The sequence below is a fragment of the Boleophthalmus pectinirostris genome, unplaced genomic scaffold (genome assembly GCF_026225935.1).
Source record: "Boleophthalmus pectinirostris isolate CB_2022bp ecotype Guang Dong unplaced genomic scaffold, ASM2622593v1 HiC_scaffold_4, whole genome shotgun sequence".
NCBI classification, from domain to species: domain Eukaryota; kingdom Metazoa; phylum Chordata; class Actinopteri; order Gobiiformes; family Gobiidae; genus Boleophthalmus; species Boleophthalmus pectinirostris.
The window spans coordinates 21,431,938-21,497,731 of record NW_026571353.1 but is presented as its reverse complement, the minus strand read 5'-3'; the positions used below and the strand labels follow the sequence as shown (position 1 = coordinate 21,497,731).

Genomic DNA, 65,794 nt, shown 5'->3' with positions numbered 1-65,794 from the left:
ATAAAAGCTAACAAAATGTTAATGTTTTGCAATGCTTGGATGAGCAATTGAATAATACACAAACAAGCCGATAGTATTTGCATACTATGTCATATCACATTCATTTTGAGGTGATTATAAAGTTGATCCCATAGTTTGCTTTGCAGATCTTAAACATATACATACACAACTTTTCACATCTAGACTTGTGACAAAAGGAAGAATTTTTCTTCTATGAATTAAATCTATGCGGTTGAGAGATTGGCACCAATGTTACAATCACCCTATGTCCATTCAATACATTTGAGTAAAAAAATGTATGTCAGTTGTTGGCAGTGTAACGTTGGGGGAGACAGTGCATTTTGAACGTAATATTTTAGCAGACAGAAACAAAACACTAACAAGAGACATTTGCAATAACACCATTGCCACAAAGTTAGCACGTGACATGTGCGAAATAATCACTATTACAAACAAAAGTTTAAGGCAAACTGTTCCTGCAGGTCATAAGAGTGAGCCAACTAGATGTTGAAGGTCATAACTTTACACTGCAAACCAATATTGTTTTTGTATTTTGTTGAGTTTGGTTTAATGACCAGGCTCCCAGACAGAATATTTCAGTCAGTTTCAGTTATTGTGTTTTCAATACTAAAAAACACAAATGCGAAACACAAGAACATATGTCAGCAACAAGACAATGTCATGCAACTTGTTCCATTTCAAAGTTCTTTGCCTGCTTATGTGATGTGGCTGTGTGGGTCTGGGCACAAATGGATATGGATGCTCTCAGGGTAGGGAAAGCAACACCAAACACTGTCTTTGGATGAAGGTGTTTTTCTCATTTTGTTTACTTACAGTTGCAAGATCCTGAGTGCTTTACTTCAAGGAGAACCCCCAAGGAGCAAGCAGCCTGCTTCATGGCACATTCACTGGAATATGTAGTGTTGTCACTGGCACAGACAGCCTCGTCAGTTCGGCTCTCCGGACAGCTCTCATCACACAGGGAGCAGCGCCCCCGGCTCATGCGGGCGTCCCACAGACACTTCTTTCCTCCACTGCACTGGATGTCCTCGCACGACTTGGCCTCTAGGTGCAGAGACAGCATGAATTAGCTTAGGGAAATATGCCCTAAAATGGTTTAGAATGGATGCTTTTCAAGCAACATCAGATGTCTGCTGAGGCTTGGACAAGTAAGCTACAAGAATGAACTACATCCTGTTTTATTGGGACTGATATTGTGGTATTTTTAAGACACTGTGATTGTGATTTCTGGATACAATTTGAGGCAAATATTAACTTGAAGCCTTCATGTCTTTATGGCCCCCAGCACTGCTCTGCTTCACTCTGTGTTTCTCCAGTTCCCATATGGAAAAGAGCTGCCAACATCAGGAAATAATAAGATGTCTATCATCTCTTGAGCAAACACAAGTAACTACTAACACACACAGTTTGTGGACCCCCTTCTTAGTGGAATGTTGGCAGAAAGAGGAGGAGTGAGTAATCTCAGCCAGGACCACGCAGTTGGACACTTACTGATGCATTTGCCCTCATAGGCCACGCCAATGGATCGGCCCAGCAGACATGTAGCTCTTCTCAGGTGGCATGCGCTTGCATACACAATCCCGTCATTTCCACACAGGTATTGCTCGGGTGACGTCACATCTGGGCAAATCCGATTACACGTCACACAGTATGCGTTATTTGTCTGGTCCACAACGCACGTGGAGCTGCCGGGGCAAAGGACGTCACGGCACGTTTCTGGCAAGACAGAATAGTAGAAGATAAATACAAATGTCGCTGACGCACATCTTACACAAGCATAAAACAATCTGCTTACTTTTGCACCTGCCCTGGTATTGCACATCCAGGTCTGGGTGGCCTTTGCACTTCGCTTTCAGCAGCGCGCACTCGTCTTTGTAGGTCTTTCCATCCGAGCCACACACAGGACCCTTCCAGGTGATGTTGGAACAGTCTGGTGCGCACACGCAGCGCGGCTTACTCCTCCTGTTCATCTTGCACCGCTTTCCGGGCCCACAGTCAACATTGTCACACGTTTCTAGAGGAGTGCATAAAATGTTATGTGATGCTTATGAGAATTTATGAGTGTAAGTAAATATGGGGCAACCGTGTCATGTGAGGACAAATGGAAATTAATGCACCTCCACCTTTGCATGGTATGCAATTAGGCGCTCCGCCATTGAAGATCATCCACCTAAAGAGCGTGCTATTGGGGACATCCTCTTCGGTCCAGGACGTACCCAGACGGCCGCTGCGGCAGCATTCCTCTCGGCTCATTCCGGGCATGTACAGTACTTGGCATCTTCCGTTCTTTCCTTGCTGCAGCCAGCAGTTACCGGCTGCGGACAAAAGGACATAAGCTTCAGTGTGATGTACTCAGTTATGCCACAAACAAACAGCGGGCATTATCCAAGGCGCGCCCTCCCCGCGTCCCGCGTACCCGTAATCTATCTCGTTTTTTCGGGAGCAGTGGCACTGTTAACACTGTTATATCCCAGTTGTGACTGTCCCCTACAATGCCGTCTCAAAGCAGAAAGTACACGAATAAGTGGCGCGAGATGCGGGGAGGAGGGGACTTTATGCCCAAAGCCTTCTCGTTATCTCTGCACAGAAAGTGGAGTGTCTAGACAGTCTTAAATAGCAGCCAATCTCTTCTACAAAACCAATTTTTAGGGGAAGACATTGAACATCCAAACTAAAAGCAAAATATACAACGAAACATGTTTCAAAAACTAAATGTCGTTTTTAAATAAAGACATGTTATGGTGTTTTATTGGTAGAGTATGATTTTACAGACAGAAAGACAGACAGCACCAGGCGCACCACCTATAAAGTGTTCACCAAGTCCCCAAGTGAAGAAAATTACCTTATCATACTCTGCTCGCTTTTAATACTACAATATTTTAAAAGATCACTATTTTAATATCTTTCTCGAAAACATCTACAGACACTAATTTGTGCCTTATATAGGTAACTCTCCGAGTGGAAGGTGTCCAGATAAATCTGAGGCTGGCAGCAGCGCGGCTTTACGCACAACTTAACATGTAGACTCATGGGCACTGAAGTGTCCCATACCGCACCTGCTTTGACAATTCTTACACAAACTGCATGTGGGGACTACAGACACAGTCAGCAGACAAATTACACCCAGACTTTGTTCAAGTTTATCGTAGTAGGCGACTAAACAATACTAATTTTACGCTTCAAATCAAACTTTCATAAAGTAGTCGTAATTGTATGTCAATACCTTACCTTGAACTTTTTGATGTTCCATAAGATGACAAAGCCAAAGGAAGAATAGCAAAATGCCTGGTTGGAGGTGGTGTTTCAGCATCCCAAACATGATGGATGGAGAGGCAACGTGAAGCTCGTCAGTGACACAGGCAGCGCCAAAGTAATCTGCTTAAGGTGGCAGTGTTGAATAAGTGTCAGTCTGAGAATGCAGCCTCTCTTTTTAAATCTATAAGGGGTCTCGGGTTGACTGTCTTTGGTGGGCGGGCTCCTCTTCTGTGGGGGTGGGGAGATTTTTTTCTTAGCAAAGTTCGTTCAATCCTAATCAGGTGACAGAGTTACAACCAACTTTCTCCTGCCTGACTCAGTAAATGAAGTATTAACTCATCACTGGAGGAAATCCACCAGACATCAGCACCAAAAACAAACACGTCACTGAGCAATTTGAAAGTTGCTTTTTTATGTCACAAATGTACTTTTTAATGACCGAACTAATTAGAGGGAAAACAAACAGATCTCAATTTACCATTTTTGTTATGCAGAAGTACAGCATGGAAACAAAACATATAACCTTACTAACATAATAATAATAACAATCATAACAACAACAACAATAACAAAAATAATAATAATGAAATAACACATAATAATAATAATTATTATTATAATAATGTAAAATAAAGCTAGCATATTATTATTATTATTATTATTATTATTATTATTATTATTATTATTGCAATAATAACAATAACAATAATAAGATGACAGAAGGCATGCGAGCATCTTGGAGAGTGCACTCCACTGTAACCGATATTTTTTTTTTTCCACCAACTGCAGACAGAAGTGTAAATCTTTTGATGAGGGGAGCCTTTTTAAACGGATCCTTGTCCAGACAATAATAGAGTTCATAGTAGCTCTGCAGCCGCGCTTCTAATATTAGAACAGACAGTTGTTTGGGTTTCTCTCACGGGTCAAGCTTTTAAATATAATCAAACCTGTTTCCGAAGAGGCTTCACCAGACAGAGCAGTACGGTGTTGCGTTTCATTCAATGGGCACATACAAACACGCAGACCTTGGTGGGCTCTTGACGCGCTGACGCACAGTCTGCACTTCTTTAGAAGTCCTCGCGCGACCTCTTCAGCGGAACTCGGGTTACAGCTACGCTTAGAGCAGAGTGCAGTGGACTCTGGGAGGCTCTCAACGTCATTAGACAGTTAGGCCTACTAACAGCCTACACAGTGCCTTAAGGTCCACTTTATTCAGAGCACCTTGTGTGACCATGGTGTTTATGAATCATAATAGCCTATAAACACGAGCACTTGATACTACACACATCATAGGACAATAACTTGAATGATATATTTTATTTTCTGACAGCTGTCACCATGAAAATATAGAATAAACTCTAAAGGCTAGGTCATCTGAGGGCACTTAGTCTCTGAATATTGACGCACAGAGTTAGACAAGTCTCTTTTTTACTTAATCTATGAGAAAGCTAAACTTCAAACGATAGAAAGATATTAGCCTCAAGTGGTCCAAGCCAAATGTCACCAATAGCCTAATAGCAAAGACAGGCTATGTGAAAATGTACACTCGTCACTGTCTCGTGTCATGTTCAGCAATCTGTTGAGTGTTCCCAGTGTGTGATTTGTGAGACAAGTCTTTGAAGAGTTGGAGTTTCCAAAACACCTGACATGCAGTCCACTACTGCACCACTGTATCAACTTTAAAGTCCTGGCTCAAATCCTGAAGTCATCAAGGGCTTGTATGACCTTCTGTCCCAAAAGTCACTTGCATGTGTAGAACAAAACTATACACCTCCAACAAACATGTTTAGTTTATTAAATATTGTATTTGTGATTCAATTTAAGTGCGTGTCAAACATGTCCAATTCAACACAAACCAATTCAAATAAATTATAATCATAAATTATAAATGATAATCCAAGCCAGCCTGCCAGTCACCAGTGTCCAAACAGAGTAGAGAAATAAAATTAAAACGCAAAAATGTAATAGGGGTCCTATCATAAAAATAAAAAGTATAACATTGGCAAAGCAAAAGTCACTTGGTAATAATAATTTTTTAAAAAAAGGCCATGGGATCATCGTGTGTGGTTTGAAGAATATTGTTGAATTTTCCCAAATGTGACATGGATCACATGTTTGGCTGTACAGAAGCTTGCAGGAATGAACACTCAAAGGTATTTTTCATCAACTATTTCCACACTGTACTCCCTGTACACATACATCCATTACTTCTTTCACAACACACTTGCACATGAATAATTGTGAAACAATTCAATCATTTGTCAAAGCACAGAATACCACTTCCAACATGTGGGCTCCAGCTGAGACTCCCCAAAATGTGCCTAAGACTAGATGATCCATTTGGTTATAAAAGCAAATAAAACTAAAAGAAAAACAATTAAGGATACATATTTTCTTGAGTAGTATCAAATATTGTAAACTTTGTAGAGCATAGCCTAATTCACCAGTAATTATGAATTTCGTGAAATTATCGCAGCGCCACAATTCACACGAACATATCTTTGATGCATGCTGCCATCTTGTGACCATGAATTCAAATAACCTCGAGCGGGGAGCGTAGACACTTGTCCATTCTTTTTCAGAGTCCGAGGAAACACTTGGTAAATTTTATTTTGTGTGTAAATGAAAAAAACATCCATCCATCCATCTATCCATCTACCCATCTATCTATCTATCTATCTATCTATCTATCTATCTATCTATCTATCCATTTATTTATGTATCTATCTACATACATGACCATATACCAAACATTTAAAAAAAAAATCACCTGTTATCACTCTGCTTCTGTGCTATTTCTTAACCCAACTGCATTTCAAAATATGGGCTGACTCCACAAATTGTTTTTGCAGCTCTAGAATATTTTTTCCTCATCTAATGAAGTTAAACACAACATAACTTGTTGTTTAGATTTGATTAATATAAGAAAAGCGACAGTCCTTACTGTCCCCTTTTTAAAAACCCTGTTGGCTATACTACATGATAGACACACCTCACCCTAAATGATAAAAGACAAAGTGTAACAACTTCTCACAGAGAATATTAATTGTTTCCAGTGGCAAAAAACCTTTTGCTGAATTACATTAATAGTAATTTTGCAGACCCATAAGCCCATGGTATAACAGCAAACAATACATACATTCAGCTTAGTTTTTAGACCTGTCCACACCTGTTTTTAAGATATTGCAGAATTTGTTTCAAGTAGTCTTATTTAAACAAAAAGATAAACAAAAAGCAATATAGACTAAATTAGACAAAGGAAATCCTTACAACACCTCATCTACTTGTGCATTACTTTGTGCATCCTCTTCTGCCTCTTTTTGGAGCTGTTGGTACTTCCGTTTGAAAAATCCAAACTAAAATAAAAGATAATGGCATTTGAAAAGAAAAGCATTTATCTATATACCTAATGTACTAATTCGATGACTTACCTTCCACAAAAGTCCAATAGCCAGAGCTAACAGGGCCAGGCCTCCGAATACACTTCCAACAATGACTCCAACTGGGACATCACCTTTCTCTCCAGGTTTGTTCACGGTTAGCACCACCTGGCCCAGCACAAGAGACATATCATAGAATACAGTTTAAAGAGATCCAAAAATATGTGTTTAGCTGAATATTCTCACAGGAAGTTGTTTGAGGCCAATTATGAGTAAATCAGGATTAGCTGTCTCAACATTCACACTGGCAGTCAACTCCACAGTTTGGTATGTAGCCTGGAATAAATAAATGCAAGAGCACAATATTTATCATTCAGAACATGAATAAGGGAAAACTTTAACAAACCGTACTCACAGTTAAAAATGTGCCATTCCATATCCTTGTATGTACATTTATATAGTAGTTACTTATTGCTTGAGTGTCTTTGATGATGCATTTTATTTCCTGACATTTTACCATTTTGCAATCCTGTATAAAACATGTATCAATTACTTAATAACAATCATCTGATATCATTATTGTCATTTGTACAATATTTTTGACTTCTCTTTAATTCCTTTAACTTTAAAGGTGCACTACGTAACTATGTGGAAAATTCCAGGCACAGAAATAACATCTCTATCTTAAGACAAGGTAGTACACTTTTAATTGCTCCCTGCTCCCTTATCTGATGTTCAACACTTGTGATTGGTTGAATTTGTTCTAACCAGTTTGTCTGAGCCCCTGAAGCTCTCTTCAGTAAAGGACACATTGTGGCTTGTTCCACCAGAGAGGATTTTGAATGGATCGGCCAGTGCACCCACATCAGGGCAGCTGACTGAGCCTTCCTGCAGAGAAGATAACGAGCAGTTATAAGGCCAGACTCCCTACAAATATTTAAAAGGCTCCACTCACATTTGGTGTAGCTACACTTGTAACATAGAGCAGGTTATTCCCTCCTTTGCTCATGAGTGGCAGATTTAGGTACACATACAAGAGGTTGACTGGAAGGATCCCCGTTGATACCTTTTAAGTAAAATAAGTATCTTGTAAAAATATATATAATTTGAAAGCAAGCAAATTAGAAAAAATATATATTATAAAGGCTCCTGAGTACCTTTACTGTAAAGTTAAACATAGGGCCAATGTCATTCAGAGTTTTCACTGTTTTCACCACTGGGATGGTAGAGTCAGCCACATGGAAATTGATGTTGGTTTCTCTGCAACAGAAAATGTTCTAACAATAACCTTTGGACATAAAATGCTTCCATCTTCCAAAAAACCTTATAAAATACTTTTGCTATTGAAACTAAAATATGTTTTGTGTACTGTATGCATGAGTTAAACTACCTGGACAAAACAATGCCTGCATCATATCGGACAGGAACTGAGATGGACACTGTGTTATCTGCAGGTTTTTCTTCTTTTCCATCACTGAAAAAAATTACAGTAAATCCTCTGTATATTATGTCCTAAGATGTCTTAGGTTTTTTCAACATTACCTTTTAGCCTCAAATGCCACCTCAGCTTTGTTCTGCAATTGCTCAAGGTTGTAATCAAAATTGATTTGAAACTGTACCTATAATGACATAGCATGGTGAGCCTACATATAATTTAAAATAAGTAAGTACTTTAACAAGTATCAGAATCACTTTCAAAATGTGTCACTATACCTCTTCATTTGTCTTTAACAGTGGGTATCCCACTTGGCAGGTCACTGTTTGTGCCTGTGTTGAAGTGCAGCTCACCTTGTCTGTCTGAAGATTCAATGAGATATTTAGTTGGTTAGTAGGTGATCAAAACCATGTTTATAAGAATATGACATGTGGGTGCTTACTGGAGGAAAAACTGAAGAGTAGTAAAGGTTGCTGGAGTACATAGCCACCACATGTGTGTTGTAGGCATTCTCCTTTTTGTTCCTCACATTAACTATGAAGGACAGCTCTTTGTCACTGGCTGTGACCAGCACTGGAGCTAAGCTGCAACACGCGTGAAAAGTATATGGTACATGGCCGCATGACAAGCACAGTGGCATTGGAATAAAGTTGAAACAAGTATCATAATAATGATTAATTCATATATTACCATTTTGATAAAATTGTAGGCTTACGTGATAAATGTAGTGAAGATGCTGTACATGTACTGTATTTCTTATCACAAATTACATCAAAATAACAGATAGGACTCGTGTCACAAAACTGAAATTTCAAACAAAATTTTGATACTAAGGAAAAGGCTTGATGAATATTTTTTCAGTATCAATACCTGCTGGTTTTGGTATTGATTAGTATTTGGGTATGATGGCATTTTGTTTTTGTTTTTTGTTTTAAAACCTTAGATTGGAGACTATCATTACTGCTATCACCTGGACAGTTGTTTGAGTGTCTTCACATTGAGCACCAAGTCACTGACACAGACCTCATCAGAGCCACAGTCTTTAGTGAAGGGGATCTAAAACAACAGCACATTCACATGTTTCTGCAGTCAGACACTTGAAAGCACATGGTGTGTATATATAAACAGCATTTCGTTTAAACACTTACAAAAAACTCCCAGGTCTTGGTGGAATAGACATCTAGTACTGGGTTTGCAGTTTCACTTTGTTGTTCAATCTCAACCTTCAAACTGACAGAGTTGACAAAATCTGGAGCCTCCTATCAAGACAAGATAATAATGACAATCAACTTTAAGATCAAAGCTTTATTTCATAGATTATTTTAGACTTAGGGATCTTTAATTATTTATTTTATTTATTTATAAGGCCCTAGCACCAGAAGGTGGCAATGCTATTAGTAAGCAGGAACCAGGAACTGATGCGAAGTCAAGAGCCCATAGTGACCAGGGACCCTCGCCATAACAAAGAAAGCCAGTGCTTTCCAAAAATGTATAGCTTGTTAGCTAAAAAAAAAAAAAAAAAAAAAAGCAGAACATTGTACTTATATCAGAATATTATTCTTTCTTGGGACTAACCCCTCTATTTTTCATCCAGTGAGCAATGGAGAGAACTCACAAAAATTTGCCTACTATTAAATCTGCACTTCGCTAATTTTTGACTATTTCCAATTTCCAAAAATAAATAATAAGACGTGTCTGCACACACAGAATGCATTCGGGTCTAGAAATGACGGCAAACAAAAATTTGCATGTAAGATCATGAAATTTGACACAGATGTACACAGAAGTGCTTTATGTTGCATTTTTGTATGAATGCACTCTATAAATAAAGTTTGATTTGATTTTTGATTTGATGTAGATCATGACAAGTGACATATTACTTTGGCAATACTGTCCACTCCAGTCAGTCATATTTGATTAAAACTTGATTAAACTTGACTCAGCATTTTTGTCAATGGCGTGCTTTTATTACAACACAACACAGGCAAATTTTTTGATACTCATCTTATGGTCTCTGAGCAGAAAATGGCACAATTCTTTTGAAATGTTTAATTTTTACAAATTGCCCCAATTTGCACATACAATCTCAGATTTCTGTGAACTTTGAAATAGTTGTTAAACTCCCTCCGCTAAACTGAATGTTAAAAAAAAAATGAATTTGGTGCGTTAATGTCCCCTACAGAATGAAATTAAATTTAATATTGGAGTGAAAATGTTTTTCAAAAAATTCTGAAATTTTGTACAAAATTCCATTTTGGCATCCTGATCCAAAAAGTTAATGACACCCATGTCATATTTTTCATGGCACTGCCATAACAATGACATAAACTTGCAATATTATTCTAACGGTAAATCGCCCCAACTTTGGTTGATTTCACTCACATATTTTATTTATTGTAGATATAGATGTCATAGATAGACATACATTTGTGAAATGGTCTCATTTTTTGGGGGGGATATAATGGCAAAACTAACAAAAAGAATGGCTGAGGATTTAGTTTCAGCTCTACAGCATTCAAACAAGGGCCATTTCCAGAAGTACATTTTTTGTGGAAAAAAAAGAGAAGTAGAAAATCCATATTGAGCACAGAGGTTTTAAAAATAAGTTTTCCTGTAACACAAGAAAAAGCGTTTCTTTAATTAAATACACATGCTTTGCAGATATTAGGACTGCAGCATGTATTTATTACTGATAAAGAGCATATATGAATCACAATAGCAATAGAAAGTTACGAAATTGGAAATATCCTATGTAATCTAAACTTCAGACATTCCCATACGCATAGGGTTGATACTTTTTAACTACACACTGTACTCTCACTGTATAACTTATTTCAGCAACATTTATGTAATAAATGTGGGTAATAAATGTGGTATGATTTAATAATAATAGTAAACTCAATTATTTCCAAATTTTGTTCAACCCTAAACCTTTAATTCAACCTGTAAATATAGCCGCAAGCAGCAATGATCGGTAAATTTGGTTCACATATTCGTGACATGCTCTTGATTTAAAAATTCAATAATGCTCACATTATGTTACCATGGTAACAAGCCAAAAATCTTTCTTCGCCAATGGGATATCCTGACAAAAACTTTGTAGGCAAACAAATTTGGTAACCAGATGCATCATGGCAAAAGGAACAAAAAATGTTTTATTGTGTACACTTATTGTGACCACGCCTCTTTACAGACCGGAAGTCCAACATCTTGGATTTGGAAGGGACCCTCCACCTCAGGGTCACTGGGTTCCACAAGATACACGTCTCTTTGCAAGGGGACTTTTGGTTGAACCATGCAGACTGGTCCAACAGTGACAACGCCCTATATAGAGACACTATGGTAGAATTGAGAGCCACCTTAATGAAGAATTTGTTTGTATTGACATGTCACGAATTATTATCACCGTCACCATGAACACTTACAGTGGATTAGGAGATCCAGCAAACCATGAAGGTACGGGGGATGCTGGGAAACCCATCTGAGTCACACGTTGAGTGACTTGGTAAAAAAAAAAAAAAAAAACCTGTGTTGGATGGGACACAGGACGAACTTGTCCACCATGATAAACATGCTGAACACGAAGCTGAAAATGTCAACAAGGTCAAACGAAGGTGTGAAAACTCAGCCCACAAAGCCTATACAGTTCCTCACATATTCAGGGGCAACCTATTCCATTATTCAGCAGAAATCCACGCCTGCCATTGAATTTAGTAAAAGGTTCATTTGATCAGTTGACTCAGCCGAAACTGTAACCAAGGAACGTTTCTCTGTTCCCATTATTTGCTCTGACCAAAACTCCTCTCCAATCCAAACTCTAACCCATAGCTTCAGTATCTCTACCTACCCTATAAATTTATTAGGAAGAGACACGTTCATTGTATTCAATCTAAATTTACTATCGACGCCAGATGGCTGACTGTATCTAGGTGCACATCTGATTATGCAATGGTGTCATTGGACAAATATCTATATGTATATAAAAGGAGAATTCCCCTTGAATGGTCAGTGGGCCTGTCCTATCTCGGCCATGCCCTGGTCTTCCCAGGGGTCATTTTTAAACCCAACACTAACAAGCATTACACCACTCATGTGTCACCACAATCACATGAACCTTACTCACATTCTTTTTTTAGTGACCTGAATGAAGTACTAGACACTGGCTTCCTGTGATGGACTGAACTGCACTGCACCCTGACGAACCGTCAGGGTGCAGTGCAGTTCAGTACTTGATACGGCTCACACTCACATATCTCATTGTCCAAAGGTCCCCCACGATTAATGGAGAGATCTGGGACCCTTTGTACAACAATGCCTTCTGGTTACTGATGGGCTGCCTACTATTGACTCTCCACCAAATTTGGCCTTCAAAATAAATTGTGTACACTCAATTACCACATTACACTCCCTCTATGTGATGGAGGACAAACCCACACTCTTCTTCACCATGCCTTTACCTTAGACTCCCTACCAGCTGGCACTAGCCATTTATGGGCAAAAAAACAAGTATGACATAGGCCTGATCAAGTGTTTATTGCCTCTGTGTTCTTCAGAACTCACTAAAACCCCAGGTCATAGAAGGCACTAGACCAGTGTTCAAATTGTTGCTTGAAGCCGGGGTAATCATCCAGTGCCCAGACTCCCCTGTATGGACCCCTATCTTCCCAGTGAAAAAGATTAAAGCATCACCCACACCAAATGAGTGGCAGTTTGTGCAGGACCACTGCACTGTAAACACCACAGTTCATGCATGGCCCCCATCATCCCTAATCTATATACTACAATGGCCACGGAGGGCCACAAAGATTTGCTCTCGAAATTGCACTTTATTCAGACTACTGTGATGTTCCTCAGACATGTGATCTTGGCCTAGGGCAAGACACTGTCCTCCAAGCGTACTGCTGTTCACAAACCAAACCAAAAAAACAACTCATGTGGTTCCTAGGCACGTGTTCCTACGGTCACAGCTTTATTCCAATTTACTCTACACTCGAAGCCACCCTTCAAGTCATTACACATATTCTTGGGCTCACATCGCTTTGACAAGCCATACCAGCTTGTCAAAGCCTGATCCTGTCAGATCTTAGAAGCTAAGCAGGGTCAGGCCTGGTTAGTACTTGGACGCGAAACCACTAGGAAGATCAGGTACCAAACTTACTTACTTACTTTCACATGTGACATGGACCGAAGAAGTATTTTGCGATTTAAAACTAGCCCACCAAACACCTCCTATGTTGGGCATCTTAGACCCAGAGTGACAGTTCACTCTCGTGGCAGACGACCATAATGGCTGTATGACCTCTGTACTGATGCAAGAGCAAGGTCAACAAATGCGTCCGGTAACATACTTCTTGTCCAAACTCAACCCAGAGGCTGCAGGCTTTTGTGGGAATTTTTTGGGGATTTGCTAACCTATATATTTTTGGAAAGGTTATAGTATATGTAGTCAGAAAATCAATGTTTGCATTTGCCCATATGTCTTTATAGCGGCCATATTGAATAAAAAAAAATGGCCGCCAAAAAACCCTTTTTGGAATATCTCAGCCTCTGAATAAGTTGAAATGTTGATTTTAACTGCTAAACCCACATTTTCAGGGTCAGGGAATCAAATGGTGCTAGTTACAAAGCTGTAAGACCTACCCACATTAACCCTTAGATGCATAAGTGGGTCAAAAATTACCCGGTTTGGTTGTTTTCTTGCAATTTCACTGTAATATTCATGTAATATGTTTCTCCAAAACCATGTTTTTTTTTTGTTGTTTTTTTATTATCCTGCTGAAATACATCAACAATATGGGTAAAACAAATTATAAACATCTGGTCAGATAACTCAAAGAGTTTAAAAGTAGCTAACATAAAATGTGTATGGTGAATGTCAACACACACATTTAGACACAATATGATTACTCAACTTTTTTAGTAGACATTTTCTATACATCATCATTATCATCATCACTTTCATACAACCATAGACTGTATATGTGAGTTTACAGATCTAACGCTGTAGCCACCGTGTGCCAAACAGGACGTTCTCCAGGAGGCTCTTCCGGCTCCTTCTGACTCTGTCTCCAATGGACTTACATCAGGATCTTATGGCTCCTCTCTCTGTACCTGCTGCAGTGAGCCTCGACATTTTGGTCTTAAAATTTTTGTATTAACCCATGACACATGGGCCTGAGCCTTCATTAGGACGAACTGCTGCTATCGTGACATCATTTATTTAAAGAAAACTAAATGAAGCAAATCGCACATGCACTTATTTCATATATTTGTTTAATAAACATTAGCTACTGTTCAACAAGATGGATAGATCCACGGCTGGCCGGGCTCCGAGCTCTGCCGCCTCCGAGCTCTGGTCTGGCCGCGGGCTCTGAGCTCCGGTTCTTGTGTCGTCCAAATAGGGTTGTCCTGCTCCTTTTTTGACACTGCGGTCTCGCTTATATTTGCTATCACAGGGTATTCACAAAGGCCCTGAAGATTTTGTGGTATACGGCCAAATACCAGCAAAGAGTGAGACAAGTCCCAAGAAGCCAGCTCAATGGCAAGAACAAGGCGCAGGCAATCAACAGCTCCGCCCTGCCAGTGATCAGATACCCTGCAGGAATCGCAAGCTGGCCAAAGGAGGAGATACAGACACGAAAGCTCATGCATGAAGGGTTTCATCCCAAATCCAGCACCCTGAGACTGTACGCAAGCCGGAAGGAAGGAGGCTGAGGACTAGTGAGTGTGGGAACCACTGTCGAGGATGAAACATCCAAGCTCCTTGAGTACATCAAGAACAAGGCCCCAACAGATGAGGAGCTCAGAGAATGTCTCAGACAGTGGGGTCCAGAGGATGAGGTGCTGGAGGGACCATCATGGCAGATCAAGCCCCTACATGGGGCGTACCACCGGAACATAACTGAAGTGGCTGATATCAAGAAATCCTACCAATGGCTTGAGAGGGCTGGTCTGAAGGACAGCACAGAGGCACTGATCCTGGCTGCTCAGGAGCAGGCCCTGGGCACTCGAGCAATAGAGGCCCAGATCTACCACACCAGACAAGACCCACGGTGTAGGCTGTGCAAAGAGGCTCCTGAGACAGTCCAGCACAGAACTGCAGAGTGTAAGATGCTGGCAGGGAAACAAACATGGAGCGACATAACCAAGTGGCGGGCATAGTGTACAGAAACATCTGTGCAGAGTACGGGCTGGAGACCCCAGGATCAAGGTGGGAAACACCTCCAAAGGTCGTGGAGAACGACCGAGCCAAGATCCTGTGGGACTTCCAGATACAGACTGACAGGATGGTGATGGACCAACCAGACATAGTGGTGGTGGAGAAGAAATAGAGCAAAGCCGTGGTGGTGGACATCACAATACCAAGCGATGGTAATATCAGGAAAAAGGAACCGCCTGTCAATCTCACGCTCCATCCTCCCCTCACTCGTGAACAAGACCCCGAGATACTTGAACTCCTCCACTTGAGGCAGGGACTCTCCACCCACCCGGAGAGGGCAAGACACCTTTTTCCGGTCGAGAACCATGGCCTCGGATTTTGAGGAGATGATCTTCATCCCAGCCGCTTCACACACGGGTCAAACTGCCCCAGTGCTGCAGGTCCTGGTTTGATGAAGACAACAGGACAACATCATCTGTGAACAGCAGAGATGATCCTGTGGTCCACAAACCAGACCCTCCAGCCCCTGACTGCACGAAGAAATTCTGTCCATAAATACAATGAACAGAACCGGTGACAGGGGCGGCCCTGGGGCAGTCGAACATGCACCAAGAACAGGTCTGACTTACTGCCGGCAATGCGAACACAGCTCCTGCTCCGGTCATACAGGGACTGGACAGCCCTTTGCAAAGGGCCCCGGACCCCATACTCCCAGACCACCCCCCACAGGACACCACGAGGGACACGGTTGAATGCCTTCTCCAGATCCACAAAGCACATGTGGACTGGTTGGGCAAACTCCCACGAGACCTCAAGCGCCCGATGGAGAGTGTAGAGCTGGTCCAGTCTTCCACGACCGGGACGAAAACCACAGTCGGATTCTCCTCTCCAGTCCCTGGCACAGACCGGGGAGGCTGAGAAGTGTGTAGTTGGAACACACCCTCCGGTCCCCCTCCTTATACAGAGGGACCAACACCCCGGTCTGCCAGTCCAGAGGTACTGTCCCCGACCACCATGCGATGTTGAAGAGGCATGTCAGCCATGACCCACAACATCCAGAGACTTGAGATACTCAGGACCAGGGGTCTCAAACTCAAATTACCTGGGGGCCACATTAGAGAAAGTCTGAGTGAGGCTGGGCCGCATTGAGTATTCGATAAATAGCAGTTGCACGGGAATAAAAGAGAGAGAAAGAACAACATGCAACACACTTTTTTAATCTTTAATAACAGTTCAGAACATGAAAATGCATTCAGATCGTAAGTTTAAACTAATACGTCTACTCTTCTTCTTTTGCCTACTCCTTGCTGGTTGAAACCTGACTACACTTCATCTTGTACAGCTGAGAGATATTTGGCTTGCAGGAGGAAGCAAATGAGATCCTCAGGATAGACTGAAGATGCTCGTCAGTGAGCCTTGACCTGTAGGTGCTTTCACACCAACAGTATTTGGTGCGCACCAAACGGTCCATTCGAACCAGAAGTGGTTAGCTCGGTTCATTTGCATTGGTGTGAAAGGTCAATCGGACTCTAACCCGGACCAACTCAAGTGGACCGAGACCTCAAAAAAGAGGTGGTCTCGTTTCGCTTGAATCCGCACCTCTGGTGTGAACGCGAACCCGAGTCCAAACCATAGACAGCAGGTCCAAACGAACTATTCGAAATGCATCATGGGAGAAACGCGTCTCCTTTGCCTGTAATGACGCTGTGCGACTCCAGTGCAGTAACAGATTGTTTTCCAGACGCAGCCGCGATTCATTTTTGAATTATTTTACCAACAATGGCCAATAAAGAGAATGTAACACACGAAGATCAGAGCAAGTCAAAAATGGGGGTGTGTACTTCTGTTCAGGACCTGCACAGAGGTCCCGGTGTTCCCCGTGATCATGTAGGAACCAGCATTTGTTATTTTAGGCTTTAATTAACCAAATAATTTTATGGCAATAGGCAATCGCCCATTCAATTGATTCACCTTTAAAAAATGTCCTGCTTTTAGCCTAGTGTGAGAAATACAGTCGGACTAGATCCAAACCCGAGTCCCGAACCAGCAGGAGAAGCTCCGGTTCTGTCCAGGCTCAGATGACGTAGAGCGGGGAGTGAAAAGCACTTTCCCCGGGAAGAACCAAATGCGCGGAGGACGGACACCAACTAAACTGGACTCACGCTTCTGTCCGGATGCTTTGCACCACCTCGGAACCAGCCGCGGTTCTTGAGCGCGGAGGACAGGAGCAGCAGCGCATTCTCACTTTCCCCGCACAGAACCAGCGCGCAGACGGCGGAACGTACCCGCTCAGACCCAGTCATTGCGCACTGGTCTTGCTCGCCACCGTCTGGAACCAGCACACGGAGGACAGAGCCTTCGGACCATCTGACCAACGCGCTTGTAGGACGACAGAAGACCAAGGACCAGACCCCAGCCCCGTCCTGAGGAGCTGCGCGCTACTGTGAGCGCTGTCGGCTGCTGCTGTTACCCGAACTCTGGGCTGATGCGGTGAGTTTGTAGAAAGTTCTACGTTGCTGTTTTATGAGTTCATGGTGATAAGATGAGGACGGCTCGCGTTAACAGGGAACATCAGTATTGGTTACTGGAGATATCGCTGTTCTACCGGGATACAGAGGCTCGTTAATCGGACCAGTTTTGGTTCGTTTGCCGGTGTGAAAGCGGACCACACTGGAGTGTATCTGCTTCTCGTATGTCAAACATGGATGGACGCTTGTTTTTGCCTCGTACTTTTTGCTAACATGTCGCCAAGCCTCTGGAATAGATCACTGCAGTTTTGTGGTGCTTGCATATTGATGGGACAGCTGTGTTTGCCGCTGAGTGCACGTGGATTTCGGCGACGCACAGGTGGAGCTTGGTCATCGGGTGCCAGCAAGTTACGCACCGAGTGTTGAGCAGGTAAACAGACTGTCAATGTCTTTTTATTTCTTATTAGCCCCTCCAATAAAGGTCCCATACTTATGAACAGGGGAATTGTGTCAGCGCCTCCTCTGCGCTCTGATACTGTGGTTGTGGGAGCGTAAAGTGAAGTGCGCACACGTGTACCACCATGTGAGGTTTGTTTTGGTTCTTCGGTGACGCCGTATGTGCACGTGTACTTGTATTAACAGATCCACTTAGACTCGTTGCTTCACAACTGTTGTAAGTTGAGCTTTGGGATGTAAACTGCGCTAATAATCTGTTGTGAATCTGCATGGGCACCGATTGCAGCTTCATCTGTCAGTGCGGCCCGCGGGTGGAGGGGTGGGACTGTGCGTACATCTACCGCGGGCCGCACTGACATAATTCTTTGGAATTAAGTGGCGGGCCGCAAAAAATCCTTCCGAGGGCCGCAGTTGGCCCCCAGGCCGCGAGTCTGAGACCCCTGCTCAGGACGGATCTCATCCACCCACGGGCTTTATATTATGAAGAGGATTTTTTTGATGGACAAAATAGCAAAAACAAAATAATAAAAATTCAGGACCATGTAGAGCAGGTTCATACAAAAATTTTAAGACCAAAATGTCAAGGCTCACTGCAGCAGGTACAGAGAGAGGAGCCACAAGATCCTAATGTAAGTCCATTGGAGCCAGAGTCCAGAAGGTGCCGGAAGAGCCTCCTGGAGAACTTCCTGTTTGGCACACGGCGGCTACAGCGTTAGATCTGTCCACTTATATATACAGTCTTATAGCTTTGTAACTAGCACCATTTGACCCTGACCCTGAAAATGTGGGTTTAGCAGTTAAAATCAACATTTCAACTTATTCAGAGCCTGAGATATTCCAAAAACGTTTTTTTGGCGGCCATTTTTTAAAAATCCAATATGGCCACTATAAAGACATGTGGGCAAATGCAAACATTGATTTTCTGACTCCATACATACTATAACCTTTCCAAAAATATATAGGTTAGCAAATCCCCCAAAAATTCCCACTAAGGTCAAAAAATGGCAATAAGGAACCGGACTAATAGTTGGCTACACTCCACTGATGTTGCTCATACTAATGGCGCAGAAGACGTCTCACCTCTCTATTCCTTAATGGCTACACTACCACATACGTCTACGCAACATGCCTAATGTCACTGTCAAGCGCTCTGATACCAAATGGGCATGATTAATTATTGTATTTGCGCCCTCTATTAGTATGGTTAGTACGGCTGCCGGCCTTTCTGTACTTTTCCAGAACACACATACTGCCAGTCCGCCCCTGCTCATTACTCCCGTTATATGTCGTTCACGACTACAGATGACTACAGACAACTACAGACGACTACAGACAGTTCCTTAAATCTGGCAGTAACTCAGTGTTAAACCACACACTCATTGCCAACTGGGCGCCATCCTAACACCACTCCAGATCACAGTATGTAAGTGCTCTGCACTAGCTCTGACCCCGTTGCTGTAGGCAACGATTGTCCTGATGCTGCTGGTAAGGCTGTGGCGATGTCAGGTCTAGAGCTAGAGTTTAGGCTATGGTTAGGAGTAGGTTAGGGGTTAGGGGTTAGGAGTTAGGGTTAGGTTAGTAGTTAGGGTTAGGATTAGGGATAATTTAGGAATTAGGATTAATTTAGGAATAGGGCGAAGGGTTAGGGCTGTAGTTGGGGGTTAAGGTTAGTAGGGTTATGCAAAACTTTGTGGGGTGCAATGTTTGCAGAGGGCAGTGTAGTGTGCGAAGGCTGATCAGTGCCGCTTGTGGTTATATTTTAAAATTACTACTGTGCTTTGAGCCCTTACCTGGACATAGACCTCATAGACTTGGCATACAGCTACAGATGCTATTTGTTCCCTTTCAGTTAAGAAACGTTCATGGTTTTTGGTAAAAAGTCCTCTGGATGTCACTCGTGTGGCTTGTAAATCCGCATCCAACGTCAAAGTGTACGATATGTCTGAAAGATAATAAACAATTCGTTTTAATATTGTCTATATTTTAAAACTGAACAGGAAAAATCTAAATTGTTGTTGTGTCCTCAGGCAAGGCACTTCACCCACATTGCCTAGAATGTGTTGCATGTGTAAGTGTAAGTAGTGGTTGGAGGAGCTGATCAGTCCATCAGTCTGCCCCTGGGTGGTTATAGCTACAATAGTAGCTTATCACCACCAAGTATGGAGTGAATGAATAATGCACAAAATTGTAAAGCAACTTGGAGAAGTGCTATATAAGACTAATGCATTATTATTATTTAAAAATAACACAACAAGAGACTTTTTTGGATTTGTATGAAACATTGTGGAACCAATTCCTGACAGCGATGATTTGGTTCAACGTGATGGCATTTGTGTATATAATATGGAAATTATTAATACAGGCCTCCATCTGTAATTATGACACCAGATTTTACAATGATGTGAACACAGCCTTTATATTATTACTCACCCAAGGGCCCAACGGGGGTCTTGGGCTTGAACGCAGCAGTGAAGCAAACTTTGGCGTTGAAACATGAAGCCTTGTGCCCCTTTATGTAACAAAGTTTACTTAGAATGTTTATTTTATCTGGAGTGAATGTGACCGTGGCAGTGACAGATCCTACTCCCCGGGACCTAGAAAAAAATGCAAATCTAAAGAAGTACAATGATTTTAATTTGATAATATATTTTATCAACTTAAGTAGTGGTGATGTATAGAATGTGGTTGGTGTAACAATCATCAAAAGAAAGAAACTGCTGTGTGTTATGAAAAGAACGGAAAAGAATAAGAGAAAGCCTTCGTAACAGTAACTGACTTCAGGTCAAATAGATGAGGTCAGATCAAATGGATGAATAAATACTACATGTTGAGTTGCATTTACCATAACTGTACTACTTTTCCATAGCCACCAACTGAAACATCTAGGAGGGTGTCACCATTCAGGTCTTTGGAGCTGTCAAGTGAACGTCCAAAATACTGCATCAGAGGGTCAAGTTTGGAGCCATATATTTTCTAAAATCACAAAGGTAATGTTCAGAGTGAATACAAGTATGACATTTTGAAGGTGTGTCTGAAACTCACCTGTGAAAACTGCTTGTTGATAGTTTTCTTATTTCCATTGAAGATGTAAAGGACACCTCTTGTGTTGTCCTCAAGTGGAGCCCCTGCAACAACATCACTGTACCCATCCAGGTCTAGATCTGGTACAGCAGAGATGGCCATGCCAAAACGGGCGTTCTCTGTTGGATCAGGGCCAATTAGGAGTCCGTGTTCATTTAGAATTCCCTACACAGCACAGAAGATTGATTTTAAAAAGGTGTAGTATGTAACGTTTTAGCTGGGGAACTGTCACCATTATATTTATTCAATTACAGGTGGTTTTATAGGTTAAAATGTCTAAAAAAAACAGGTAATCTTCTGTGAGTGGGGTTGCCTCTCCACAGATCTGGGGCCTCATTTATAAAAAACTGCGTAGGAGTTGTCGTAAGTTAGTGCGTACACCTTGTAGTCACGAGAGGCGTGCACCATGCAAACTCCATATTTAGAAAACTCACCTGCATGCACAAAACCACGCAATTTGTGCTTTATAGATCCCACCTGCAACTAGAATTTGCGCACGTAAACCCACGTCACGTCACGCCCTCTCCACATCTCCACCTCACCATAAAAGGAGCATGTAAAATCAGTGGGTTTGACTGAGACATGCGGGACAGAGGGAGGGGGATGCTCCACGCAGCACTACGCAGTCATGTCAAAGACTAAAACAAGGTTTAATAAATAAATACAAAACTAAAAGTGACAACGACTCATTTGTTAATTTAATAATATTTCATAATATTTAAGCAGCACATCTTTGCAGTAAAGCTGATGTGTTTTCTTGCTCTTTCAAGAGTTTTATCACTATATTTTTAAGTCTGCCTATGATGTGTGTGGGGTCTGGCCCTGTTTATATCTGCATATACACGTAGATATGTGCACGCGGTGATCTGAATGGTCAAATTATGAGCGCATGTGAGAGATTCAGATGCCCTGCCCTGGAGAGTGAAAGGACCGAGGGAGGGATACGAGGATACATGGACACAGATTTAGCATGAAACACATCAGATACAGATCAGGCGCTGTTATTCTGCCAATAAAAGTCCACACAAAACATCCAAACTGCTTACCTGTGTGAGTGTGGGTCTGGGTCGGGACGGGCACGGGCATTATTCTGTTCATCATACTGTCAGAGAGCAGCTCTCATGTGCAAGAGCTCCCCATTACACAAAAATGAAAGGAATATTTTGGGTTCGGGTCAGGTTCGGACAGTGGGCTTCATGTCGTGCGCAGACTTTGGTCATTCTGGCACTTGGTGCGTAAAAACTAAAGTAAAAATTTTAAAGTTGCATTCATTAAATCAAAAGCCTAGCTCCTACTGCATGGAAGAGTTTTCTCTCAGGTCATTATTCCATCCTCTGTGTTGGTCACAGAATGTGTTCTATAGGAGTCTATGGTAGTGATGTGGACTGTGGGAGACCCTGCGCTGCACCGGGAACGTGGCAGCGCTCGTGCATGAGTTTCAAATGTATAATATAGTGGAGAATAATGAGTGGAATAAACAGCCCTTTTCTGTGTTTTGGCGAAACAAACACTTAAATGCACAAATCTGAAGGTAATTCTTTTATAATTTTTTTTTTAATTCTTTGATTTTCTGATCAAACACTTCCTCAAACTCTGTTCACTTCTGCTCCTCTCCATGGGTGTCGCTTTTTCCGTGTCTCCAGACTTTCCGTAGAGCTTACAGGAGGCCCTGAGTTTGCGTAGAGTTAAGCAAAGCGCTGCACTTAGTCGAGGTTCATAAATACCGCGGTTGGCATAGAGAGCGCATACGCAAGGATTTGTGTGTAAGCGAGCTTTATAAATGAGGCCCCTGACCTGTTTGGTGTCCATAAAGATAGAGAGGTTTAATACCATACTGCACAATAACAAGCATTTGGCAGACCAGGGGCCTCATTTATAAAGCTCATTTACAAACAAATCCTTGAGTAGACGCTCAATGGTGGGATTTATGAAACTCCTCTTAATCTTTGCTTATCTCTACGGCAGCTCAGACCCAGTTGTAACTCTACACAAAGTCTAGAGACACAGCCAAAACACAGAGAAGAGCTGTTTATTCCATTCATTATTCTCTACAATATTACACATTTGATACTTGCATGTGCACTTTTCCGGTGCAGCGCAGGGTCTCCCGCAGTCCATCTGTAAAGCAGAGGTCTGCGTGGGACTGAATTTTCAGTCCTGCTCCCTGCAGTCCCTGCATTGTGCAGTCCCGGTACCGCCTGCATCTGCGATATTTTGTCCCACGCCCCCATCCTGCAAGATGGGGACGTTTACTTTCTTAAACTCTATCAAACAGCAGAAAGGAACTGTCCAAATGTACGCGAGATTAGACCACATACACAAATTTCCAGCACAAAGGATGATAGGCATACATTAATAATTTGTATATTTTAATTTACACTCATATTTAGTTTGCGAGACTGCAGTTTATCATCCCACCTGCCTGTGCCCGCAATAAGCTTTCAAAATGTGTACCGCATCGCACTGTTTTGCGTCGCTAGAGTGCTGCACTCACGTAGGCCGTGCAGGGCTCTACTACAAAGCACATATTGCGTGGTTCAGTGTATATGGAGGGTTTTCTAAATTTGGAATTTGTGTGGAACACGCCTCTCCTGGCCACTAGGAGTACGCATATCTTAGGACAACTCCTACACAGTTCTTCCTAAATGTAGTCCCAGAAAAGTTACACACTGCACCTTAAACAAAAAAGGAAATTAGATAACAGATTGTACAAAAAAATAGATAATTTACCTTTGTGACAGAGAAGATGTAAACGGCCCCTTGTTCTCTCTTTAGCTCGCTCATAAACATTGGTGCACCAACAAGAAGTACATCTGTGACTCCATCTCTGTCCACATCCAAGGGGCATAGCACACTCCCAAAATATGAGCCAATCTAACAAATCAAAGTAAATGAGTTTAAAACAAAGTAAAGGAAAAGTAAAGTATGGAAAAACAGAAACCAGAACATACCTGTTTTCCTCTTTCGGAGTCGACTACATGGACAAGCTTCTGTGCGTTCATGGTGTAGACAATGACCTGTCCTGAATGGTTTGAGCGTGGGGCTCCAGCCACATAATACTCTGTGTAACCATCGCTCAGTGTACTCACAGAGTAACCTGAAAGCATTTTTACATATAACATCTGGTTCTATATAACATCGGGTCCACAACCGACTTTTCTCCATGGAGATGTTATTGCTTTGTGAAGAATGTTCTGCAATATGGCCTTAGTGGAGACCACTATTTGAAGCCACTGGGTAAAGTTACAGTTCAAGGGCCTCATTTATTAAAAAAACTGCGTAGGAGTTGTCATTAGCTAGTGTGAACTCCTGACCACAGGAGGCGTGCGCCACGCAAACTCCAAATTTAGAATTCCCTCCACAAGCACAAAACCACGCAATCTGTGCTTTATCGATGCCACCTGCAGCTAGAATCTGTGCATGTCACGTCACGCCCTATCCACATCTACACCTCACCATAAAAGGAGCATGCGAAGTGACTTGTAATAAGATTTCCCTAAACATGAGCTGAAAATCAGTGAGTTTAACCGAGACACGCAGGGCAGTGAGGGAGGGGGACGCTCCACGCCGCACCATGTGGTTACGTCAAAGACTTAAACAAGGTTTTACAAATAAATACAAAAGTAAAAGTGAGAACAACGACTCATCTGTTAATTTAATAATATTTCATAATATTTAGGCAGCACATCTTTGCAATGAAGCCAGTGTGTTTTCTTTCTGTGTTTCAAGAGTTTTATCTCTATATTTTTAAGTATGCCTATGGTGTATGTGGGGACTGGTCCTGTTTATGCACATATACTAATAGATATGTGCACGCGGTGGTCTGAATGATCAAAGGAGGGAGCTATGAGTGCGTGCGAGAGATTCAGACGCCCTCCCCGGGAGAGCAAATGGAGGGAGGGATACGTGGATCAGCGGTCAATGGACGAGTGCTTCGACAGGTAGAACACAGATTTGTAACACATCAAATACATATCAGGCGCTGTTATTATGCCACTAAATGCCCACATGAAACATCCAAACTCTGCTTACCTCTGTGAGTGAGCAGGCCTGTGTCGGGAAGGCACAGGCATATAATTGTGTTCTTCATACTGTTAGAGAGCAAGCTCTCATTTGCAAGAGCTCCCCAGCTCCCAAACTGTAGGGAATATTTTGGGTTCTGGTCAGGTTCGGCCCAGTAAGCTTCGTGTCAAGTGCGGAATTGGGCCACTTTGCTGCTCAGTGTGTAAAGAAAGAGAAAAGTAAAAGTGCTTAAGTAGTGTTTAGTAGTCCCAGTGCTTCACTGAACCAAAGTCTCGCTCCTGTGCTCTGTCCGAGGGAAGGTCCGGTCATTATTTTGTCCTCTATGTTTGGTCACAGCCACAGACTGTGACCTATAGAAGTCTACGGTCATGGACTGCGGGAGACCCTGCACTGCACTGGGAAAGTGCACAGGCTTGTGCATGAGAGTGCGCAGTTTCAAATGTATACTATTGTAGATAATAATAAGTGGAATAAACAGCCCTTCTCCCTGTTTTGGTTAACCTCTGCTTAAATGCACAATTTATGCCTAAATTAGCTTTATAAATGAGGCCCTTGATCTGTGGAGATTCACAGGTTCACAATGATGTGCATGTTTTACAAGTTTAACAAAACACCTGTAATTTCAGATACTTTTACATCTACACTGTGGCACATCCCAGACAAAGCAATAGAAATGCAATAATAACTGGAGATGGTGGGAAAATACATTGTACATGTTTAAGCAACAACAGCTAACATATAATAATTTATATCTACAGCATTAAAATACTGGAATTCATATGAAACAGTAGCTTGGGTTTTTATCCAGTGACAACATTTTATATTTTATTTGTCCTACTTAAGTTCAGAACAGTTCAGATACAGTTCTTGTTTTTGAGAAAATAAAAGAGAGAAACGTTAACTTTACCCAGTAAAGAGCTGTGGTTCCTGTCCTGAAGAGTTGTTTCAAAGGCAGTGGAAGGAAGAATATCCACTTGTGTACCACTCTGATGAACGACTGTCCCACTCCACCCATAGGCTCCCACTGCTCCCAGCATCATTATGTCCTGAAAAACCCAAATATAGGTGACAAATATATATTGCTAAGTCTAAATAAGGTATAAACATTGTCACATAAACCATTGTACAGTATGGTTGCATGTCAAGTAAAGTTAAAGTTATGTGTTACTTTGCTAATAGAGGGTACCACCTACTAGTCTCCATAGGGATGCTATTGCTTTGCCCCGATTATCATAATCACAATCATAATCATCATCATCATCATCATCATCATCATCATCATCATAATCATCTATATTTTACTTAGTTTTATGTTTCATATGCATTCAAAAAGACATATGAAGTATGTGATCTGACCTGTTGACTTGAGTAGTGAGCACTAAATCCAACCTGGGACATCTCCATCGTGAAATTTTCCCCTTTGCCGGTGCCTTTAAGAAAGGAGAGATGTAAACACCTGGAGCTGTTAACCCCTACTTATTGAGACATGCTGTGACCTGCAGTCCTGTTGGCATCACTGTGTAGATGAACAGGAAGCAAAATCACAGCTTTAAAATTATGCACACCTTCAATGTTAAAAATGCGAGTCCCCAGTGTTCCTGCGATATTGGAGAGGGCAGCCTCTTCAGACACATTGAAGAAGAACTTTTCAGTTGGAGAACTGGCAATAGATTTGATTTCTGCGATCAAGTTCTGTGTGTCAATGTTGTTTCTGTTGTAATAACCCAAGACCTAAAACCGAACAGAAAATAGTACAAAAATAACTACGATACTACAATACATACATATTATAACTAAAGGTATATTACTTACAGCAATTCCAAAGCGTGTGACTTTATTGTTTTCGCAGATATTGATGGCTGTATCTCTGATGCTGTTGTCATGGGATTCTCCATCAGTAACCACAACCATGACGTTTGGAGCACTGGCTCGCCCCCCATAGGTCTCAGTGAAGAGGAACATACTGACACACACAGAAAGACATGCTTATTTTAATGGCGTAAGCATGCTTGTTAAACTGCAAGGTAAACCAAAAAAAAAAAAAGGTATAGAAAGTATAGTGTTATGGCTTGGTTAGAACTGAATCAATCCGTGGGTTTCATAGTGATGGAAAATTAGGACTGTTTCCATAGTAATTAATAATTAAAAACAAAATACTACATCTTTTGACTGTCAGAAGTTTCACACGAAGCTGAAACCCCTGAATAGGTTGAGGTTGCCTTGATATTATAGTATTCAATTATGTCAGTATTTCTGTTGGAGAAAGGTGGCTACTGGTCTGGGATATTGTATTTTTAAGTAAATCTTTGAACTGAAAATTTAAATACATTTTGAACCTTATGGTCCCCTCTGGTCCAAAAGGAGACAATTATAGAACTTCGTGGCATTTTTTTCAGTGTAATGGCCCAGTATTTACGATGACAATATCCATAAAACACAAGGTAAAATCTGCATATGTGCATTTTAGTTTAGTTTTCTTTGGTCACTTAACATATTCATTAATCATATTACAATGATTAACACAGAAATTATGAATATCACTAAAGTTATTCTACAAACCAAAGGGGTTTAGGCTGAAGTTTTAACACTTATTTTGCCAAAACCTATTAACATATAGCACAGGGTACAAGACGCCAGAACTATTACAGAAAACAAAACAAAACAAATCTTTTATGAATGCAGGAAAGAATGCCTACTTAATTCTTTTGGTACACACACACACAATACAGACACACAATCCAATACAAGTCAGTGTTTACACACACATGCACACACACGCACAAGTGCATGCGTGAGCGCGCACACACACACACACACACACACACACAAACACACACACTGACCCATGTACACCTTTGTATTCATACCTATTGGTATATAAGTACACATACACAGACACTTCATATAATTGATGGTTATAGTTAATCGGTAAATTCCATGAGGTAAGATAAGATTTATTGTATTTCTCTATTTCTCTCCATAATTCTGGTCTTATAAATTTTTTTAAATGTGTGTTTTAGAGCCTTTTAACGTTTCATCCAGACTGTTCCACAGATTAACACCTCTGATGGGGACGCATCAACTTTTCAGGCTAGTCCTCACAAAAGAGCCGATCCTCTCAGATTGTACTCACTCTCTTTGAGTTTGAACATTTCTTGGATACTTTGAGGGAGCAGATTATTATGTGCCTTAAACATCACAATTGCAGTAATGAGATCATTTTAATGTATTTAATTTGAATGTATTTAATAAAAAGAGCATTTGTTGGGGTGCGGTAATCTGCATTAGTGACAATTCTAATAGCTTTCTTTTGCAATAAGAAAATAGAATTGATATTCGTTTTATAATTATTCCCCTATATTTTCATGAGAGCATTCTATAATAGTTTGAGTGCATTTTGATTTACACAGAGTTTTAAATTTTACTTAATATAGCAATGTTTTTTTTGTTTTTGTTTTTTAATCTTTCAGAATATTAATGTGCAATTTCCAGTTTAATTTATCATCTATATTTATTCCCAAGAATTTTGTTGAGTGCACTTTCTCAGTCTCTGTACTACCAATTTTTATGTGACACTGTTAATTTATTTTTTTATTTCCAAAAATAATGTATTTGCTTTTTTTTTTTTTTTTTCCTTCCAAATCAATTGACAGTTTATTCATATCAAACCATGTTTTTAAAGTTGCAAGTTCAGTTTGAATTTTATTCAAGAGGAGATCAAGATCTTGCCCAGAGTAATACAAGCTGGTGTCATCAGCAAATAAAATACTATGTACATTTTTTACCAATATTGTAAGTAATGTATATTATAAATAATTTGGTCCCAGTACAGATCTTTGGGGAACTCCATGTGTGATATTCTTCTTGTCTGAGTTTACATTATTTATTTGAACATTGAACAATTAAGTAACTTTTTTTCATGTGCAATGCCCCTAATCCCATACCTCTCCAGTTTGTTCAGAAGTAATCTATGGTCTATTGCAGGGGTGCTCAATACGTCGATCGCGATCTACCAGTCGATCGCCAAGGTCGTGTGGGTAGATCGCCGTGTCTCGTCTCGGACTTGCGTTTGGACTCGGCCTTGTCTCTCATTCACTCAACTAGTGCGATCATATTTCATTACGGCCGCTGCTGTTGGCAATAAACTTGTAGCGGAGTGCAGGAGCGTGTGGGGCGTCTCAGTGCAGCCTGTGCGCTCAGTGCAGCCCGTGGAGACTCTACGGCACATCACAAACACACACGCTCCCTATGCACGGCTCGTCTGCAACAGCGTGTGCCCTCGTGTACCAGCGTGCATCACAGGGCAGGTTAAACTTCCTAAACATCCTACCTGTCCATCTGCCTCACGTCAGCACGCCGCCCCCCGCCTTTTCACGCTCTCGCTCCTTCCTGCGTACAGCAAACACAAGCCCCTTCCACAGTGCGCGCTGATTAGAAGAGCAAGACGAAACGTGAAGCAAAAACGAGTCTAAATTTGTGTTACAGTGTTGGCACAAAGCAGCCTACAGCATAGAGCAGATCTACAGAACAGACCTACTGCCACATTTGGCTGAAGTTTGCCTAACAAAAGTGCACAAATGCATCTGTGTTTGTCACGATGTGCGTTTGGTTTGGTAAACGTGCAGAGGCTGGTAAATATCACTGCAAAACCAGAAAAGAATGCAACTCCAGTTTGGGACTTTAAAAAACAGGTTTAAAAATCTTCCTTCACTTTTTTCATAGTTTTGTGTAAAGTGCCAGAGGAAGTTCTCTTAAAGAAGGGATTCTCAAACTGTGGGTGAGGGTCCAAATAAGGGGCACAGAGTGTTTCAGTGCAGTTTGCTTGACTTTGTATTAGGTAGAGCTTTATGACTTGGTCATTTTGTAAGTAGCTCGCATGCTGAAAAAGTGTGAGCACCCCTGGTCTATTGTGTCTATTGTGTCTGTAGCCTATGTTTAGTCTGTGAAAACACCAACAGTGTACTCTTTCTTATCAGATGCAGTTGATATCTGCTTCACCAGCTTCATTATCACCATTGAAATGGACCTATTCGATCTAAATCCATATTGCAATTCACTTAGCAGTTGGTCCAGTCTTTTCACAAATAATTTTGCAAGGATTTTGGAAAATTGCGGCAGTAATGAGATTGGCTGGTAATGAGTAAACTGATGTTTGTCTCCACTTCTGAAGATTGGTATAACTTTTGCCATTTTCATTTTAATGGGGAAAATACCCGTTGAAAAAGACTTGTTGCAGATGAAAGTGAATGGGATGGCTATATAGTCAATAATTTTGATAGCTCAACAGTAAATTCTACTATTCAAATCCAGACAGATGAAACACTATAAACCTATAAGCAGGAAACAGGAAAAGGCTTTGAAATTTTGTTATGTTATGGGAATCCAATGAACTGTATATGTCTTTTTATGTTACAGTTGTTAGGTGTTAAAGGCGCACTATGTAACACCTGCCTGTTTCTATGGATATGTCATTGCTCTGCCTGGAATGTTCCACAGTAAACAGCTCTACCTAACATTCATTACTGAGTGGACTTGCCTTTCCACAAATCTGACCTGTAACTTGGTCTGGTTTTATATCCATGATGATAGAAAGGTTTAATATCATACTATGAAACATTTCAGACAAAGAGATAACATCATGCCCATCGAAGAAAAGCATTTGACAGACCCTACACCAGAAAAGTTACTCAGTGCACCTTTAATAGTCACACATTTCCATAATACTGTGTCTTAAATGCAAGAACTCACCAGGCATGTTGAAGGGCATTGAAGGTATTTGTTGAGTGGCCGTACATTTGTGTTATTCTCGATGCTGCTTTGAACACGTCCTCCTTGGTGCTGTAGTCATTAAGGTGAAATTCCACTTGAACGCCCACCGAATACTGAAGCACACTCACCTGGAATTACGACAAAAACTATTTGGATCACATAACAGGTTTTCATGTTAGTGTAAGTTTTTTGGTGGGATATTAGCCTACTTGTGGGAAATTTTTATCATATTTTACAAGTGTCAGTTTGTCAAGAAAAGTTGAAAGCACTTTGCAAATAGCAAGTAACAAGGTCTACTTTGAGTTAGGGTGTTCATTAATGCATTTTTATTGGCAGAATGTTCAGCAGTTTCCATGGTGACACAAAGCACTCATTAGCAAACACAAACAAAAGAGTTTTAAGATCATCTGAAAACTCAAGAAAAAATACAAAATGGATTTAAACAGCAGATTTTCAGGAGCCTGTGATCAATCCAAGCATTCGTGGTCAACAAAAAGAAAGAACATGCAAGTGGCTAATTGAAAAACTGTTGGATAACGCTAACTAGCTTGTGACTGTAGTCTACTTTTATGTGTGAGAGACTTAAGAGTCAAATCATCTCACCTGTTGTAATTCCAACCAAATCAGCTCTTTCTAGTCAGATTGTGCTAAAATAAAGCACAGATTAAAGTCTAAATTGAGTAAGAGAGCTTTAGACAGGGCAGTGCTTTCAGTTAACTTCACACACCCTGGGAATGTTGACAACATCAGCGACAAAGTATCAATAAACAAAATCCACCCAAAATGCACAAGGCATGGGAGGGATCATATATTTGCCATATAATAAGCCAGGGCTTGTGTTAATTAGACACGCTTTGGCCCTCGTTTACAAAATCTACTAAGTTCCACCTGATAGTAAAATTAAAAACGTCCATCTAAATCCTGAAACTAGAAAAATCAGGACAGATTTTTAAGTAACATTTTAAGTATGATTATGTTAACTATGTTTTAGTGAATTAGTCTAACCTGTCATATGCGGCTTTGGAAGCCTCAAATAAAATCAAGATTAAGCAGTGTATTATTTGTTATTTCTCAAATTTGATCTGAAAAAAGACAAACCCGTGTTTTGTCCCGTCCGATGTCAAGTGATGTTATCAGCTTCTTCACAAATTCATTCATGGGTTCCCATGGATAGATACTGTTAGAGCCATCCAGGACTATAACAATGTCCATAGGACTGCCACACTCTGCAAATGTTACAGCATTTAGTAAAAAATATTCTGCAATTTTAACTCTATTATTAGCATTATGATCAAAATATTGCACTGGATACACAATTAAATAATACAATATGTAACACTATCTACAAAATCATCACAAGGGAGTGTAGGGACCCGATCTTGCCCCCAATCTTAGCACTAAGCACAAGCGTTATGGAGGGGGTGTGTCCAGGTGGGGCTATACTTCGCTGCTGGAGGCTGGAGTGGGACGGTACAAGTGCATATATGGTGACGGCATCTGAACCAATCTGTGAGCACTGTGGCATTTAAAAGCACTGCCAGTGTGGGTAATGTCTGTAAACTTTGCCTTATTATCAAGCAGCAAAGAGGGAGTGGGGAAAGCTATATATGTGACAATAAAACAGCTCTGGAGCCCCACGATGCCAAGTACACACCAGCAGAGACGCCAGGAATATAGAATTTTGTGTGGGCCATGACAGAACTGACTGGGTTTGTGTTCCGAACACTCCACGCGCACATGTTCCCCTCTCATGTACGCACACCGCTATAAGCCCGTGCAACACGCACACATCAACCTTTTATAGTTTCTCTGTTCGTTTAAGACCAGTGTCTGTCTCATGTGCTCCCCATCCCACAGACCCACTGTTTTCTCGCACCCGCTCGCATCTGTCCTGGTAGTCCACTACCACGGACTCACCTGAGGTACGACTGTTGTTTTTCAGTGGACTAGTTTGATATTTATTTTTACTATTCTGGCAATTCACTGAATGCTCCACACCACGCCTTCAGTCTGCTTTGCTCCACCTGATATTCAGCCATGGCACACCTCTTGTTTAGAACTCCACGCCCCACACTTGTCTCTAAGTGCTAAGATTTGGGGCAAGATGGGCCTGAGGTGTTCCTGATGAAGCCTAAATCATGATCTATAGATGAATGGTGCTTTGTGGTCACCCATAGAAAATAAGACACTGGTCATTGCCAAATTGTGGCCAAATTGTGAGATTGTAAATTTCTTAATGGCCATAATATTACTCCTAATTTATGCATTTATGATTGTCCTCTGCAGCATGCATAGAACTGATCAGAGTAGAAATGGAGCTATTGTAAATTCAGCCTGGAAGACCTAACTTCGGTCCTGTCTACCTCACCTTATCTGCCCAAATTAAACTCTCATTTCCACTTCAGTTTGTGCCACACCCCACCTTTGCCCCAGCACTCCCCATCTCATTGTCCCCTTCACTAGCCTCATCATCTCTAAATATATCTAAATAATCAAAATATTTTACTTTGTACAGCAGGAGAGAATGCTGGTTGGGGTTGAAAGAGAGGACTCATTTTTGTGCAGATTCCTGGGTAGAAATCTTGATCACCACAGCGCTGCACCCACAGTGGACCACAAGTCTACCAAAAGCAAAGCATGTGAGTCAGTTTAAAGGTAAAATATGTCAAATTATAATCTGAAGTATTTATTTAGATGTGATTGTATTCATTTAATGTTAGCGCCTCTTATTTGTTGCCTATAAAAACATACCAGGTAACCTGTGACTGCAGGCATGCTGGTCAGGGTCAACCCAATGCTCATGTTGTTACTGATTCCAGAGACACCAGGTAAACTAACTGAATCTGAGGATAGAGAAATAATCAATTCATTGCATTGCTGGACCATATGATGTTTATGGATTTTAACAAAAACTGGTGAAACACTACCTTGGATATTAAGCTTGTCACACGTGTTTCTTGACCCTGAGATGGGACACTTGTAAATATCCCCCTTTCTATTTTGGCTGTATCCACTCCACGGAGCACCAACCAGCAGCCTAAAGAGATAAAAGTCTGAGTAGGCTGGATGATCTTAAGGCAAATTCTAACATGTTTAGATTTCTGGGCCCAACTATTGAAAAAAATTCAATACCAGGATTTTTTTTTTAGGTTTCTATGTCAACAAAATCTAAACATTTGATAACTTTTAAACTTTTAGTTTATTAAATGGTAGTTCAGGGAGTGCCACTTCTATGTTTTAACTCCCTCTGATCCTTCCAGTGCCTTATTTTGGATGCATCTAAACTTTAAGTTATGAAAAAGTTTTATTTCAGCATTATTTGAACTCTCCAAGCGTGTCTTCTGTTGACAAATATGATCAACTATTGCCGACTTTGCCGTCTGAAAAAAGTTATTCAGGATTTGTGAGAGCAAGGGAAAGTTAGATTTAAATACCTACTTCCTTCTTTCCCTGGGGAAGAAGTAACTTAGCTTTAGGGTAGGGTAGCTTTAAAATGTACTATCTCTTAATGAGGACTTAAGATCCAAGTTAACAATATCACTCACATACCACAACTGACAAGATGCAACAAGTGTAAACTTACTACATTCTTATTTCCTGTTACTCAGCAATAAGCTTTTCTCAAACTCAGCATCACCACACTGCCACACACCACATTAGTCAGTGATAATAACAGGTGAGATATTACACAATTGGAGGAAAGTTAATTCATTACTTTAAAAAAAATAAAATAAAGATTTACCTATAAGTTCTTAATATTTGTATTTGTTAGAGCATTTTATTACACATCAAATAACGTTATATAAAGAACTAAAGGAAGAAAGTACAATTGGATCAGAAGCAATTCAGTAAAATAGTAGAAGTTATTGATCAATTAAAATGAAAAAGGAAGTAATTATAATGTTTTTGTACAGCTGTAGTGGCAGCTATATGTTGCATTTCTGACAAGGTCAAACTGAATTATGATCATAATGTCATGTTGAATAAGTATATCAACATGTTGAATAAGTATATCAACATGTTGAATAAGTATATCATACAGGGTCAAATGTGTATTTTGAGCATTACACAATATATTATAAAATGGCCATACCATTTTCCTTCGTGGTTTGTTGCCTGTTGCACTGTATAGCCAAATTCTTGTTGTGTGGGTCCACTGAAAACCTGAGCTCCTGAAGTGCCAATGTTGAAGCAGTGTGAAGGCCAGACGCCACCAGCTGAAGAAAGAGAAGTGTGAAAAACAAGTTATTTGGCAATAGGTTTTAATAAAAAGGGAAGGTAACGTTAATGGTAATGTTAAAACATATTTTAGACTCCCAAAAAACAAAAACACTACAACCATGTCAGTACCAAACAGAATAAAAATGCATATCTGGAGAAGTCTAAACCTCCATGTATCCAAAGTTAAATTTTATAAAAGGCATCTAAAGCCACTGCCCGCAGTTCCGGCACACTTGCGTCAGATTGTGTAATTTGTGTTTGCACTGTGATGGGACAAGTTCTCACAGGCAGCACTCAGAAGAATGTGGTGGGCTGGTGGGCTTAGGTCATCTTTACGCACCTATCACGACCTTCATTTAGTACACTATCAAATATCACGCCAGTGCTATACCTGCAACTCTAATAATGGCACGATGCCACGGTTAAAGCCTACAGTCCGAAATGCCCACTGACAACTGTGGAAGCATTTGTTCAGCATTTAGTGCTGCCAAACTTTTGACAAAGTCGAGTGGAGATGACGAGAAATAAGTTAGACGAAACTACCTGAAAAGATAGGGCTTGAATAGATTTGACCGAAAAACCCACAAAGTCGTGTGTTTAGCTTGCTTACCCAGGAGAAGAAGGGTGCAGATGAATATCCCACAGAAGCGCTCCATCGTTGTGTGTGTTGTTGGAGCGCGAGGTGGTAATGATGATGGAGGCGTGGCGCAGCGCGCACGCTTCCTAAATATGGTTAAGTTACCTGTTTCTGGACTTTAAACGCAGAGAAGGGCGTAACTTCGTGTTGACTTGAGTCATGTCTGTTTTTATTCAGTAGCTGTCTGCATTATTTAATATCAGCGTAATCAAAAAAATAATATATGTCTAATTGTAATGCCATTCGCATTTTACGCAGACATTTTAAGCAGTTTACAGAGTCATAAACAGTAGGCCTACAAACTAGACTCTAACAGTGTTTTAAGACTGAACTATCGTTGTTAATGACTGACTAAAAAGTATATAAATAATACATAAATAAAGCAATTTGATGTAGGTATTTAAAGCAAAACATCAAAGCTAATCTTAAACCGCTCCAATTAGTACTATGTGTGCGCGCGCGCGTGCAGACAGAGTGAACGAGGGGCAAAGACAGGATGTTGAAACAATTGTCCCTCTCTTTTCATTTTCAATTGGACACTTCTTTTCAAATTGCTCCTCTGGAAAGAATTCACACAACAGACATAAGAACCACTGTGTTTTATTGTGGCGCACAAGTTTAATGTACATTTCAATAACTTTAATAATACTAATGGTCAACTTTGAAGATTTGGGTTCAGTGGGGGTGTGGAATTGAATGCTTGGAATCATTATAACTACAGACTACTAACAGGCGCTGAAAGATTTTAATGTAGCCTATGCTTAAAAAAACGTTTTAACAAAGAATTCGAGTGGTTCCGGTTAGTAATTATCATTTTGTCCCTGTCATGATCTTTGTTTAGCCATGATTCATGTGTAAGTCACCCACTTTTTCAAAGGATAGTGACACACTTCTTGGAAAAAAGGTTTTGTTTAAAATTAATTGTGAATTAACTTTTTTGTTTTTCGGTGTCAGGGTAGTTTTTAGCCACAATTTACCGTGCCAATAGGACACTAAAGATATTTTTTGTGTTATTTTTTTGTTGTTGCTTGATTACCACTTTTGAGATGGAAATTCCCACATGTGTGAATCAGAAGTGAGATAATGATGATACATAGCAGGCCTATGTGCTGCTTTTCATTCTGAGATTTATTTTTTTTACAGCTACACTTTAAATAGCTACCAAGATAAGTGATCAAGATCCCAACTTTTAAAACTCTTTTACTACATATATCTCTAGACACTAAAGGCCCCATACGCAAATCAGAACTGTGTAATATGCCATTGGCAGTATGGGTTTAAGTGGAAACACTGACCTTACTACAGCTGTCACATTTTCAAGCTTGTTTGCGTACCCCAGCTTTGCCTTTTACAAAACATAAAAAATACACAAACACATACTTATGAGTCAAATTATTTGCCAAATTGTAAGTAAATAATCATATGTAGTTGTGAATGCTGTTTGGATTGTGGTACTAATCCCAATTTTTCACCACTGTGTGCTGACCAAAGCGAATGCCGGACTAATGCAGGGTGAGCCAGACTGTCCACTTACAAAGAGGCTCATACAATGAATATCTACAGAGCGCTCGACAGAAGTCATATGTTATATTCAATATGACTCAATACATTTTCTTTGTATAGATTTTTTCTAGGTACAGAGGCAGCCAAACCAAATAGAAATTAAATCAAATGTGTGAATTTGTTATTTAAAAATGTAAGACTCATATGGCAATCCATTATAGAAAAAAAAAAAAAAACAACAACAAAAAAACTAAAAACTATTGCCTAGAGTGTCAACATTCTCTGAAGAAGTCAAATGCAGTAAGTAGAGTTAATTTATTTGTGGTAAGCTGTGTTACCACAAATAAACAAACTCCCCACTTCTCCATTCCACTTAATATTTGACAAACAAAATGCTGTCTCACTTAATTGTCTCTTGTGGTGAACCACATACAGATTATTTTGTGATGCTATGGTCCAGAAGAAGACTGATAGTTAATACGGTTACAATTGTGATAGTCTTTTGATGCATCTTCACTAAAGGCAAAAGGGTGGGTGCAACTAATCAGAGAATGTCTTTAAAGGAATTATATGAAGGCCATAAACCCTACTCTCTCTGCTAGTGTACACGTACACAAACACGCACGTTGGATTTCCATGCTTGAGGACACTGACTTGCAGTCATTTCCGAGGCCTTTCCAAATGTATAGATTTTAGGCACAGGCTTTCTAATCACGTCATCAAATCACACTCAACGCTAAAGAATATGGAGTTATCATAGCTATATGGCTATCAAGAGCAAGGTTACGTGACCACTAGAGGGCAGCAATACACCTCAAATGTTGATGTTTTGCCTTTTTAAAAGGCAATTGTCACGTGTTAATATTGTACGCTCATTAAATGATCCGCCACACTTTACATTATAAAGTTGCTTTTTATTGCAGGCAAACAAAATTATTAAATAATATATACAAACTATAAAACAACATTCTTTGTATGGGCTCTGAGAACAAACAGTCTTTGAGATTCGGGATAGAAAAAGATGTCTCACCTTTTGATTAAATGAAATAGAAATTTAAAGCTACATTTAAAAAATAGCCTTTGCATTCCTAGTTATCTTCCATAAAACTTTAAAATGCAAAAACTACAGTATTTTGTTTATGGGCACTTGTAAAGTGCAGCCAGGTTTACACAAAGCAGGAGAACCTAACAGTATTGGCAAGTTTCAAATGTACTCATACTGGATGTATGCGCATTTTATGTAAATGATGAACTACTAGACCCATTTTAGTGTCACAAACCAATAGTAGTTGACTTTTTGGCCAGTGACCTCAGAAATACAATTTTTGAACAAATTTGATTTATCTAAACACAATCCACAGCACACATCTTCTATATTGGCATTTGGTTGACTTTCTTCGAAAGGTAAAAGACAGAAAACTTAAAACACTCAACAGAGCAAACATTTATCCCAGTGATTGTCCCCAGTTTCTGATGCAACACAGCTGACTAAAAAGGGTCAGTGCAACTATAAACAGCTTAAAAAAAACACCAGCTTGTAGTAAACGTTTGGGCTATTTGTTGTTATTCTGTTAAATTTTCCAGCATCTTACGTGATATAAACATGAGCCTACTGAGAACCACGATTCTGGTGCTTTCGTTCAGTTTCTAAACAAAAGCTCTCAAAAGCTTCTTCTATTTCCGGCTCCATCTCATCTTCAAAGTCAAAGCTGAAATAAGACAACACAGGACTTTAGACATTTTATATTTTTTTATATTTTAGTTTTAGTAAGTGTTTTTGTTAGAGACGGCCTCATTTCACAGTGGTGAGAACAGCTAAAACCTGGTTAATCCCTCTTTTACAGCACACTGCTGACCAAAGCTGAGAGGAGGCACTACAAGCCCTGGTGAATAGTGGATCAGTCAAACACATTACAGGGCCTCACCAGTTCTTATGTGAATGGCTATAGTGTTCTAATTACTTATACGATTTGATGACACTTATGTGACACTAAAAATATTTAAAAAAACAAACAAAAATATTCAGAACCGTGGAGTCCTGTGACACTGCTTTAGAAAGTTGTGCGGTAGTCCTAGTACAAAACACTACCACTTTTAAAAATATTGTTTTATATCATTTTTAATTCTTCATATGATGTTTTATGTGTCAAGTTATTGATTAATAGAGCATAGGTACTTAAAAAAACTATTTGATAGCAATCATTGTTTAACTGGTGCATAAAAACATACCCAGCCTTAGTTATGAGACTACTAGAGACTATTAGATTATTTAAAAAAATCTATGACATTTATAGCAGATGTTTATCTCACGTATGTGGGACTGGTTACAGGGCCCATAATGGTTACTTACCCTTCAGAGCCATTTTCTCCATCCAAATCATGGAAATAATTTTGTTTGTCCATAATTTCTTGGTATCTCTCAGCAAAATCTGAAAATAAATCATAGCTGAACTGTTTGTTTTCATTTTATTATGCAACTTCATAGCAAAAAAAGAAAATCCATACCAGGATCTGCTGCAGTAAAGGGAGTGCCATCTTCAGTGTAAAATATGGGTTCATTCTACAAAAGGAAAGTTATGAAAAAGTTAGAGCACATCAAACCTCAACAAAATCAATATGAGAGGTAGCAGAAAAAAACATTACCATGAAGTAGTTGGGATCATTATCTGGTGTGGCGCTGCTTGCTACTGTGGCACTTTTTACTCTGCCCCAGTCACTAGATCTCAGCTCGACCAGTTTCAAAAGCATTTGCCGTACATCTCTGTATAACATTAGAGTCGTGTTCAATTTATTTCAACCATAAACGTACTCTTAATCTAGGATACACACCGACTACATGTAGCATCTAGTAAAACAGTCTCTATTCTCTGTATAATTTCATCCATGTGTGTTTGCCTTCTACTCTTCCACTCATCATCTAAAACCGAGCCTGTGAGCTGTGCAAAAGAATACAGAAATGTTGAATAACAGATTTGGAAACATATTTTCTTCTGTAAATAATAAAACATTTTTGACCTTAAGAAGTTTGACAGCACAGATGAGATTAGCGTCCACAGGATTGGAGAGGAGACTGATCATGAGATCTTTGAGTGCAGTAAGAAGAATCTGAGCCCTTTCAGTCCCTTTGGCACCTTTAACCTAAAAACAGATAATAATTAGTGCAATGCAAGGTTGACAGTTCACTACAATTAAGCTTAAACTTACCTCAAGGTGAAGGTACAGCTCAGCCAAAAAGAGCACATAAGAATGAAACCTTTTTTGTGTCTCAGCATCTCCCCAAACAGCTTTATCCCTTTGCTCATATTCAGTTTGACATCTGTAAATATTAAAACTAGGTTAAAAATGACAGCATGCCTCAATTACAGGATAAAACAGCTAGCCTCTTGGAGTATCATCATACCACCATTATCAAAGAACATAAAAGTAAATTACCTTATCAAGAGAAGCTGGCGAAAGTTGCCTTTTGCTGTGCTTATAGTCAGATGATGGGATAAGTAATTACAAAGCCTTGCACCCATGTAAGAAAAGTTTGGGATTTCAGTAGACTAGAAGGAAGAACAACAGAACATAATACCTCATCCTACACCACCAAAAGAGCAATTAGATATTTAGACCTCATTACTGCATAATGGTGCAACACAAATAAAGACACTCAGTGAGACTCAAACCTTAGAGTAGATGAGCTCCACTAGCTCCTGTAGCAACTCTTCAGTAGAGACATAAGAACTGAGCATGTTTGTTATGTACTCAATGTCCGTCTCGAAAGACCCAGGCGAAGAGCTCAGGTGGCCAAGGAAGTCTGTGACCATGTCTGCCAAAGTTGGTTCATTATAGTAGGCATCTCCTTCATCATACAAGGGGGTTTCCTGTAGTGAGTAAAACATTATTGCCTAAGTGCACTGTATGGGTATTATATAATTCTTAGTTATATGAGAATTATATAATAATTTACCTCATATGTGAAAAACCCAGAGGGAACAAACTCTGGCGCATTTGCAGAAAGTTTTGACATCTTGACAATAGAACTGACCTCATTGTACACGGGAGTACTTTGGGGATATTGTTGAGTCTTTTTTGGACAGTTCCAATCTGAAAGAGCAAGGTCACATTGTTTGTTAACACACACAGGAGACTGATAAAAATCCTGCTCTACCACATGATTTTGGGTTTTCTAAACAAGGTACACTATACATTGACACATAGATAAATCCCATGAATCTGACACACTGGGTTTCCATGATTCTTGGAGATATTGATTACATTCACTTCCTGAAGACTGATCCTAACCCTAACCATAGATTCTACTTGCCTAACCTTAACCCTAACCCTAACCTATTTCAACCCATATCTGAAGTGAACTTAAAACAATGTTGTTGATCTAGTAATAGAGGCTATATGTCAGGTCAGGGGCACATGATTTTTGTCCCCATAAGGGTGACAGTCCCCATTATCTAAGTGTGTACAGATTTTAGTTTAGTTTACGTGATTCATACCCGCCCACACGACAGAGAACCTTAAGCTGTAAACAAAACTGAAAGTAGCAGGGTGCTGAGGCTAGTCTGGTTAGCACTGGTGCCCCTGCAGCACTGCTCCCGGTACCTGAGCCTGTGTCGGCGCCGCTGTTTGGGCTGCTGGTGCTCTCGGGAGGAGGAGGGCAGGTTCGCGGCTGTCTAAGCGGTTCCCTTTGGATGAAAATAGGAGATTTGGCTTCTTCTTCCGCCGCTGAAGCGCCAACTGGGAATCCGTATTCTCCTGGATTTACACGGCTTCTCCCTGCACCCGGAGCTCGGTCAAAAGGATCGTTCATGCTGACTGACAACTTATTATTCTTACAACAGCATTAGAAAAAGATTCAATAATCGCTTCCGTTACGATTTCCCTCTCGCGTGTTTCTGTCTTTCCCCCTGAATCAGACACAGCTTATCTCTCTTCCATGTTGGTTATTGGCTAGTCTTTGGAGAGCACTGTGAGCTGTGTACACAACTTTTAGCCCACTTCCTTTTACAACCACTAACAGGCTTAGATAGCGAAACAAAACTGCTGCCATCTAGTGGTGTGGAGGGGATAAAGTTATTTCCACAAAACTTGGACGTTAGCTTGATAAAGGGTACGAATCAAGTAATCACAGTTTATTTTTACAGATGTCCTTGATATAAGTACATGCTACAAGAATAATAAATTAATTACATAACGCATTTTGTGATTACAGAGCCTCTGACTTGCATCTCCTCACCTTGCAAGAGTCAATAGCTGCCCACTGCAAACATGTGTTGCAGACCTGTCTGTGTAAGTAGGTCTATTCATTAGTTGTTTTGCCCCCCGGTCATTTTCCACTTGTTTCGCAAACCTGGATCACATTATGCCACAGAGAAACTCCAGCCAGAAATGTTCAGACCCACTTTGATAAAGGATTACGACGCTCATTTTGTGTTATTGCAGTTTTTCCCTCTGTGCCAGTTTCTTGGAGAAAGTTCAAACATTCACAGGTCTGGAATGAAATGGATGTGAAATGCCAACTGGATTGGTGTGCATAGGAGGTGTGTTTACATTCTTTCCACCATAGCTAAAATGTAGATTATTTTTTAGTCTGGGGGGTTTAGGCATACAAGAAAATTTTGATCTGGAAAATCACTTTTAAGAGAATCATGCCTGAATTATAAATCAGGTTAGTTTTAGAGTCCTGAGGTGTAATGTCCTATTGGCCCCAGTGCTCACTGCCAAATGCCATGGAACTTGTTCAAGCTTTTACCATAGAAAACCATAACCTTGGACCCTATGCTTTTCACAGATGAGAGAAAATTCACCCTACATGCCACATACGTGTAAAGCCATGCCTGTAGCAGCTTTCATCAGGACTGGTTTGTTAGTCAGACGGTATGGTTTGAAGAAAGAGCCATGAGTGAGTGCATATCTAAACCAGGGCACATTGAATGCCTAATGTTAGACCCCACATTTGTGCAGTGGGACCTGATTCCCTTAAAACATCTTTGGGATATTGTAGATTGGCTCTTAGTTCTGACAAGTTGGATCTCATACTGCTCAGTGGTACCACGGTTCACCCTGTATTTTATAGATTTATTATTAGTTAATGGTGAACTTTCTAGTGGAGGGTCCACTACTGGTCTCCATTGAGATGCTATTGTTTTGTCTTAAATTTCCCCATCCATCTTGCATTTAGTCAATTAATGTGTTACTACTGCTAAATTGCCTTGACATGTATTCTACTATGAGCTGTCAGCTCTCCATAGATCTGACCTGTAACTTGATCTAGTGGCATCATCTTCTTGTCTACATGGAGATAGATATATTTTTGAACATTCCAAGCAAAGTAATAGCAAATCCACTGAGACAAACAGGTGGCGAACCCTCCAACAGAAATGTTACTTACGTTTGTACCTTTGTAGACTAGAACACACAATTGAGATTCTGCTATAAACAGCAGTCATTAAGTCTGCTTGTTCTGAGATCTTGTCTTTTCTATGTCAGTTGTCCCTTCAAATTTTAATGGCTTTGCAGAGAGATGCTCAAACGGGACGGTGGGGTGGGGGGGGTGGAGGGGGTCCGGAAGCCTGTGGTGTTAATGCTCGCCCCACACTCTTTTGATCTGGCATTGAGGCAGCTGCCATTGATTAGTGCGTTTGTAGATGATTACTGGGGGAAGTGGGTGGTCACACATGGGTCACATCCCCATTCACCCTCCATCTCCAACATTCAAGGCATGTGACCATCAATCAATTTAGAAATTAACCCTGACATTATTTTAAGATTATCACTGGAATTCAGAAGCTACTTTATCTGATATCTGTCATCTATACTCGTCTATTCGATTATAAATCTGTATGTGAATCACTTTTGTTTTGAAACAAAAAACATTACATTGTAGCTGGTAATATGGGTACTGTATGATCACTATTTCTGTATTTTGTCACATTACTGTTAGCAGGTACACTGGCTCTATACTTGGCACAATAACTCAATTTGAGGTCCAATATGTTGAGGTGAGCAAAATTATGATAAGCTATAAATCACTGAAACTATCCAATACCACTGAACGATAACTCTAAAGCACAATAACCAGAGTAGACCCTTTTCTCAGTGTACAATACTAAGAAAGTCATGACCTGCAACAAAAAAGACAAACATTGTTGCATCTTCTTTTATTGAATAAGATGATATAGTCATTACTGTGACAAGCCTAACTGGCTGTCTTTTAGCCCTTGCATCTCCAGAGAACATTGACAATAATGGGTCCATATTGATGGTTAGCACAGCATCGGCAAACCTGTACAATTGAATTACCTTCCTACATTCTGAGTTTGCTCTACAAGCTTCCTGTTTGTTTAGAAACCAGGGCTACACAGGCAAACTAATGTCTCTACACAGTCAGCAGCAGTGTTGAGGAAATCACACAACTTTTAGAATTTTATTTTCTCTTAAAGTTCCTATAAAAAGTACAGAAGGCAAAGATTAGCTTGTGAGAGCAACCCTTCAGTTAAATATCTCTAAAAATAAATAACAACATTACAATTAAAACACAGGTAAGGATGCTGAAATGTATGTATTTCTTGCTGTTTAATCCAACCACAACAAGTAGAGTCTCACGGGAGAAGGCGATTATAAATAACACAATTTCTGTCCTTTAGCTTGGTCTTGTACTGTGCAGATCAGTTTTAGTTCATTTCAGTCCAGTTTGGCCCCAAATAATGATAAATATTGCAAACTGTGCCAAAGTTACAAGATCTTCTGAATGGGGAATTTCTCTTTAACAGTAGTGCTTTGGCCCTCTTGCATCGTGTATTGTCTTCATCAACAGTGCTCTAACATTGCAAATCCCTTTGTCCATTGCACTATTGTTACTCAGGTCACACCAGTATTGGGAGAAAATGTGTGGCTGTGTTCTTTCGGCGACTCTTCTTCCCTCGCAGTGGCTTCCCGTGGACATTTAGGCCCACAAACATCTGCCTCTTCTTGTTCCTCCACTCTGCAGAAGCGTAAGTGTTGTAGCCGTTCTCCTCAATGCGCTCCTTAAGGGTGCAATCAACATTAAACTCCCTCTGAAAAACAGTGGACATCAGTGTTAGTCTCGCAATTTACGACACGCTAAGTTGCTGTGTGCTTTGTGCAGCTGGACTGGGTTGTAATTCAGGGTTGACCTAGCTAGAGGAGTAAAGATAAGGGTCCCTTTGATAACAGCAGAAGAATCTAGCACTATCTCTCTTCCTAAAGCTTTTAGATTGACCCCTGACCAGAATACTCACCGCTCCATACAGTTCCCCCTTCCTGTTGAGGGCCAGATAGTAATTGCTGTGCAGGCCTCTGATGGCCACCACCCCCACGTCCACAGATGTGATTTCCAGAATACCTACAATGCAAAAAAAACCCATGATGAAATCTAAACGTAAACAATATTTGTTTTTCCTGCTTATTAGTAATGATGGCCCTGTCCTATAGAGGAGGGAGAAATCAAGCATTATTGTATTGCTGTTGCTGTTTTTGAGATTTGCATATCTCTTCTGTAATACAAACTGTTTTAAAAAACTACAAGTGCGCTCAAGGTTGAAAAAAGGCTGCATAAAATAAGAACAGTAACTTGAGTGTACAGTGTTCTATTTCTGCACAGTTGTGTTTAATTTGATCTAATGTCTATTTATTTTTGTGCAATATTGAATCACACCATGTCATTTACAGGCACTTTTTTGCACATTTCTGATAGATAGTCATTATTGTTTATGAATATCCCTAAAACATTATGACATAATTCATACTATTACCTCACTAAAACTTTAAAGTAAATCGCTCAAGGAGAATGTTACCTTTTCATTTCAAGTAATTTCACCATTATTGCAAACATCCACCTCAGCTTCCACTTAAGCAACAAATTGCTGAAATGTTGTCCTGTGGCTCAAAATTAATTGCTTGCTTGTAAAGCACCATACAAACAAATGTCTCCTCTAACAGTGTTTAAAGTTGCTAATTTATACTTGTGGTAAGAAGAGACGGGGTACGCTGCAGCTTGCTGTGAATATTTGTGTGTCAGTATTAGAGGTCAAAGAGATATGACTTCCTAACATGTCCTTTGACCACAGCACCCTCTTGTCTCATCCCATGCTATTTCTCGCTCTTAGTTTGTTCAGATCCATGGGTCCTTTTCTGACTTCCTGCACTCATACAGAATCTGCACACATGCACAGCGAGGGTACGGGGGTGTGAAGTGCACATGTGATGACACGCTTTGATCACTTAGCCCACCCTTCTACCTCTGTGACTTAGGCCTAGTTTGGGACCTCTGCATCCTTTATATGAACAAACTGTGAATGGAGCAGGTGTGAGCCCAGAGATCAATGAACTTCTTAAAGATACAGCGACTTTCCTTGACGTCCATGAGGTCTTGACGGTATCAGTTTCTAGTTCAAACAGTGGCACCTCGGGGCAGTGCGGTCTGAGGCGGCAGTGGAGCCGGTGACACAGTGGCCATTGAAGATCTGAGAGGAGCTGCTTTAGGTGGATCGGGTATCCGCGCTGAAGTGAGCATGTAAGACAATCTATGGCCGTCTCTGGCTGCTCTGTAAACATGGGCCGGATAAAAGCCAGGAGAACAGAGGAGCCATGACAGTGAGACTGGGGGTGGAGGGAGGATTAGAAAGGCTGTAATGATCACTGATCAAAGTTAAGCACCGGAGGCAGGGGCGAGACAGGTTGTATATATACACACATGCACACCCACACGTGCACGCCCACACACACAACAGACTGCAGCAGGTGAATCAAACTCGGGCCCCATTCACGGCTCACAGCTGAAAGCTTGGCCCAAGAGACTGAAGAAATGCGCTCATTATGTCTGAGACTATGGGAAAATGCTATAACTAAAAACACTCCCAGCACATTAAAACATCAATCTTTAATTGTGATAATTGTTTAGTGCGGGCCACATTTTGGAAACCCTCTCTTGTATCCTGAAGCCAGGCAGTTTCAGCTGTTTACCCAGGGAGATGGTAGTTTTCCCCTTTGCATGCTTTTTCCTAATGTGTGGCTTATTTGATATGCTCTGTTTGGAGTTACAGCACTAAATGGTGCGTAGGTTGTGGAATAGAGGTGCACTAGAAAATTAAAGGTGGTTTTTCCACAGTGGCATGCCAAAGAGCATGTGCTTCACAGTTTGTACCATTATTTATCCTCATCCTAGTTAGACTCTCTGTGAAACACATACATTACATGTATGTGTATGATGTTGTAATAAGCCTACATGAAGTCTGTACTTGACGGTCATGTTTTGCCTCGTCGTTCTAACCAATTACGAAGTCCTATGTACACAGCAACTGGAAAAGTTGACCCTGGTTGAACTTAACCATGTACTTGTTTCAGAGGTAAACTATAATTTATTGAATTACTTTAACTTTATTAAGCCAACACACAAAATCTGTTACGACCTTGTATTACAGCCTAATAATAACTTTGATTGTGATCCCACTCTGAAGTGGGATCAGTTGATGCCCCTTTGCACCAGTTTGCCCACCTCATAATCTGCCTTTTAAGTCTGTCTCAGCAGTCTCTCAGAGAGCTGCTTGTATAAATGTACTCAGCTGTGAATCATAGATAGTTTGAGCGGCGCGTGTGCAGGGCTTCTCCACTGGCTTGTATCTGGCTCCCTATTTGGTTGGCTGTGTAACCTCGGCACAGTCTTGCGGTGAGCTGGAGAGCCATGTGGGACAGTTTTGCGCTGGCATCCTCATAAATCCGTGGGAGTCTAGATGCTGGCTCTGTTACAGACGAGAGCTGGGTTCTGGCCGGGCCACAGACAGCAGCCACCACGCCTTACAACACCTCGCTACAAGCCTGAAGCTGCACTATCAATTAAACACAGCATCTATGGTTTGATTTGGGCAACATTTAAGCTAGAAGATGTACCAGCTTATTTGATAGATACTATGGGATGACTACTTCACTGAAATTTAGTTTTTTTTAATTGTCATTTTAAATAAAATTTTAATTATTTAGATCTACTTTTACACATGGGTTAGGCTTAATTAAAGGTGCATTATGTAACATTACTGGTGGAGCATCCATTACCATCTTGATTCCTTAGACATGTTATTGCTTTGCTTAAAATGTTCCACAGTAAAAAAAAAAAAAATAATAATAATAATGGCGACACGCTAGGGATGCTACCAGCCAGGCCAAGTTACAGGTCAGATCTGTTTAGAGGTGATCCCGCTCACAGTACGAAAGTTATGAAGAAAGACTGAAACAATAAAACATTGCAATTAAATGAACACTAGATACTGAAGTTTAATTCCATACAGAGGAACATTTTGGCCTAGCAATACATCTCCATGGAAACGAATTTGTGACATAACCTCCTCCCGAAAAGTTATATAGTACAACTTTAATACATTTAAATAAGGTTGTGCAACTGTAAAGTAATGCTATTTTTTTGTTCTGTAAACCAAATTATTTTAGTGTCCTATCACACTTTCCAATATATATTGAGAATTTCTTTAGATTTTTAGTTTTTTTCCCACCAGCCACCATTTCTGTGCTGCACACAGGTAGTTTGTCTTCCGCTCACTGTAGCCAAATGTGATATTTTGTCACTTGAAGGGAGCATAGTAGCCACACAAAGGACATCATCCCTGGGATCATGTCTGGCCTGGGGCTCCGCACACAAACTGGGGCCACCTCTGTGTAGTATCTTTTACCTGCTGAACCTGATCCATACACATATTATTGTGCACTGAGCCCCTTGGGACTGCACTGTTTGATGGCACCACTATTGATACTGAAGACGGCTTTGATGTGGCCACAATAACACTCAGCCATGTCATTCATGAACTTGTATTTTACTCTTTCATTTGCTTTTTACTTCTAACCTACCGAAAATGTTAATATCCATTTTAGTTTAGCCAGTTAAAAGAAACCCATAAACTTTATGACAAAAATCACACACCATTACAGTGATAAACTCCTGTACTCAAAGTAGTTGGAAACACCATAAAACCTTGACAGAGTAACAGTAAATAAGCTTCCCTCTGTTGTGACCTTGTCAAAATAAACATCACCCTTGACGTTTCCCCTTAAGTCTCTTAGATCAGTTGTGGTTTGTTTGTCCCATAGGAGCCTTAAAATCATCATATATTTCCATGTTTGTAATGGCATGACAAGTCTGTGTGTGTGTTTTAAGGTAAATGAGCTCTGCTCTCAATGCCATGGACTGGCGGGAAGGTTAGGACACTAATGTCATTTCACTCACCAATATAGTCCAAACATACAACACATAATCGCCCTAAAGATGTGTTCTCCAAGTAAGCCCATCAAGTGCCCTAAACAAACATGTCAGAAGTCACTTTGTAATTTACGTGGCGCTGGCGGGCAGGCGGGCAGGCGGGCATTTTGAGTGGGAGAGTGAGTGAGATGCAGAAACGGTCCAAAGGCATTAATACAATTGACATGGGCATCCTCCCCTTGTGCTGTTTGTTTTATCTGCCCTGTTTACCCTAGGCTGTGAACACAACCTGATAACAGTGCACTTATCGGGCCCTGCTCCTCTTTAGTCTCCTCACTGCTACCATTATTGTGCTGAGTGTTTGGATAGCAGAGATATCTGAGGGATGCCTGGATTCAAACAAAAAGGCAAGACTATTCTGAGCAGTGGCTGCACCATCCAAACAAAGATGGAATTGCTATACCCAATTGTTGTGAGATTGTATCAAATGCATGTACTGAATTTAAGTATGCAAATTCTGTTTTACCATTTAAGTTGACCTTAAGATAAACTGGTAAATACTAAGCATTTGTTTTCTCACACTGCATAGTTTGAGATGGTTTGAGACAATGTCAGTAGAAACACATTTACAATTTACACTTACATCTCTAAGCTTTGCTTATAAACGCAAAATATAATGCAAAAAAGTAGAAATTTATTTTTTTTAATTATAATTTGCAAAAAGGCATCCAGTGTGTTTATATAATGTCTGGTTAATAATGCTCTGTTACTTACTAAAGGGATCATCCTTGCTTTTTGTTCCATTGACATTTCCATTTTTATCAATCCTTAGGAAAAACTTCTGGAAAGAGAAGAGCTTCCTCCTCCGTATGTCTCCTAGGAGATGGTTGTAGCTGCGCACATGTCGGCCTTGTGGCCCCCCAGCGCGGCTGGTATGGCTCCCGCTTGCCCTGGTCCATGCAGCAGCCTCTGTATTTGAAATGTTCAGTCCAGTGGTGGGGGACACGTGTCTCTGTGTGTCTCTGTGTACACTCTTACATGCTGCTCCAGGCAGACAGAAGCAGGACATAAGCAGCAGAGTGAGCACCAGGGCCCAGGGCAGTGAGGGGAGCAGAGCGCATGTGGTCCGACCCCCACAGCCAGCCCCAGCAGCCTTACTCCCAATAGCTGCCCATCTGCTCATGGTAGAGTGCGGAGTGCCGGACTGGAGGCAGCCACGGAGCCTGGGACATGCTGCTGGGGGCCACAAGAGGCTGAGAGGGCAGGGTGGGGGCCCTCCACAGACCAGGCTGTCTGAAGTGAGCTCTGCACAGTCCAAGCCACACAGCACATGAAGAAGTTTTAAAATGTTTATTGTGCTCCAAATTCAAACCCAAAAGAAATTTGAGCTTTCCAGTTATTCAGTTTAAAATAATAATAAAAATAATAATAATGATAATATTGAAAAACTTAATATCCACAAAAAAGAATTTCCATCAATTCAAATCCAAACTCCAAAGAGCTGCAAGAATATGCACCAAAATATTCCTTAGAGAGATGTCCAAACTCACACGTGGTTTCTCATAATGTTAAATAGTCCAAAGAATTCCTGTAGATAGAAGCCCGTCCAGTTCTTGTGTCTCTTGGAGCTGCGTCTCTTCACATCTTCTCTCCCTCTCTGTCGCTCTATCCCCAGATGACTCCACCCTCAGAAGACTGTCTCTGATGTGAGGGTCCTACGACCGCCAGTGCTGCTCTTTCTCCCAGAATCCTCTGCGGTGAGTCCAGGCATGGTCACTCTATGCCTAAAGCATTGTGACACTAAACAAGAGTGTGCGGAGTTCTGTGCTGTAGTAGTTTGATCCCTCCCTTCTCGACTTCCCCTCTCACATATGGGAGCCAGTGGTGCTGTGTGCGTGTATGTGTGTGTGTGTGCGTGTGCGTGTGCGTGTGTGTGTGTGTGTGCCTACATGTGAGAGAACCAGACTGGAGTGGGAGAGATGATAGCTGTATTTATCTGAGCTGAAGGTGCAGGGCTGACTGCTGTTGTCTGGTACGTTAGATGAGATATGGCACACATGCTTATTATATTTAATAGAATAGATTCATTGTCATTGTAAAAACTATGATGTACAGTTACCCAAAATGAAGAATCAGAAACAAAAAGTGAAATATGAAATGCTATAAATAAAGAATAGACACTCATTTACGTGCCTTCACCCTTCTGTGGTTGTGCAGTGATGGAGCTTGTGGGTTGAAGCGGCTCTTTAGTCTATTTTTACTCAAAACTAGATGTATAAACAAAATCTTCTAATGATCAGACATTAGCATTTCTCATTTCATTCAGTTACAAAGATGATGAGAGTACAATACACAACAATCAACAGTAAAATTTGACAAAATTATACAATCAAGACAAAAACAAGACAATTATTTATAACTGTGAAAATTTGTTTCTAGGAAGTTGTCAGAGAGGTGCACACGCTACAACTGTAAATCTGATTTTCCAGTTTTATACCTCAGTGCTAATTTTTAAAAAGACAACAGAATGTAACAACACATATTATTACTTTTTTAATATATTGCTGTACTAGTTCTGATATAGATCAAGACCATTCTATAGCTCTTGATGAGGTCCAATTTTGTCGACACCCAGTATCTATATAAATTCATGTCAGTATGAAATTTTTTTGAGACCAGTTTACTGATTGATGAAGTACTCAGTTTTAAATAAAACTACAGAAACATGGCCAAAAGATTATTCAAGTAAAAGTATCACATGAAAAAAAGTAAAACTTAAAAAAATATATTTTTAGAATTAAATTAAATTATATTTAGTAGTGATTCTGATTTAAAACAAATTACGAGATTCAGTTCAATTCTTAATTTTTCTAGATGTTTTTGTGTTTTTGTTTGTTTGGTTTGCTCAAAGTTTTGACAATAACTGAAATTAAATGTGCTAAAATAAGTCTCAGACATATCAGCAGAAAAGTAAAGTACTTTAAAAAATGTCATGGAGTAGAAAGTACAGAAATATGCTCTCAAATGTAGTGAAGTAAAAGTAAACTTATCCATATAAAGTATCCAAGTAAAGTACTGATACCTAAAAATTTTATTACTACTTGCTCAAAAATATAATAATGACCTGTAATGTAACCTATAGTTGTCTCTCTTGAGATAGATAGGTTTAATCTCTCTGTAACATTTTAGAGAAGCAATAACTTCCCCATGAAGACAAACAGGTGATGCACCCTCCTCCCGAAAAGTTGCGCAATGCACTTTTTAGTAAAATGTTTAGGTATCTGTAGGATGGAAGGTTAACCTTTGTTACCATCGTTACCTTCCATCCTCTGACTTTACACACAACTTAATGAAATGTTTACAATGACAAACTGTATGTTCCAACGTCGGGAGAAGAGTGACCATTGGGCACACAGTGACAGTTCTACTAACCTCATGTGATTAAACAGAAAAAAGTTTCCTAAGCCTTATCTGTGTGCTGTAAACATCTTGTCTTTAAGGTCACAGTGTGTTCTTTGGCGTTTTATATCCTCTGCGTGAGCTCTGGTTTTGGGGTGGCTTTTATGTGTCTTAGCAGTCTCCCTCCAGAACAGCTATCAGATGTTAAAACTGCTTTGGCGTTATCTAAATATTCAGACAGAGTTATCTTATCAGTGCTTCCTCTGTGCTGAGTTTTCCCACTGAAGCCTTAAGTGACTACAGAGGAAACTGTGCCATATAGTAGTCAGTGGCAGTGGCATTCATGTCCAACACATTTTTACATGCCAGACTACAAACATGTGCTCAAGTATCAGCAATGGAATCTGTAACATACAAATCTTCTGGCACTGTGTTGTTGCATATCTTTCATCTTCTTTTAGTAGCCAAGGTAGGGAATGTGCTGTACTGCATCAAGCATCATGATGGTATTTATTTAGATTTATTTTGTTTTTAAAGCAGTGACTGCTTTTGTAATAGGGATGTCAATGAGAATTGGTTAAAGGCCCCATATTACACTATTTTCTGATATATGTCATAATGTAGTTGTGTTTTGTTTCATTCACACATGTTAACACACAAACCCTGTATATTTAGTCTGAGCTTTTCTCTCAAACAAAAAACACTCTGTTCCACCTTGTCATGTCATTCAGGTCACAATATAATTGTAGACTAAATAAAAATAATATTTTTAATTTTTATATTTTAATTCAATGCATACTTTAAAAGGTTTGAATTTGTTTGTTTATGTCACATTAAAGGTGCACTATATAACTTTTGGTGGAGGGTGTTCCACCTGCCCCTTAAATGTGTGTTTTTGTTGTTGTTTTTTTATGTTTTTGCTTATCATAAAAGTTAAACAATATGGTGAGCATATGGCTGATTTCCACCAGAAAAGTTACATAATACATAAATAACCAATCCTCATATTATATTACTAATAACTAGAAATATTTATATAATAAAAAAAATAATTATATATCTGATATGGAGACATCTGTATTTTATCAGTGTGGATACTGTTACTCTGAGTATAAATAGTGCAGATAAATGTAGCTCACTGTGTTCTTTCCAGTAATGTCCCTTAATGGAGATATCTCTTCTTTGTTGCTTTGGGCCTCACCAGATTTGCAGCATCTGTTTAGATGCCAGGAAGCAAATTCTACCCACACTGTACCGATCTTAAATTCAATATAAATGAGATTTGCAAGATTTGTTATAAGTCTCATTTCCCTTTTGTATTCAAAGTTTCATCACTTAGTCAGTTTTATCTTGATAGAACTATTTTTCTGAATAACATATCAAAGCTAAGAACAATAAGCAATAGAGAAGGCCAATGTACTAGTGATCCTTACCTACAGGCTAAAACTCCTGCTGGGTTCTTATCCTCCTATCAAAAACGAAACACATAATCACATCCAAAGCAATAAAAAGTGATAGAACAGGAAATTTCAGATGAGATATGTCACAGTTCAATGCCAAGAAGAAAAATCTCAAAAGAGATGTTATTTTAGAAATATCCTGTTTTAGAATATTTGGTTTATTGTTGTAGTATCTATTTTTTTTTAACAGGATCTATACTCTATAATGCTTTATACATGTATATCTAATATTCACTGACTGGGCTAGATATTGTTAAATGGTTTGCAAGCATTTGTGGATAGCATTTTTATAAGTCAGGGAATACTTATTTACATAAAATACAAATGATACAAAACACAATTACAAAGCAAAAAGGCTAGTTTTGAGACCACATATTGTTACTTTACTATGCATATGTTGTATGACCTCTGGCAGCAGGTGGGTCCAGAGCTGTTATTTCTCATATTCATGGAGTGATACTTTTGTGTCATGTGTCTCTGATTTTGCCCATTTGTGAGAATGTGGACTCTCCCTTTATGTACACTATCATTAGGCAGATGTTCTGCGAAGAAAAGCAATTCTCGTCAACTTAATTTGACTCAAGTCCATATGTGGTCTGAGTGAAATCAAACGCACCACTCACAAACAAGCACAGTGTCCTATGGGAACCATGTGTGTGTGAGTTCCCTGCGGCATGCTGTTTGTGCCGGGCCTGGTCAGAGGAGGGCGAGGGCTTTAATAACAGCACTAGGTCTGGTACAAGGATGCCAGTCTCATCCCCCCAGGCCCTACGGTGTGATGGGGTCCAGATGAGGGCCACCTCTTGGGATGGACCAAATGTGAGCAAAGAAATGCACAACTGTTTGAGAGTTTGGGCTTGTGTCTGATTCACAAATCACATGTGATAATATATTTCTAGTTTCTTGTCTTACAAACTGATAGACCCTGCATCTCCCATGAAAGTGTTGCATCATGTTTTAGCTTGATCACACAGGAGGCTTTTTCTCCTGGTCATCAAATGTAAATATTTAATGTGTTCCTGGCTGTTGTGACAGAGGTGTCTGGTAACCTACAAGATGAGGTAGCAGTTTCCTGCTTTACGATGATCAATAGATGTTTGTCATGTTATCTTCCTGTCCAGAACAAGCACTTGCATCATTCTCCCTTTACTAGTGTCAGTTTCAGGAGCCCAGAAGAATTCACTTACAGGTCACACGCTGGTTCAACTGCTCCAGTCTGCCCCGAGGGAATATAAGGTGACCAAGTCAAACTGTACATGTGCAAGTATGTTCATCTATAATGAATGAGCATAGAAAGTCTTATTTCCATGCAAAGTAAGACCATTGTGGAAACAATCAAAACAAATGTCTGGAACACAAACCATTATTTATAATATTGTGACAATGAAAAATACGAACTTTCACACACTAATGCAGAAACAAAACATCATTATCATGAACTATATTTACTCTTTGCCAAATGTTCCACTTGAATTGTGTTAACCATGAAGCATATTTGTGGTTTGCCAAAGGACTTCCCTAAATGGGACTAACATGCTTAAATGTAAATAAAGCTGTAACTTTTACACTAAAACCGAAAAAATTTATGCTATAAAAGTTCATTCTTTGTACTATTTTTTTTTCACCATGCCACAATGAAATATCTGAATCAGGATTTCATTTGATTTTAATTTTACTGTGTTCTCATTCTAAGATTGAAGAGTTGCCTAATCAAATAATGGTGTCATTTCCACTTGCCCAACAGCACTTTCTGTGGTGTTAAATGTTTAGTTTTGACTCATAGATCTTTGAGGTTAGACTTATTTTGGTTTTGGCATTGTGCTGAGAGAACGTGTAAAAAGCAGAAACAATGAAGTAAGCATTTGAGTCTTGGACGCAAACCACGATCGCAGTGCGTTTCTCAAGCTTCAGAGGTAATTTTATGGCTATTTGGGCTCCTTTTTTTAAGAAAATCCACTAAAGCTGTTTGAACTGAACTCAAATCCAGCTGTTGGGAGTTGTCAAGACACTGTTGTGCACACAGACATTGTTGCACTTGTGTGTGGCTAATAACCCTTACAAACAAAAACAGCTCCCTGACTGCACATGTTTTTTACTATCATTTAATTAATAATACAACTGAATAATCATGCTTTATGGGTAAACAGTTTAAGTGCAAAATTAGAGTGGTAGTTAGTGAATATGTAACAAAGCCTGAAAACTTGCCAAATGTGTTATTCATGGGTTTCAGCTTTCTGTTTATAGGCCCCATTCATAGCACTTTTCACCATTCAAATATAACTGTTTTGTTTTATACTGCTAATTGCTATGGCAACTGTCCTAATAAGGCAAGTTAACTTGGTGACAAACTAAAGTAGCCTGGGCCAAACCTCTTTTAAGTGGTTTGTTGAATTAATTAAAGGTCATATGTTGTGCAAATTTGACTTTTGTGAGCTTTAAGTAAGTTAAGTTGTGTTTCAGTCACACGTTTGATTAATCATCAGTAATTATTAGTCTGTTCACGTCTCCAGGTTTGTTTTTGATGAGGAAACATTATAACAGATTAGAAAACAGTGTAATATGGGCCCTTTAACATATAACAAAAATAAAATCTTTATTATGCTATTCCTGTTCCTCTGATCTCTTCTTTATGTAATATATTAGTGCTGACTAACCCTCAGAGCAGTTCTTGAATGACAGCAGCAGAGTGGGGCGGTTGCTGCGTCCGTGTCAGGTTTTCTGGCACAACTCACTCAGAAATCTGGGCCAGCTCAACCTGATCCATGAAACAGAGCTGCACTTAGTCTGAGCACCTGATTTACAAAAACACTACCCATATCTTTCACTGTCACATTTATTGATAGACACATGCAGGACTTACCAAGTATAAAAAGTAGAAAAACTCATTTACACAGAAGTGACCTGAGAGGGATGACCTGCAACACCTCTTACTCTTTGGTCAGTGAGGAGCACCTGGGTTTGGGCTGTGCAGGTTCTGACTGCTCATAAGCAGTAAATACACATAGACAGGAACCAAAGCAATCTGATGCAAGAAAGTGTTTTTCTATTAATTTCTGCAAACTTTAAATTTATATTTGATCTTGATTACAAAATGAATGATGGTGTAAAAAAGTTTTAAACACCATAATTTTACAAAACATATAAAACATTCTACAAAATATTATTAAACATCATTATTTACAGTACATTCTGTTCAGCACTTTGGTAGAAAAAAAGAGCACCATAAAACTTGTCTTATATAAGTTCTTACTTAGTTATCTTATTGCACCTGTACAAAACAGACTTCTATAAATATCAGTATCATTCACGTCAGTATTTTAATACAAATGCAGTCATAGTTGGGTGTGGATGAGTCTGTATAAAACAGTACAATGCGATAACAGCACAGCCTGTTCGGTGTGATTAGGGCCCACAGGTCACACAGCACTGTTTTTGGATTGACCTCAGAGAGCAGCGACCCAGCAGCTTCAATTTGTCACAAAAGCGAGATGACATGGTGTTCTTCTTGCAAAATGAGCCTGTAAAAAAGTATTTAATTTCAAACTTTGAGGACAAACAAGTTAAAATGTAACTACTCTTATTTACATACCAGTACTGTCTTTACAGTCGTGTTCATTACATTTCCTGAGTGTATTTGGTTTGGGCATCTTTTCACAAAGGTCACTGGTCATTACTGTCTCATCCTCTACACTTGTACATGTGATTTCACGATGCTGCTGACCTTCACCACAACTCGCTGAGCACTAGAAATGAATAGACAGGGGTACTTTTAGCTATGATCACTTAAACCTATTCTTCTTCTTACTATTAAAGTCAGTCTAACCTGATTCCAGTCTTTGGCTGTCCAGTGAACACAGGGTTTCAGTGTGCATGGCTCTGTGCTGTTTGGTCTTATAGAGTCTCTGCAGCGGTTTGCCTCTGGGCAATAAACAAGTCGCTCACGAACACCATCACCACAGCTTCCTGAACACTAACAGAAAACAAACAAATCACATTAACTTTAATCCTGCTAACTGAGCTCTGGTGGCAGATATAATCCACGAACTGAAGCTGACCCCATCTTGAATAGTGGCAAATTAATGAAAAAGACTACTAACAAAAACATACACATTACCTACCCATAATAATGTATTATGCAATATCATATTATTATGAGCCATAATTTATTTGATGCTTGGAGGAAACAGCACCATGAATACTGCAGTAAACCCCATAAAGCCTAGCACTTACAGGGGCCCATAGGGATGTGGTCCAGGACAGGCAGAGTTTGCGGGGACAGGTCAGAGTGCTGACTGGTTTAGTAGACAAAGCCTGGCAGTGGAAGGGTCTCAGGGGTCTTCTAGTCTGAGAATCCACACACTGGACATCCCGGTGTCTGCGTGCCACAACAGCACACTCATCTGGACACTGTGTTAAACAGGAGAAAACAAAAGAACGATGGCTTTAATCAGAAATAAAATTACCAGAAGTCAAATTAACTAGTAATGAGGTTCATTATGGGATTGAGTAACAAGAGTTACTCACCTTGCTCCAGCTGCCACTTTGCCAGGTGGCACAGGGCTGCAGGTGACAGGTACGTGCAGGCTCAGGTCTTTCTGTGTGTGAACAGTCCTCCTCATTCTGGGAGCTGCAAACCACTGTTCTCCACATTGCACCAATCCCACATGTGGTCGAACACTGGACAGCACAACAGTTAAAACAGACTCATAGAAGAATGTGGAAAAGATATACTTATTTTGTTATTTATTTACTTACTATAACATATTATTAAAACTTCATAATACAATTGCTAGGCAGCTATTTTAGGTCCAATATGCCATCATCTTAACCGTTAAACAGTCAAATTCAAATTCATGGTTATTGGCCAACCAAGATGCGTAATTAAGTAGCCTTTTTATTACGGGGTTAAGCAATTGATCGAACTAAGACTCAATAGTTTCAAATTGTCAATGATAAATGACTGGGCTTTTTAATTGAGAGGTCTACAGCCAAAAATACTATAGCAGTAAAAAGCATGTAGTTTAAAGAAGAGGGCTTTTCTTTTCAACTAATTTAGATTTTGTGTGTGTGTGTGCGTGTGTGTGTTAAATAAACTAAGTCTCATTTATTAGATTAATACAGAAACAAATGTTATAGGGAAACAAAAAAAATCAAATCGCACAAATCATTATATAAATCATTGTAATCAATCAATATGAAGAAAATATATCCCAATCCTACTTCATTAAAGCAAAACTGACATGATCTTTAAGCCATGTTATAATGCTCTTACCTCATCAAAAACATACCTGGAATTGTTTTTTGTTTTATTCATTCACGCATTATTATTCTGTCTCCATCTCCAATGTTCAAAATGCTCTGTTCCACCTTGTGATGTCATGAAGTGTGTGTTTTCAGTTTGAGACAAGAACTCATCTTAAATATGCAGGGTTTGTATGTGCGAATGAAACCAAACACAACTCTAGGCATGTTTTTGATGAGGTAAGAGCATTATAACATGGCTTAAAGATCACATGAGTCAATTTTGCTTTTGGAAAATGGAGTAATATGAACTAAACCCATAACTTTATACATGAGCCATCAAAAATTCACATGTGCTCTAAAAAATATCAAATAATAAATAAAAACATAAATAAATGGGATGTATTTATGTCAACTCACCTCACTCCAGTTTCCAACAATCCAGGTGAAGTCCTTAACCACAGTTTCTCTGGCCATTAGGTTGCTCTGGTTGTTGGTGGAGATGTTCTGTTTCTTGGAGCGATTTCCCTTTTCCTTCTTTTTTGATATGGCAGTCCCTGTATTGTCTTTTGGTGTGACTGCTGACTTCTTAGGTTTTATGATCTTTACTGTTGGCTGGAACCATGTTGTTGTGGTTATGGGTTGTGTGGTTGTTGTGAGTTGGGCTTGTGTTGTGGAGAAGTCAGAACTCAAAGATGTTACACTCTTTGGGGTTGTAATGGAGAATCTTTTGCTGTATTTGTTATTGCGAAGAGTGGACTTAGGCTGAGGTCTCCTGGTGGTCACTGTAGTGGTCTGTGTAGTAAGTGTAGCCGTGTCTATTGTAATCATTGGTTTGGCTTCAGTTGTTGTTTTAATATCCAAGTCAATTATCTCCTCTTCGGTTCTGTCTTCAACAATGTAGTCATAACCAGGCGTGTACATCAATACATTGGGAGTACTGCCCTCCTCTTCTTCCTCTTGCATCTTATTTCTGGAATTTTCTGGATTTTTTGTATTTTTGCTTCTTTTAGGATAATTGCCTTTAGTAGGAATGTGGTACCTTTCTTTTTCTGTCCGCACAACATCAAACGCATGATCAAGTATGTCTGTAATGTTAAAGACTGATGTGTTCACAGTTGAGGTGGTGGGATTAAAGAGAGGAGACTGTCTGGTGGTTGGACTGTAAACAGTTGGAGCAGCTGTGGATGTGGTTGCCGTGGGAAACCAAGTAGAAGTTAAGTCTGAAGGTTTGGTGGGTTGGCGCTTTGGGGGGTAAAGCCGGCGGTATTTAGGAGGAGGTCCAGGGCGTCTCCGTAGACCTGTGCTAGGACAGCTCTGCAGTCCACACAGAGAGCGTGAGCGAGGTTTGGAGGACATGTCACAGCTCTTCTTTGGGGCAAGAGCACAGGTAACGCTGCGAGAGCGGACTCCTCCACCACATGTAACTGGGCACTTTAAAAAGGAAGCAACAGAAAATGGTCTTAATGAATGAACTATATATTGTAAAGCAGTATTATACCTCCACAATAAAGAAAGCAGGGCATATATATTATTCCAATATAATGTTGCTAATAGAGACTGTATATATAAATGGACATAGCAAACCCAATATCGTGAGCTTCATTCGATCGGAGCCGAATGCTATGGGTCACGTCACACCTTAGTGCACTTCTTTGTACAGTCTATGGTTTTAACAAAAGTTGCCTTGCCTCTTCCCACTCTCCAATGGTCCACTCTTGTCCACATGGGGTGTCCCTGTTGCAGGGGATCATACGTTTGGGTTTGAGCAGATGTTTGCACTCGATAGGGTGTAGCACAGTCTCTTCCCCAGAGACTGTGCGGACACACAACACTGTCCGTGAGCGAACCCCCTCTGACCCACAGGTGGCAGTGCAGTGCTGCCAGCCCCCAACCCACCATCTGTAAAAGAAAAATTGAAATATAATTGTTTTTACCATAGTATAAAATCCTGACAGCAAATTCAACTAGTTGTAGACCTGGCGGGACACTCCATATTCTTGCATTTTCTGTATCGGTCTTGTGGTTGTGTTTCTGGGTCACACAATGAGTCGTCCACTACCCCCACATCCACCTCAACACAGCGCACAGGCTGATGCTGCTCACCTGAAAAATGAGGGGCTGTCACTGCAAAATGCCTAAAGGAAAAATGCCTTAAGGAATGAGCAATGCACCCACAATATAGAGGTCAGGATTGTGTCATCACATTTCAGTAGACCCAGCAGTTTATTGGGGTTTTACTAATACATTTCTATAGACGATTGGAACAACTGAGCAGTATTGTAAGTTTTTGATGTTCGATCTAGAGCTTAAAAGAAAATTTAAGTAAATACAAACCTAGCCCACATGTGGCGCTGCAGTGTGTCCAAGCCCCATGCCTCCATGTGTAAATAACATCTGTGATCTCATTTCCAGTCTTTCTAGCCTTTTTGATGGTGTACTCGTACTTTATACCTGGATTGTTTTCTTGGTATAGGAGCTGCAAAAAAGTGTAAAAACAACAAATAAATACTCTTTATGAAAGAGTTGGTCACCTTTACATTCAATTAAATCAATTTAGACATTATCATTTAGTGATATGAAATAATAGCACCAGTGTAATCAACACATTAATGATGCATTATGTAACTTTTCTGGCGGAGTGTCCACTGCCTGCTCGTCTGTATGGAGATGTTATTGCTTTGCCTGGAATGTTGCACAGTATGGCATTAAACTGACCTGCATTTATTCAATTACAGTTGTTTTTGTAGCTCAACAGTGCTGTGAAAGACAGGCACTCATGCTTGCCTCTCCACAGATTTAACCTTTAACTTAGCAATATATGTTTGTCTCCATGAATATATGTCAGTACAATATCATACTGTGGAACATTCCAGCCAAAGACATAATATCTCCAGGAAGACAAGTAGGTGCCTGATCCTCCGTCCAAAAAGTTTCACAGTGTACTTTTAACACAACTTTTGTCCATTTAACCAAAGTTTACAACATGTGAAATAGACTAATCTCCTTTACACCTCTAAGTACCTGTAAGATGACTGGCTCATTCGTGGGACCTGGTGCTGTGAGGTTCTCCATGTTCGCCATTCGCTCATAGTAGAACGTGGTCCCGCCTGCCTCGTACTCTCCGTTCCACTGGATGATGTAGTTTCCATTGAGGAAGTACTTCTCTGAGTCATGGCTCTTCAATGCCAAGAAGTTACCTGCCTCCTCCACTTCGGTCACCAGGATGTCCCGTGCCCCCTCAGGTATCACGCCCACGTCTATGTATCCTGCGCAGACAGAACTAGTCACTCACGGGCCACCGGGGCTGCTGCCAGGCAACCACATGCTCTCTGATCTTTAATAGAGTGGGCTCAGGCAGTGGGCGGCTGGCATGTGTTGTGCTCTGTGTGGGGGGGCAGTGGTCTGTTTCTCTTTTTTACTGTAAACGAATGGGAGGGGGGTGCAAACAGCTACAAATGTGTTTCTGAAGTTTAATGATTTTTTTAGAGGAGCTGTGTGCGTTACAAACTTCTAGGTCAGACCCTTTTGAAGTCTTATTCATCTGGGTCAAACTATTAAAAAACGGAAATTTTATGGTTTTGTGTACAATGGAATGGCTGAATGTACTAAAATGTCAACTTTGATTTCTGGGGTCCAAATAAACATGTGGCTTTCTTTAGTTGCACATTCATGTTGTTTGCACCTGTTTCTTTTAAAGCACAATGTCTACATCTAACCACAAGGGGGCACAAGCTACTGTGAGTTTTGTACTGGCCCCAACCTCGGATAAATGGAGATTATTGTGTCAGAAAGGGCATCTGATATAAGGATATAAGATCACTATGCTAATCAGGGTCAGTGAATAATGTATGATGACCATTGCCAGATTTTCAATAAACAAATATATACTCAAATTTATCTTTCAAATCTTCAAAGTCAATAAATGCAAACTTTAATCAACCTAAATAAACATGTTTCCAAAATACTGTTTTGATCAGTGGCTTGCTAAAAATACTGAGATTTTCTTTGACATGCATCTGTTGATTATTTCAAAAGCTGAGCATGGGAAAGCACCAGAATAATTTAAAAGTTTTGTAGTTGCAACATTAGCTGAAAAAACAAAAACAAAATAAACAAAAAAAACACACACACACAAACTGTTACCACCAAGTTGTATAACAGCTGTACAGTCATGTTGCCTTGACAACAGTAAAATACAAAGAAGGGCGTGAAGTGGAGATCCTGTCCTGAAATGACTTTGTGCCTCGAGATGTGCTCCATCAATCTGACAGACATCATAATTCACTAAAGCACATGACAGTAACATCATGACATTTCACCATATACTGCAGGCAATGCTTTTCAAATGTCTTTAAAGGTGCAATATGTAGCTTTTTGGTAGGGGGTCCATCACCTGCTTGTTTCTATGGATATGTCATTGGTTTGCCTGGAATGTTCCACAGTATGACATTAAACAGCTCTACCTTACATTTATTCAATTACAGGTGGTATAGCTCAAAATACCATAAAAAGTAGGTATTCTGACTGTGGGTGGGGTTGCCTCTCCACAGATCTAACCTGTAACTTAGTCTGGTTTGGTCTGCAAGAAGATAGAAGATAGGTTTAATTCCACACTGTGAAACATTCCAGACAAAGCAATAACATCTCCACAGAGAAAATCATTTGACGGACCCTCCGCCAGAAAAGTTACACCTTTTAACTCACCAAAGCCTTCTCCTTCATCAAAGCGATTGTAGACTGTCTCACAGCTGGAGCCATCTCCTAAACACACTCCACAGCGATCCTCCACAGCATTCGAATCAATGCCAAAGTCACAGCCCACCTCCTGGACACACAAGGTACTAAGGTAAACTAAAGGATCTACTTAGGGATACTGCACTGGTTAAGCCTGTTATACCAAATGTTAAGAATAAGAAAGTAGGTTGATTTCTAAAAGATTACCACACAAGAAGACAGCTAAAGAAGTTGCATTAAAAAGGCATTAAAAGTAAACATAAACTGCATTCAACTTTGTTCAGTTTTGTTTTTATTTTCTTTCTGCATTTTAGAAGATATATGGAATTATTTGGTAAAGAAGTAAAAAAAAACTACCAAGTTGTGTTTTAGTTTTAGCTTTTCTTAGAGTGACGCAGAAAAGAGCGAGCCACTGTAGATAACATACACACAGACAGTGGCTGTAGCTGATTGGTAGTTGATTTCAGAAAAAAAACTGGCCTTTCTAAATTGTATATCAAATATCACTCACGTTTTTACAGTGCAAGAATCACATGGTTACCCCAGCCTTTTATTCTCTTACCCAGCCACACTACCTTGCACACTCCATTCACACAGATGTTTCGAGACTTGTTGTTCATGAAGCAGGGCGTCCCATCAGTCACAGTGTCCAGCATCTTCTCTGAAAAGTACTCGTTCACAGGTCGACAGTGCAGCTCACAAGGATTTACTAAGGATAGTCAAGAAAACAGATAATAGAAATAATTATAGATAATGTGATTTTTGGAAACAACTTACTGTAAAGAGACAAATAATGAGTACAGTCAATATTTCATATGGTATATAAACTCACATAAAATCTAGCCTACTTTGCATTTTATATAGCCATATTTTTTGATAAAAAGTAAAATATTTAGAAGTAATTGCAACAGTATGTTTTGAGAGAGCAATTTTAGTCAGTTTATGTGTGTGGTCCTGCACAGAAGGAATCTGCCAGCTGTGTTTTCTCAAAGATTGTCAGATTCAGGTAAAGTAATTACATACAAACCATAAATTACAAGGAGTAAAACACAAAACATAGAAATGTGTGTTGACCCCAGCAAAAACGGCAATTACAGGCCAGAGAGGTGTAATTGTTGTATATGGAGATGCCTTCCATTTCCAGGAGAAATGCTGCCCCCTTTTGGATCTCTTAGTGTAATCACATCACTTCACATATTTGTTAAGTAATATTATGTAGTTACCATGGTTGGTGACTGGTATCCATTGATAAAGCTCATTGTGGTAGGGAACCGTGTTGAACTCACTGCACTGCATTTCTCTAAATGATGGTTGTTCATTCAGGCAGGG

General features: G+C 40.0%; 5 protein-coding genes across 7 annotated transcripts in view; all 5 read right to left on the bottom strand.

Moving 5' to 3' along the window:
* Positions 1-3,588, bottom strand: part of fsta (follistatin a) — a 5,232-nt gene extending 1,644 nt beyond the window's left edge. Inside the window, exons 1-5 of one of the 2 annotated variants that reach the window (XM_020926131.2) lie at positions 3,250-3,588; positions 2,145-2,336; positions 1,817-2,035; positions 1,513-1,737; positions 835-1,065 (exon numbers count right to left, since the gene is read on the bottom strand). In XM_020926131.2, coding sequence (XP_020781790.1) covers positions 835-1,065; positions 1,513-1,737; positions 1,817-2,035; positions 2,145-2,336; positions 3,250-3,340 — 958 coding nt within the window. In that variant the 5' untranslated portion in view covers positions 3,341-3,588. Of the gene's footprint in view, positions 1-834; positions 1,066-1,512; positions 1,738-1,816; positions 2,036-2,138; positions 2,337-3,249 lie in introns of both variants that reach the window. The other variant, XM_020926058.2, reaches the window with a different exon arrangement.
* Positions 3,589-5,050: 1,462 nt separating this feature from the next.
* On the bottom strand, positions 5,051-36,037 carry itga2.2 (integrin, alpha 2 (CD49B, alpha 2 subunit of VLA-2 receptor), tandem duplicate 2). The gene is made up of 30 exons (XM_055161473.1): positions 35,879-36,037; positions 35,141-35,264; positions 33,975-34,084; positions 33,799-33,890; positions 33,554-33,668; positions 32,146-32,273; positions 31,027-31,175; positions 27,091-27,241; positions 26,844-27,009; positions 26,635-26,708; positions 26,186-26,324; positions 24,207-24,352; positions 23,986-24,129; positions 21,217-21,420; positions 21,017-21,147; positions 20,605-20,768; positions 19,965-20,116; positions 9,240-9,350; positions 9,062-9,147; positions 8,534-8,675; positions 8,370-8,453; positions 8,199-8,275; positions 8,047-8,130; positions 7,814-7,916; positions 7,612-7,722; positions 7,425-7,544; positions 7,072-7,185; positions 6,903-6,992; positions 6,708-6,824; positions 5,051-6,632 (listed from the first exon to the last, which is right to left on the bottom strand). Exons 1-30 carry the CDS (start codon positions 35,922-35,924, stop codon positions 6,543-6,545), a joined length of 3,564 nt encoding a protein of 1,187 aa, XP_055017448.1. The 5' UTR covers positions 35,925-36,037; the 3' UTR covers positions 5,051-6,542.
* Positions 36,038-38,301: 2,264 nt separating this feature from the next.
* Positions 38,302-42,379, bottom strand: paip1 (poly(A) binding protein interacting protein 1). 2 transcript variants are annotated; one of them, XM_055161523.1, is made up of 11 exons: positions 42,008-42,379; positions 41,439-41,497; positions 41,077-41,274; positions 40,841-40,953; positions 40,613-40,724; positions 40,424-40,546; positions 40,238-40,344; positions 40,052-40,169; positions 39,914-39,968; positions 39,759-39,837; positions 38,302-39,117 (listed from the first exon to the last, which is right to left on the bottom strand). In XM_055161523.1, the coding sequence occupies exons 1-11, from the start codon at positions 42,213-42,215 to the stop codon at positions 39,018-39,020; spliced, it is 1,272 nt and encodes a 423-aa protein (XP_055017498.1). In that variant the 5' UTR covers positions 42,216-42,379; the 3' UTR covers positions 38,302-39,017. The 2 variants fall into 2 exon arrangements, with proteins under 2 accessions (XP_055017498.1, XP_020797608.1); XM_020941949.2 differs by having other exon boundaries at positions 41,361-41,497; positions 42,008-42,377.
* Positions 42,380-45,270: 2,891 nt separating this feature from the next.
* LOC110154064 (fibroblast growth factor 10) lies at positions 45,271-50,811 on the bottom strand. The gene is made up of 3 exons (XM_020918000.2): positions 50,403-50,811; positions 45,667-45,770; positions 45,271-45,462 (listed from the first exon to the last, which is right to left on the bottom strand). Exons 1-3 carry the CDS (start codon positions 50,809-50,811, stop codon positions 45,271-45,273), a joined length of 705 nt encoding a protein of 234 aa, XP_020773659.1.
* Positions 50,812-57,807: 6,996 nt separating this feature from the next.
* Positions 57,808-65,794, bottom strand: part of adamts12 (ADAM metallopeptidase with thrombospondin type 1 motif, 12) — a 15,626-nt gene continuing 7,639 nt past the window's right edge. The window contains exons 12-24 of the mRNA XM_020917973.2: positions 65,689-65,794; positions 65,041-65,174; positions 64,436-64,556; positions 62,753-62,997; positions 62,066-62,207; positions 61,708-61,834; positions 61,420-61,630; positions 60,149-61,162; positions 59,012-59,164; positions 58,718-58,894; positions 58,311-58,457; positions 58,077-58,230; positions 57,808-58,005 (exon numbers count right to left, since the gene is read on the bottom strand). The exon at positions 65,689-65,794 is cut by the window's right edge and continues 64 nt beyond it. Coding sequence (XP_020773632.1) covers positions 57,890-58,005; positions 58,077-58,230; positions 58,311-58,457; positions 58,718-58,894; positions 59,012-59,164; positions 60,149-61,162; positions 61,420-61,630; positions 61,708-61,834; positions 62,066-62,207; positions 62,753-62,997; positions 64,436-64,556; positions 65,041-65,174; positions 65,689-65,794 — 2,847 coding nt within the window. The 3' untranslated portion in view covers positions 57,808-57,889. The remainder of the gene's footprint in view (positions 58,006-58,076; positions 58,231-58,310; positions 58,458-58,717; positions 58,895-59,011; positions 59,165-60,148; positions 61,163-61,419; positions 61,631-61,707; positions 61,835-62,065; positions 62,208-62,752; positions 62,998-64,435; positions 64,557-65,040; positions 65,175-65,688) is intronic.

Bases quoted from the DNA above. Each gene is read 5' to 3' on its own strand.
- LOC110154064 (XM_020918000.2), bottom strand. From the start codon at position 50,811: ATGAGCAGATGGGCAGCTATTGGGAGTAAGGCTGCTGGGGCTGGCTGT. The intron at 45,771-50,402 runs GTAAGTAACAGA...TTTGCATTGTAG, and splicing joins AAGCAAGGATGATCCCTTTA to GTATTCTGGAAATCACATCT. The intron at 45,463-45,666 runs GTGAGTATTCTG...ACTGTTTTTCAG, and splicing joins AGGGGGAACTGTATGGAGCG to AGGGAGTTTAATGTTGATTG.
- paip1 (XM_020941949.2), bottom strand. From the start codon at position 42,215: ATGAACGATCCTTTTGACCGAGCTCCGGGTGCAGGGAGAAGCCGTGTA. The intron at 40,547-40,612 runs GTAAGTTTAAGC...ATCTGTTTTTAG, and splicing joins AGCTGTACCTTCACCTTGAG to GTTAAAGGTGCCAAAGGGAC. The intron at 39,969-40,051 runs GTAATGTTTTTT...TTCCTTTTGTAG, and splicing joins ATGATCCCAACTACTTCATG to AATGAACCCATATTTTACAC.
- itga2.2 (XM_055161473.1), bottom strand. From the start codon at position 35,924: ATGGAGCGCTTCTGTGGGATATTCATCTGCACCCTTCTTCTCCTGG. The intron at 21,421-23,985 runs GTAAATTATCTA...TGTGCTGTGTAG, and splicing joins ACATCTTCTCTGTCACAAAG to GGAATTCTAAATGAACACGG. The intron at 8,131-8,198 runs GTAATGTTGAAA...AATTTTTTTCAG, and splicing joins GTGGCATTTGAGGCTAAAAG to TGATGGAAAAGAAGAAAAAC.